This window comes from Lutra lutra, chromosome 9, assembly GCF_902655055.1.
Source record: "Lutra lutra chromosome 9, mLutLut1.2, whole genome shotgun sequence".
NCBI lineage: Eukaryota > Metazoa > Chordata > Mammalia > Carnivora > Mustelidae > Lutra > Lutra lutra.
The window spans coordinates 122,944,090-123,002,215 of record NC_062286.1 but is presented as its reverse complement, the minus strand read 5'-3'; the positions used below and the strand labels follow the sequence as shown (position 1 = coordinate 123,002,215).

Sequence of the window (58,126 nt, the reverse complement as noted above, 5' to 3'; positions counted from 1 at the left end):
GCTCCTGCTGCCTTTGTGGTCACACTCCCTCCTCCAGGTCTCAGCTCAGACGTCACCTCCTCAGGGAAGCCCTCCCCGATACCCTTGGTTTAGGTCAAGTTTCTTTATTCTCAGAGAATAACATCCTTTCCCTTAAGAGACCACGTCTCTTTGCAGCGACCCCCTGGCGATCTTGCACCTGTGTCCCCAACCAGGTTCAAAGCTCCAGGAAGACAGGGACCATGCAGGGCTGTTCCCATGACCACCCCGTCCCTGCGGTGTGTGGTTCTTGGGTCTTGCTGGCTACCAGTTGAATTGATGTGCACAGCATGTGCACATCTGTGGAGGTGGGACACTGCAGAAGCATTTTGCAGATGACAAGGCAGCCACAGGTGCCAGCCAGGGGGACAGGGGTGGCTGCTCAGTCCCCCGCAGCACTGGGAGCTCCATGAGGGGTAAGTGTTCCTCACTGACTCCAACCTATTCTAACTCTAAACATCAACTTCTTACTGCCTGTTGAAGCCCCAAATGGGAAATCCAGGTTCAGAAAAGAGCGCCCCCTAAACTATGCACGTGCCAGGAGGTCGGGGGTCTGTTCTAGAAAGTTCCAGAGAAACTGCCTGGCCTTCAGCTTCCCCATCTTTGCTGAGTGTCCTCGGCCCAGTCCCCAGCATCCCTGCAGCATCTCCTGACCCTAGTCTGGGTCAGAGAAGATTCTGGGGGAACTCAGAAACATGGACATCAGGGCTGAGGTGGCCAGTGGAAGATCTTCTTAGGTTGGCCCTTGCCTCATCTTTCCCCATTCTTGCTTCATGAGGACTGGTTTCCTAGCCGCTTCCTATGGAAACTGCACTCTCCTGTTCTCCGAGGGCCTTGTCCCTCCTGTTCTCATTGGCCTCCCTGGTTAACTCCTACACATACTTCAAGGCACAGCTCTAGCATCGCCTCCTCCTGGAAGCCTTCCCTGACCATGTTCCTCCCCAGGTTGGGTTTAGCACCTTTTCTGGACACCCACATCTCCTCTGGGCCTCTGGCTCCAGCCCAGAGCTGGCCATATTTGCACATTTTTAGTAACTGCCTCTTGACTTATCTGTGTCCAGGAGCATTGGGACGGGTGTGCTTCTAAGTGAATCCCAAACACCCAGCACAGGGCCTGGACTACAGTAGGTGGTCAAATTTGGTGAACAGGTGAGGATATCAAGCCATGTCCAGAGTGCAGGGGTATCTATAACTTATCATGGGTTTGTCTGACGTTTGGTTTCTTTTCTTTTTTTAAGATTTTACTTATTTATTTGACAGAGAGAGACACAGCAAGAGAGGGAACACAAGCAGGGGAAGGGTCAGAGGGAAAGGTAGAAGCAGGCTTCCCACCGAGTAGGGAGCCTGATGCGGAGCTCCATCCCAGGACCCCGGGATCATGACCTAAGCCAAAGGCAGATGCTTAATGACTGAGCCACCCAGGTGCCCCTTGGTTTCATTTTTTTGTTTATTTTCCTTTTTCAAGGAAACGGTCTCAGTCTTGAGGAGCCCTGCCTTAGCCCTCTCTTTAGCAGGAAAGTGTGGGCTCTGGCACCAAAGGAGCAATCGGCAGGGGCTGGGGGAGCAGCTGACACCCCCCTTCTGCGCACCCTGCACCCTCCCAGCCTGTCCCGCCTTCTCCTAAGCCCCTGCAGCATCACACTGTCCGGGTTCGGCCTACCACCTCACTAGCTCTGAGTAAATCACTTCCCTGCTCACTGCCTCAGTCTCCCTAGCTGTGACGTGAAGAGCTCAAAGTCCCTGCAGGCATTCTGAGCTTCCTCTCCCTGTGTCTTGCTCCTGGTGGTGGGGGTGGGGGAGAAAGGGCCAAAACATCTATTCAGGGACAGAAGGAGGTCTCTTCTCAGGGGAGAGAGTTGGAGCTTGGGGGCAGGCTGGGGGGCCTCACCCTGACAAGCCCAGACTCATCTCTGGGGAGGGCAGCTTTGCCACTGAGGCCCCCAGCAGGGCCAGGCAGGCTGAGCTAGCAGAGGGAGGAGGCTTGTTTTGCAGGGCCTAGCCTTCCCTAGGGGAAGCCCTTCCTTGGCCTGCAGGGCTTGGCCCAGCCCCTGGCCCAGCCTGGCTTCCGCTGGGGGTAGGAGATTCTAGAGGGTGAGCCTGGCCTGGTCCCCGACTACAGCCTTGACTCTGACCTGGCCCCACTTTGGCCTTCCCTGATTTTTCAGCCTGGGCATGTCTTCCCTGGAGACCACCCTCAGAGGTCTGGCTCTCCTGAATGAGCAGGAGACGAGCAGAGATGAGCAGAAGTTAGGGAAGAAGGGCTGCCTGTAGCAGCGACCCTAGGAATTAATCAGGGTGAGATCTTTGGGTAGTACAGTGTGGTGGTGAAGAGGCTGATGAGTGCTTTTTTTTTTAATCCCAGTTCTGTCTTTCAACTTTTCTGGGCCTCAGTTTACCCATCTGTAAAATGGTACCAGTAACGATATCTGTTTACTTCTTGGGGTTGCTAGGAGGATTGGCTAAGCGATTATTGGTGTGCAGCAGCACATGGCACGCAGCCAATGCTCTGTAGTAAGTTTGTGCTCAGCTCCGTGGACCTGTGGGACACCAGATGTCCAGACCCTTCTCTGAAAGTCTAGTCCTTGGAGGCCTGAGTAATACCAAGCAGATGGACAGTAGGACAGACACGGCAAGAGTGTCCAGGGAGTGAGGAAGGAGGAGTAGAACATAAAGTGGGTAGAAGGCATTTTTCTTTGGGAAGGTGGACTGCTTTATGTTCAGAGACCCTCCAGAGTGTGGGTACATGTGGTCGAGGTAGATAAGGGGGTAAGCGCAGTGCCTGGGACTAGGGTCAGGAGAGCCTGGGTCCCAGCTTCAGGGCACACCTGCCTTGCTGTGTGACACACACAAAAGGCACAGCCATTTGCAGCCCCTTGGTTTCCCGGGGGGCCGGAACCATCTGGTCTCAAGGGGTTTTTCTAGCACAACCGATGGCTGGATCTAGCACACCAAACTCTAGCCACTGGCAGGAAGACAGGGCTCTGAATCTCGCTCTGATTATCCTTTCCCTTTGGCTCAGGCAAGGACAAGATGCCCATTTTACAGAGGGGAAAACAGGCTCGTGGACTGAGACACTCACTAACAGTTTGTCACCCTTCAGTGGCAGGGATTGGTTCCGGAGCCCTTCCGTGTGTGCAATTACCCACTTAAATAAACTGTGGGCTCTCACATCACACAAAAACAATGGAGCGGAAGTTTATGCATTCTGGACGCCATGTTTGGGGTGACCTGAGTTGCAATACTGGCCGCCCCCGGTATAGAGCTCATGTTGGCGTTTTTGGGTCTGGCCAGAGCATCTCAGGGAGAAAGCAGCTATCATCTGGCCGGACTGAAAGTGAGGTACAAGGAGAAGCAGGTGGGAGATGAGGCAAGTGTACTACGGAGCCAGAGAGAGAACAAACAGTGGTGGGGTGGGGGGGGTGGATTCTCTGGAAACATATGCTGATCTTTGGCCAAGCTGCCATCAGAAAGTCAAGGGCATGTTGTTGAAGTCATGTGCTCCTTGGCAAAAGGCAACAGAGTTTATTTATTTAATGATGATCAACATTCCCACTTGGCTGTTTGAGGCAACTCGAACCTCACATGGCACAGACTGAGTTCCAGTTCTCGCCCACCAAACCAGCCATCTCTCCCAGACATTGGCAACACCCTCCTTCCTTGGAGTCATCTTCGATGTCTGTCTCTCACAATCACATGCAATCTGTGAGCAGGTCTTGCTGGCCCCGGCACCACCTTCCCTAATGCCACCACCGTCTTTTGCCTGGATGATCGCCGGAACCCCTCACTCAACCTCAGGCTTCAAACATCTGCTCAGTGCGGTCTAATCCCCACACAGCATCCAGTTAACATCTTATTAGAACCTGAATCGGTGGGCTTGTCTCCTCTGCTCAAACTCCTTCCATGGCTCCCATCTCACATAGAGTAAAAAGTAATGTCTTTGGAATGTTCTAGAAGACCTAAACAGTCTAGTTCTTTTTATTGGCTCCTTCCAATACTCCTGGGAGGTAAGCAAGGGAGGAGGGATGGCTTCTCTGTTATAGGGAGGGAAACAGAGGCCTGGAGGATGGAGATTGCGTGCTGGGGTTTGGAGCACAGATCACCCATTTCTGGGCTTTGTCCACCACTCTGTCACAGATGCCTGAGCAGCTGCTGGTGTCTCTAATCCGAAGGGCTGCTCACCCCACCCTGTCCGCAGAGCACTGGCTCCCTGCCCGTTCTCCAGAGGGGTTACTGCCAGATGTTGAAACAGGCTTGTAGACACTGGGTGCTTGGCTGGGACAGGTCCCTGGATTCCACCCCTTTTTAGGCCAGATCACAACACGGCATGATCCACTCTGGGCTGCTGAGTAGCCATCAGAGGAATTTAAATCCTCTAGGGCCCAAAGTGGGTCAGCCCCGGGGCAGTCTGCTGGACCCTGGCTTTTCCTCTTATTCGCCAAGTGACCTTGGGTAAGTCACTTCTCTGTTTTGAATTGTGCTCTTTCTACCCCATGGGGGTCTAACATTTAAACACTCTAACGACAAGTTGATGAAAGGTGGGCTGTATTCTATGAGGTTGAAAAAATAGCTACAAGCCAGAAGATGCCAAATATAGGCTCACAGCTGATCCAAGGAAACACCTAGGGTGAAATGGCATTAGGTTTGATCCCAACCCCATTCCATTCAACATGTCCATCAATCATGTTAAGATGGGAGGATGGCCCATTACAGTGTGGTTTGGGTAGGCAATGAGACAGTGGGTGTCTGAACCATGATGTCCAAGGACTTTGACCTGCAAGACCAATGGGCTGATTATAAGAACACAAAATATAGGGGCCCCCAGGTGGCTCAGTCGGTTAAGTGTCTGCTTTCAGCTCAGGTTATGATCTCAGGGTCCTGGAATCAGGCCCTATGTCGGGCTCCCTGCTCAGCTGGGGAGTCTGCTTCTCTCTCTCTCTCTCTGCCCCTCTCCCTGCTCATGCACTCGAATAAATAAATAAAATCTTAAAAAAAAAAAAAAAAACCACAGAATATAATAAGAGTGAATGTCTACCCCTGCACTTGGACCCAAACCCCAACAATGGAGTCTGGAATGAAGAGGTCAGGATGGAGGTGAAGCCAGTCTAAATCACTGGTTCTCAGGGGGCATTTGATTTCATGGGGTCATTTTTGGCTGTTTCTACAACTGGGGGGCTCTAATGACATTTAGGGGACAAGGACCATTCCACGTCACACCGAACAGTCTCCCACAGTTGAAAATTGCCTGACATCCTTCCTACCTTACAGATGTCTATCAGATGAAAACACAGCAAATGAAAATAGGTCAGGCTTTCGTGCAGCCTACTGGAAGGTTCGTACAAGAAGTGATGTGGAAAGCTCAGTAACTTAGAAGAAGGTTGTTACTGACAGGGAAGCATTCAGAGAGTAAGGACAGTAACGCGATCGTTGAATCTGTAGTCAATGCATGAGACCGTCACCAGCTACATATTTCGAGGAAAGGGGTTCCAGAACATGAATGCAGAAACTGCAAAAACAGTGAGGCCAACTGTGAGTATTTAAGAGGGATGTGTAACTCCTTCTTAATGGGCTTAGAGCCAAATATTAGTAAGTTAGAGAGGCAAGAAATCTCACTGAATTTTTTTAAGGATGGTTGTTTTGAATCCATGTGATGAAAGCTACATGTTGAGATCAAAAGCTGTTGTTTTTCAATCTTACTTGGATGCACCCCAAGGTTTCTCGACGATGTCGGATGGAAAGCTTCTTTTGTGATCCATGCATTCATCGTCTTTGCCTAATGAGGGATGTGATTGCAAAGTGTATTTTTTTTTAAAGATCTAAAGACAGAATGCACCCCTATTGAAGAATGGGTTTCTCTCTTCTTCCTTCCTTCCTTCCTTCCTTCCTTCCTTCCTTCCTTCCTTCCAGATTTTATTTGACAGTGAGAGAAAGAGAGCATGAGCAGGGAGGGTTGAGGGGGGAGGGGCAGAGGCAGAGGGAGAGGCCCCGATGTGGGGCTCCATCCCAGGACCCTGAGATCACCTGAGCCAAAGGCAGATGCTTAACCAACTGAGCCACCCAGGCACCCCAAGGAACAGGTCTGAGAAAGTTGTGTTCTCTGTGGGACCCCACCACTACCCTGTCCTGTGTCATAAAACAGGAATTACTTGTCACCGCGCACTGAGGCTTACCTTCTTTATTTCTCCATTTGACAGGCTGCAGTGTGTCTTGGCACATTCTCCTTACTTCAGTTAGGGGTCTTTCTCTCGCTCTCTCTTATACACAAATAAGTCGGGACTGTTGCTCCTTGGCCTAACAACAGTTTTTAGTTTAATTTCCACCTGCGCCTCCTGCCCTGTCATTTTCCCGCACTGCTTGTGTACGATGGTGTCTGGTCTGCCTACATCTCTGGAATCCAAAGTTATTCATTATGAGTAGACATGTGTTATTACGTCTGGTGGGGTGGTTGTGTCCAAGAACACATTGAAATACACATGATTTTACTCTAAAGTACTTCCCTTTTCTACATCCTTTATATTACAGACTGGGCATAGTGTTGACATATAAGTGTGTTGGGAGATTATCATCCATCAATTTCATTTTAGAAAATTAAAATGAAAGGAAGCATAAAATCGCTATAAAAAGGGGACTTGGGCGATTCCACTTTGAGGTTTCTACCCAACTAGAATGTGATTATACGTTCACCAAAAGACACGTGCAGGAATGTTGGTCGCAGCACCATTTGTAAGAATCCCAAACCGCGAACAATGGACGATCCATCAAAGCTGAATGGATACCTAAACAGAGGCGAGAACGACTCCACCGTGAGAAGAATGGACGATCTGCCACTACACGGCAATGCAGATGAATCTCAGGTGATCGGTGCAGATGTGTAAAAGAAGCAGACACCGAAGAGTATGTATTGAGTTATGTCATTTATATAACGTTCTCAAACCAGCACAATGAATCTATCTACTAGACAGGACAGCAGTTACATTTGGGGGGTCTGAGATTGGAGGAAAGCACAAGGGAACTTCTGGGTGATGGTCACATCCTCTTTCTTGATCCGCTGTGCTCATTTTGTGAAAATCCATCAAGCTGTATACTTCTGAGCACTGTCTCTGTGCGTGTGTGTGTGTATTCATAGAAAAAGATATCTATATGTACGCATGGTATCATGGGGTGTTTTTTTTTTTTTTTTTGGTTTGTTTTTGTTTTTATTTTTGCTTGTTTTTAAGTATTTGGCTGACACAACGGTGGACACTGGGAAGGCCAAAAATCTGCAGGGTAGACCAGCAGGCTGGATGCTCAAGAAAGAGCCAATATTGCAGTTTGAGTGTTAGGCAGTCTGTTGGTAGAATTCTCCTTTCCCCCGTTCTGAGGGATGGGGGTGGGGGTGGGAAAAGGTGGTCAGTCATTTTCTATTAAGGCCTTCTACTGATTAAATGAGGCCCACCTACATTATGAGAGCAATTTGCTTTACTCAAAGTCTACCGATTTAAATGTTAATCTCATCTTTAAAATATGCTCACAGAAACTCTTAGAATAATGTTTGGCCAAATATCTGAGTACTGTGGCACTGTAACATACCAGTGCTTTACCTCAATCAAGTTATTAAAGGAGGAGCCTTTGGACTGACAGGGCTGAGAACCACTTATTTAGTTGAAGCACATCAAGGAATTCATCTTATGATTACAGTCACCAAAGAGACACTTCTACATTAAATTGTGTGAGTAGAAGTATTATAACTTGATCAAGGGAGGTGATTCTTTCTTTCTCTCTCTCTCTCTCTCTCTCTTTTTTCTCTTTCTGCTATCAGTCATCACTTGGAGAGTTTTGGTAATTTCTGGAGGCTACGTGTTCACAGTCACCGAGGTCATCATTGGAATGATGTGGAAAAGGTAGTGGCCAAAGAGAATGATTGGCATGTCAAAAGGGCATGATTCATATAACAAAACAAAACCTTCAAAATATGGGTGATCTGAACCTGATAAAGGGCATCTATGAAAAATCCATAACTAACATCATACTCACCGACAAATAGCTAGATGTTTTTTCCCTAAGGTCAGGAACAAGACAAACAATGATGTCCACTCTTGCTATTTTTATTCAACATTGTGCTGGGGATTCAAGCCAGAACAATCAGTTAAGAAAATAAAATAGGGGCACCTGGCTGGCTCAGTGGGTTAAAGCCTCTGCCTTCGGCTCAGGTCATGATCTCAGGGTCCTGGGATCGAGCCCCGCATAGGGCTCTCTGCTCCACAGGGAGCCTGCCTCCACTTCTCTCTCTGCCTGCCTCTCTGCCTACTTGTGATCTCTGTCTGTCAAATAAATAAATAAAATCTTTAAAAAAAAATTAAAAAAAAAAGAAAAGAAAATAAAAGGCATCAGGTTGGAAAAAAATAAAACTATCTCTATTTATCCATGACATCATCTTATATACCGAAAATCCTAAGGAACCAAGTAGGAAGTTACTAGAACTAATGAGCAAGTTCGCAAGGTTGTAGAATACAAATTCACTATACAAAAATCAATTGAACTTTTATACGATAACAATGAATAATCTGAAATGAAATTAAGAATAAATTTCAATGTATAATAGAATCAAAAAGAATAAAATTTTTAGGAGTAAATTATAACAAAAGATGTGCAAGATGTATACTGAAAATTACAGAACACTGTTGAAAGAAATAAAAGATTTAAATAAGTGGAGAGACATTCCATGTTTATGGATCAAAAGACTTGATATTATTAAGATGTTAATTCTCTCCAAATTGATCTACAGATTCAAGGCAATCTCTATCAAATTCCAGTTGGCTTTTTTTTTTCAGATATTGACAAGATGATCTTAAAATTCATATGGAGTTGCAAGGGACTTCAAATAGTGAAAACAATCTTGAAAAAGAAGAATAAGTTGGAAGACTCACATTTCTCAATTTCAAAACTAAATACAAAACTAGTCATCAAGCCAGTGTGCCCTGGCATTAAGGATAAGATAGATCAAGAGATCAGAACTGATCACTAAACACAAACCCTTGTGTTTATGGTCAGATGATTTTCAACAAGGATCCCAAGACCATTCAATGAGGAAAAGAAGTCTTTCAGCAACAAGGACAGCTGAATGGATAGACATGCATCATATACAAAGATCAACTAAAAATGGATCATAGACCTAAATGTAAGAACTAAAACTATAAAACTCTTAAAGGAAAACATAGGAGTAAATCTTTGTAAACTTGACTTAGGCAAAACCTTCTTAGATATGACACCAAAAGCACAAATGGCAGACCAAAAAAAAAAAAAAAAAAAAAAAGATATATTAGATTTCATCACAATTAAAAACTTTTGTGCCATGAACAGCATCATCAAGAAAGTGAACAGACACCCAAGAATGGGAGAAAATATTTGCAAATCACATATCCCATAAAGGATTTGTATCCAGAGTATATAAAGAATGCTGACAATTCATACACTTTGTAAAAGTGGGACAACTCAATTTAAAAATGGGGTAATGAATAGACACTCATCAAAGAAGATATACAAGTGACTAACAAGTACACAAAAAGATGTTTAGCATCATTCTTTATTAGGGAAACATAAGTCAAAACCATAAGATACCACTTCACACCCACTAGAATGGCTGTAATTTTTAGAAAGAGACAGTATTAAGTGTTGGAGAGCATGTGGAGAAAATGGAAAACTGACCATGGCTTGTGGGCATGTAAGATGGCAGAACAACTTTGGGAAAACAGTCTGGCAATTTCTCAAAAGATTTAAGATAGAGTTACCATATAATCCAGCAAATCCACTTCTAGGTATATACCCAAGGGAAATGAAAACCTACATGCACACAAAAACATGTACACAAATATCTGCAGCTACATTATTCACAAGAGCTTAAAAGGAGGAACAGCCCAGATGTCCATCAACTGGTCAATGGATGAATAAAATGTGGGAAATCCCTGTAAGGGAATATTGTCCGGCATGGAACAGAAGTGAAATTCCTGTGCGTGCTACCATTAGAGGAGCCTCAAGAGCATGATGCCAGGTGAGAGCAATCTGTCACAAAAGACCACATACTGTAGGATTCCATTTATATGACATTTCCTGAACAGGTAAATCCATACAGACAGAAAGCAGTTGTAGTACAGACTATCTCTGTACAGACAGAGTAGTTGCGTCCATTGGGGGAACAGTATGGAGAGTGACGTGAATGGGTATGGAATTTCTTTTTGGTGTGAAGAAAATGTCCTGAAAGTAGACTGTGGTGAGGATCAAGAACTTTGAATACATTAAAATCTATTAAATTGTGGGCTTTAAATGGATGAATTTTATGACCCATTAATCATATCTCAATAAAATTATTTAAAGAAAAACGAAGGGTGAATCCTTGATTCCATGGTTAGAAATTTACCCCAAGGCAATAATTGTCAACAGGCTCAAAGAGGTAGTTCATATCACTCGGAATCCAGTTGCGGGAAGCAGAAATTACATTTTCCCTTTATTTATTATTATTATTTTTTTTACATTTTTACTACTTTAAACAGAAAGGCATTTAATTCAGGAAGTTAGGTTCTTGCAAAATTATGGAAAGATCTGGAGAGTGGGGTGGGCCTCCGGGAATGACTCAGAACATCCCCGTCTGCCTTTCCATCAGTGGGAGCTGTTGCCTCCACCACAAGCCCCAAGCTTGGGACTGCTGTCTTCAGGAACTCGTCACATTCACTTTAACGTAGGGAGCAGGTGGCGATGAGGTTCCCATCACCACCCCCTGGCCACCCACAAGCTGGTGACTGGACACTGAGACCATGGTTGCAGAAATCCTGATGACTTTACAACCAGCAGGAAGAACTAAAGCAAGAAGAAAAGACCTGCGTCTCACAGTTGTCCTCTGTATCTCACACGGGGGCATTTCATGGGCGTGACCTCACTGGTCTCCAAACCTGAGCTGCAAGGGAGTCTAAGAAATGCGGTCTTCACCCTTCTGGCCCCTGCAGTACAGGGAAAGAGGTTGAAATGGACGTGGAATGAGCCAACCAACCATAACCCACGGCTGCCGGGATGACCACCATTGACAGACTGAAAAATGGGGAAAAAGTTAAATGTGCCACAAAAAGGGTTTGAGAAATTAGGCTTCATCTATTGGGTCACATTCTTTTTTTTTTTTTTTTTTTTTTTTATTTTACTGAAAGAGAGCACAAGTAGGCAGAGGGAGAGGGAGAGGAGGCAGGCTCTCTGCTGAGCAAGGAGCCTGATATGGGACTCTATCCCAGGACCCTGGGATCATGACCCAAGCCGAAGGCAGCCTCTTAACAGACTGAGCCACCCAGGTGCCCCTATTGGGTCACATTCTAGACAACCAATAAATGCACTGTAGAAATACACTTGTGACTTGAAAACTGTTAGACACGTACTGAAACATAATGGGTGACAACATAGTCCTTATAGGCAGTTTTCACAAGAGCAGGAACCACTCCTATCCTGTGCACTTGTGTGTCCCGTGCGCTGTCAGACCTGCTTGGGACAGAGCGGGTGCTCAGTAAACATGTGTTAGGTGACTGAAAGAGATTCTATTGTTAGTCACTAAGTATATGTAAGTGGAAATGTATTTATATATGCCCAAACTTACAAATACACATAGATTTAAGTATGATTTAGGAACACTGAAAGAAATACAACAAAATGCTAACAATTGTTCTCTCTGGTAGTGATATTTTTTAAAAATATTTATTTATTTATTTATTATTTGGGTGAGGGGGAAAGGGAAGAGGGAAAGGGAAAGGAAAAAATCTCAAACAGGCTCTGTGTTGAGTGCAGAACCCGACGTGGGGCTCGATCTCATTACTGGGAGATCACAACCTGAGCTGAAATCAAGAGTCGGATACTTAACAGACTGAGTCACCCAGGTGCCCCTACGATATTTGATGTGGCTTTTACTTTGTTCTTTTGGCTCTTCTGTAGTTTATAAATTTTGAACAGTGGACATGCTTCTATATCCATTAGGAGAAAACCACAGATGTTTGGTTAAAGCCGCAGAAAGAAAACATGCCTTTCTCAATTCTCATTTCTCTGCCTCCCTCAGGGCTTAGCACAGAACGGGGCCCAGAGTGGGCCTCAATTCATGCTTGGTGACCAAGTGAGTGCCCCTTCGTTTGCTGCCTGAGGGATTTCTGGTTCTTTCTCAAGGAACCTGAGGGAAGATAATCCTAACATGTTGGTGCTTCTCCCAGCTAAAACTGGCCAAGTGCCAAAGTCATGGGACTCTTCCCGAGTACCATTCCTGAATGTTTGTGGAGCCTGTACCTGGGTGAGGTCATGCTCAAGGGTCTTTAGCAGCAAGATCAGTGACTCAGTCCTGGTCTTCCTGTGCACCTGTCAGGACCTGGGGCCATTGCTGCTTTGGTCTGTCAGCAAGGAGGCCTGATGTCACTGCTATTTGCTGGACTTAGCCAGACAAAGGCCCTGTGGGGACCAGAAAGGGGTGTCTGTCCTTCTTCAGGGCTAATCTTTGGTATTAACAGGAGTTCCTCAGTGGACAGGCTGTACCACCTTCATGTACACAACTGTTGAGATCTTAGGTCACATTAAGAGGAGCATAGGGACCACAATGAGAAAAGTGAGAGTCTCAATTAGCTCTGTGACACCCACAGCCACATCTGGGCAAGTGAGCAGATTATCTGCCTCTGTTTCTCCATCAGCTTCTGACACACCCTTTCTCCCAGTGGCCAGGAAACCTGGTAATGGCTGGGACCTTAGTGAGGGTTGGGGGAAACCCTAGGATGCTTGATAACACCACCATCACTTCATGTATCACACCCATTAATCAGACAAGAACACTGAAGCTCCAGAGGGGAAGGGATATGGTCAGGGTCCCACAATCAGAAAAGAAACCTGTAGGGAGAGGACTCCCTTATCAGTCATGACTTTCAGAGACTCCGGGGCAGGACTGAAGGGGAGAAACAGAGAAAGGGATGCCACAGAAGGATGGGAACTAGTCCTCTTGGGGAGAGTTTACCTCGCAGGACCTGCAAAGATATCCCAGCCTCAGACTCCACCCACCTAGAGAGACCAGGAGGGAGAAAATGCTTCTGACCCTGGCTAGCTATGGGCATCACTTCCGCCCTTGCCCCCTGAATTTGTTCAGCCTTAAAATCAGGCTCAGGGATCACAATAATTATCACTAAATTCAAGCTCTAAACTTCCATGGTTAAAAATTACACCACTATCTTCCCCAAAACTCAGCCCTAACTGCATCACCCTCCTGCTTAAAAGTTTTTCTCTTGGATTCTTATGATTTGACCTGAGCCTGGCATACAAGTTCCTCTGTGGTCTGGCCTCTTACTAAACTCTCCAGCCTTGACATTCCTTCCACATCCCCCCAGGGTACAAGCCATGCTGGTTGACTCCACCTTCCCATAGGTTCCACAGAGTCTCTCTCATCTCTGTGACTTTGTCCCTGAATGCCCAGATAGGTCCCTTTGCATGACATGTTTCTCTTTGCCCTATTTGCCTGACAAACCCTTGCTCACACTGCAAAACCCAGATTAACTGTCACCTCCTCCGTGAAGCCTCCCTGATCTGCCACACAGAAAGAATTAATTTCCCATTTGAGTCCCCTCAGCCCCAAGCCTTCCTCCACCTCAACCCAGTTCTGTCCCACAGTTTATGAGAATTGCTGTTTATATGGTGAGTGAATTAGAATCTATTTCCTCCACTGACCTGACAATTCCTTGACAACAGGAACTGTGTCTTATTCATGGCTCACCCATAGGAGGTGCTCAAAATGTTCAATAAATAGATTATCTAGTAAGTAAAGTCATCCCTAAAACAAACAAACAAACAAACAAAAACCCACAAAACAAAACAAAACAAAAAAAAACCCTATCTGCAGTCTCTAGCTCTTTATGGGTTTCTGGACAGTGTGAGCCTCAGCATCCCTAGTCATCAGATTGCAAGGCTGAACCTGCTGGTTTCTGAGGGCATGGCCTATCTCTTCTCACAAGCTGTGATAACTCAGAAACCTCAATGATGCCATCAGCTCACTTAAAAGCTAGTTAGCTAATGAGGAAATGGGGACACAGAAAAGTTAAGAAATCTCTAAGATAACACAACATCTAAAGTGTTGGCCAAATCTTTACCCTGTCATTATTGAGTTTCCTCTGAGCTTACTACAGCCTACTACTCAGACGCAAAACCATGCTCAGATAACCACATCAGGGAAGAGCATCTCAGGCTCCCAGTGGATCTGGGAGGGAAGGTTAATGAAGGCCAATGTCCTTCTGGCCACTGCCTTTCAGGATACCCCAATGGGTGGCCTATCTCAATGCCAGCAATCCAATTCCAGTGGCTTCCTTGGAGCTGCTGGTCTAGAAAGATGCACTTTTCCTAGAGTTACTGATGGCCATTGAGTGGGGGGTGGAGTAGAGGTGCCCTTTGCATTCAGCTGGCAGAATGTGTCATAACACAGGACCAGGACCTGCAAGAAAGGGACAGGTGGAATGCAAACCCAACCTGCAGACCCAGGGCCCATCCTGGCTCCCAAAGTCCCACCCACAACTGCAGGCAACCCCTTGTTCTCTCTGACCCTCACCCTTCTCATCTGGAAATTGGGGGGTGCAGCCATTCATCAGGCTGACAGAGGAGCACTGGAGAGAATGACAATGTAGAGTCCTTGGGCAGCCAGCTGGGGATGGAAACCAACAAAAAGCACTAAGTTGCACCCATGTCCTCCACGCAGAGCTAGCAGCATTGGGTCTTGGTGATGCCAACGTCCCCTTGCACATGCCCAACGGAGCACATGGAAGCTAGGTCCTCCAAGCCCTTGGGAATAGTAGGAGTCACAAAACTAGCCAACATTTGTACAGTTTTTCCTGGGCCCCATGCTATCTCAGGCCCTTACTCATTATTCCTGAGTCTGGGAAGTGGGTGTTCCCTTTATGCCCATTTTGGGGGTGAGAAAATAGGTGCAGAAGTGGGAAGACACTTGTGTCAGGTCCTGCAGCTGGAGTAAGCCTGGGTCCTGCCCCGAGCTCCCACGGAGGGTGGTGGCCTGCTGTGAAGGTGGGTCCTCATGCAGGATTTGCCCTGACCTGGGATGGGACATCAGTCACCTCCCTCTTTCCACTTCTCCATCTCCCAGCGAGCCAACAGCAACCAACAGCCATCAGGAAAGGACAGGGTTAATCTCATTTGAGCCTTCAAAAAAAGGACCCCAACCTGACAGGTCTTGTTTAGAAATCTGAACGTTCTGAAAACACTGACGAAGCGAGGGGGCTGCATCTGTGAGAAGATTCTCTGGGAAAGAGGCAACGCTAATCCAAAGTGACAGGGGTATTTTTATCTGAGGCCAGAAAAGCAGAGGGTGCAAATTGCTCCTCTGGGGGTCAACCAGACGGGCGCGGGGTCAGGAAGCCCTCTGTGGGGGCTGTCATGAGGTGAGTGCGGGGTTACGTTCCCCCACCAGCTCTATTTCTCTGGAATAGTTCATCCAAAGACCAGGGCTTGATGACTCTGCTCTTACAGTCTCAGCGTGTGGGAAGCACAGACTCTAGGGGCATCTGGAATTCACTATTTGGTCCAACCTTGTCATTTCTCAAATGGGCAAACTGAGGCTGGAGGAAAGGAGTGAAACCTTGATTCTATCAACCGCCCATCATCGAACATTTGTTAGAACCGGCATGAGGGAGCTGTTCTCCTCCCACTCCCATAACTAGGGGTTTAGAAAGACAGCTGTGGCTCCCTTCATGACTCTGATTTGGATTCAAGTCCCTCCTGTGTGGTCCAGGGCCGGGTATTTAGGCTCTCTTAGCCCGTCTCCTCGGTAAAATGAGGACAATAACCCCTAAACCCCATAGTGTTGTGGGGAGAATTATAGGAAAGAAATGTAGGTGCACCCGTTCAGTTCTTTGGTTGCACGAAGAGACACAGACTCATGGAAGCTTAATATCCAAAAACTCAGTTGGAAGGGCATGGGGACTGCGCACAGATATTTACCCAAGAGAAGAGACGAAGTCTCAGGAGAGGCTCTGATTGGCTGAGTTTGGGTCTCAGGCCAGCCCTGTACTCCAGTTGGGCAGGGCTACTGATTGACAGCCCCCTAAGCCAATAGAAAAGGACAGTTGCCCAGAAGCAAACCGGTGGACAAGGCGTACCAAAAGGGGTCCATGAATTTGCAGAGACCTGTGTGCATTGGAGTTTATTATTCTGGACGCTGAGGTCTGCCCTTTCAGGAATGAGGTCAAACTTCCCACCTCCTGTGCCATTGAGACATGGTGACTGCAGGCCTCCGTTAGGCTGGAGAGGTCTGGCTTCAGACTAACTGCGTCACGCTGAGTGTTGCCTCAGCCCTCCAAGCATTGGGCTGGGGTAGACAGTCAAGTGGCTCATTAAACAGGAGGGAGAAACAAGTGGTCAGTTCAGCCAAACAAGTGCTCAGCCATTGCTCTAGAGGGCCATTTATTTTCATGAAAGAAAGTGTGTTTGATTCTTATTGACTGAATTGGGTGTGTCAGACAGACACAGCCCATGACTCAGCCTCAGGGGGTGGGGGTGGGGCAGAGATGCTGGGGAATGTTGCGGAATCTGATGCCTCATCCTGGGATGGGAACTCAGCAGGCACTCACCCCAAGGCTTAACTCCCCTTGCCTGAAATTCTAGCAATATTGCTTATAATCTTGGACTTCAGAGAACCCATTCTGCTCCTCCCAAGCTGTGTGACTTCGGGCAAGTCTCTTCACCTCTCTGATTCTCTTTTCAACTAAGAAAAAGATTTTTGGAGCACTTTCTTGGAGTGTGTGTGTGTGTCAGGGGGCGGGGGGGGGGGGGGCTGTGGTGTTCCAGAAGCATGGTAAAACATCTGTAGAGCTATGGAATAAACGGAAAAGCAATATATAGTCCTCAAAATTCTGAATTTCAGATGTGGGAACTCTCATCATGAGTTTCGTCCTTATTCATGTCCTGTGTTTGTGGGCTTTATTTGTTAAGTTTGTGCAGATATTGTATTTTATGGGTTGGTTGTGGATTTTTATTTTTGGGGGGGCACACTTATTTTCTGTTTTATCTCTGTCTCTATTTTTTCTACTAACTTTGCCAGAATTTCTTTGTTTTAGAGTATTTCCATTTTTACAAAGCCTTGATTCTAAGTGTAAAATGGGTTATTCTTTTCTTCTGAAAAATCAGTCTTTAAGAACCACAGGGGGGGGCACCTGGGTGGCTCAGTGGGTTAAAGCCTCTGCCTTTGGCTCAGGTCATGATCTCAGGGTTCTGGGATGGAGCCCCACATGGGGCTCCCTGCTCAGCAGGGAGCCTGCTTCCCTTCCTCTCTCTCTGCCTGCCTCTCTGCCTACTTGTGATCTCTCTCCCTCTGTCAAATAAATAAATAAAATCTTAAAAAAAAAAAAAGTAGGACCTCCTTTAAAAAAAAAAATCACAGAGATACGTAAAAACATTTCCCCACTTAGCAATTTTCTCAACTTCCAGGGAATACTGAAACCACTTTTCATCACTGCTGCCCACCCTCCCAATCAGGGCCCCCAAACCCCTCCCGCCAGTGTCAACAATTTGGAGTGCATTTTTTTCAACCTTTCTGTATACTTACATTGACATACTTTACATATATTTCCTTATTCGTTCACATAGAAAGTGAACAGTCACGTGGAAGTCATCCCCCACATAATATCCTACCATTTCCTTTCTTTGCTCAACGTTATGACTTGGAGTTTATCAACCCTGGCTGTGTGCGGAGGACTACCTCTTCCTTTTTTCAACTGTTGCCATCCCCTCCTTGCTGGGCACTCAGGTTGTGGCCAGTTTTTGCCATAACAAATTAATACTGTAAAGACCCTCCCTGTCCATTTCCCTTGGACAACATTCAGAAGTGCTTCCGTTAAGTTCTTGATTGGAGAATGGGGTACTATTTGTCAAAGATCTCAAAGATTTTCCTTGATGTTTTGTTCGTTTTTAAAGAAACCCTTATTTCTTTTTAAAAAGATTTTATTTATTTATTTGACAGAGAAAGAGATCACAGGCAGAGAGGCAGGCAGAGAGAGAGAGGGAGGCAGGCAGAGAGAGAGAGGGAAGCAGGCTCCCCACTGAGCAGAGAGCCTGATGCAAGGCTCGATCCCAGGACCCTGAGATCATGACCTGAGCTGAAGGCAGAGGCTTAACCCACTGAGCCACCCAGGTGCCCCAGCAACACCTATTTTTAAACACCATGCCACTGAGATATAATTCATACCCAAGAAGATTCATCCATTTCAAGTACACAGTTCAGTGGGTTCTGGTAAACTCACAGACTTGTACAACCATCACCAAATCTGATTTGAAAACGTTTTCTTCACTGCCCCCCACCCCAAAGAAACCCCAGACTCATTAGCAATGACTCCTCGACTCCCACTCCCTTCAGCTCCTGACAACCATGAGTCTACTGTCTGTGTCTATGGATTTACGTTTTCTGGGTGTGTCATGTACATGAAATCATATGACGTGTGGTCTCCTGGGACTGTTTTCTTTCACTGAGTGTAATGGCTTTGAAATTCATCCATGTTGTAGCATGTGTCAGGACATCGGGCAGTTTTATCATCAAATAATCAACCGCCCCTTCCGACTGCTTGTGCGCTACCAGGCATGGTGTTAATCCTCACAGAAAGCCCAAGAAGGGTCACTACCGTGATCGTCCCTGCTTTACAGATGAGGAAGCCGGGGCTTAGAGAGGTGTTGTGATTTACACCCCCACTCCCCCTGCCATTGCATGGGAAAGTAACCGGCAGAGGTGGGGATGAACTCGGGTCTTTTGAGCTCCCAAGCCTGTGTCCTCTTAGCTGAATTACATTGCTCCTATGAGAAGCAAGAAGGGAGTGGAAAGTGCCTTGTGGGCTCAAGATGTAGCTCACAAAGGGACTTTTACTCACAGGATGCCCCTGGGTTGCTGTCATGAGCGCTGACCAGTGCCCTGTGTGGCTGGACAGAGTGAGCTGGATTATTTACCCAAGGCCAAAGGCCCCAGGCATGGCCACAGCTCCTGCGCTGGGGCTGGCTGTTTGTGCAACATTTGGGGTTCCTCTCTCTCTCTCTCTCTCTCTCGCTCTCTCTCGTCTGTCTCAGCACCTCGTCTAATGCTTTTCTTTTTCTCTCCGATCCCAATTTCTCAACTTCTAATCTTGGGGATGCTTACATCAGACCAGGATGTTATCTCTTTGTTAAGACCGGGTGCCAAGTAAGGGATAATGGGTTGTGAGCCTGCTCTGAAGCGGGTTTTCCCATGAGTAGAGCAAATCTTGCTGCCTGAAATGGTCAGCACTCCACTCTCCCGAAGTCCTACAACTCTCCGCTCCCTGAGGTTGTCTGGAAAGATCACAACTGAAACCACTTAGTGGGGACAACAATAATAGAACCGACTTTCCTCTCGGGAGGGGCTTTCACTTCCTCTTGGGATCTCCTCCTCGTAGCCCAGTTGGCTGGGGCTTTGGAGTCTCTTTTTGTAGGAGACAGAGACTTGAGGCTCAGATGCTTAAATCTGGGGCGGTGGGAGCTGGGTGAGCCCCTGCCATGCCGGTTCACGCTTGTCCCATCCCGCATGCCTCTTGTCCCACCCTGCTCCCTGGGACAATGCGGTACCCCACTGCAAGTCACATAAAAGCAGCTTTCTACCTTTTCAAAATGAGGAACAGAGGTGCGGGCCAGAATTTACTTGGTATAGTGTTTGGAGGCTCTATTCCAACCCTGGCTGTGTGGCGCCGGGGAAAGTTGGTGGCCCTCCCTGAGCCTAGCAGGAGGTCTTTCTATTCCTGGGATTGTAGCAGAGGTAAGGTGGGTGCAAACATCTCGTTTCTGGGGCGCCTGGGTGGCTCAATGGGTTAAGCCTCTGCTTTCGGCTCAGGTCATGATCTCAGAGTCCTGGGATCGAGGCCCACATCGGGCTCTCTGCTCATCAGGGAGCCTGCTTCCCCTTCTCTCTCTCTGCCTGCCTCTCTGCCTGCCTCTCTGCCTGCCTCTGCCTGCCTCTCTGCCTACGTGTGATCTCTCTCCCTCTGTCAAATAAATAAATAAAATCTTAAAAAAAAAAAAGTCTCATTTCTGAGGGATATAACAAGAGTGGAGAGAGGCCCCAGAACCATATTTTGGCTCCTGGTCCAGCCACAGGCAACGGGCACCCCGCTTCCTGCCAATCAAGCCTCTGGGGTTAGCCCAGGCTTGAACAAGTCTCTTCCCCCCACCCCCACTATTGCAGGTCACTTAATCACTCAACAAACATTTATTGAGCAGGTGGGTGGAGGGAGATGGATACATACACTAGTTCTGTGACAGTACCCTGCATGTCAGGGAAAGGAAGTCCCACTGTGGGTGAGCTCCAGGAGGAGGTGGCCTTTGGGAAGGGCGCAGAGCCTCGGTGAAACTTTGAGAGGTGAAGCGGGGATGGCATCCCAGGCAGAGGGCGCAGCTCAAGCAAAGGCCCAGAGGCAGATTACCTCAGAGTGTTTCTGCAGCCAGTGGTGTAGCGTGTGAGGCTGAGGGTGCAGATGTGGACGACATGATTGGAGGGTAGGTTGGGCCAGATGTGAAGGGCCTCGAATGGCAGGTGGAGAGCTCGCCTTGCCTCTGAGGTATTTCAGTGGGACAGGCCCATGCACACAGCTCCCAGAAGGCTCCCTTTGGCTCCACAGCTCCCCTCATCATCATAGCAGCCCCGTGAGGTCTGGGAGGTGATTCGTGCTTTCAAAGAAACAGAAACTGAAGCCCCACCAAAGGGAACTAAAGTGCCCACATTTCCAGAGCTAGGGGGCATTGTGAAGGCAGAGCAGCCTACAAGATGGCTGGGTCAGTTTTTCCATCTCTAAAATGGACACATTGGGAGGGCCCTTCCCAATCAGGCACTCTGCTCTCTGCTCCCCACCGCCCCGCCCCGGCCACCAAGATCCTAGCCCCAGACAGGACACCCGTTGAAAGGTCATGCCTGTGCCTTGACATTTTCTAAAAGTCCCCTGTCCTAACACCCCTACCTCACCCATTCCACCTCAGGGGAGTTTGGCCCTGCCCTCCCTGGGCTCCCTCTGCTAGACACTGCTCATCTGTCATTAGTCACCAGCTGGTAGAAAAATTGAGGCCTTCAAATGCCCTATTATGGTCCCACCCACTGCTGCCCTGCCCTCAGCCCTCCTCCTAGCTCAGCCATCCAGGGCCATCTCTGGCCTGGAGGTCCCTTGCCCTTGGGGAATGGCAGAGCCCAGCCATGTCCTGGGAGCCCAGCTGTGCTGTGTGACCTCAGGTGGTTTACCCAACCTCTCCAAACCTTATTCTTTTCTTCCTTTCCTTCCTTCTTTCCATTCTTCCTTCAGCTCTCTCTGACTCATCCATCTCTCTCTGGTGCCACAAACATTTATTGAACCTACACCAGACACCATGGCTCAGGAGCATGGACCACTGCCTTTGGAGGCCTCACTTGCCAAGAGCTGTAGGACTGAACATAACCCAGTCCCCTGAGACCCCCACCCCTGGGGGCCGGGATGGGACAGGACTGCGCTCTGAACCATGGGAGAGCCAGCACAGGCTTTTGAATCAAGCCCGGGTTCCAAGCCCCCGTTTCCTGACTGTGTGACCCTGGGCAAGTCACTTCACTGTTCTGAGCCCCAGTTTCCTTATTGAACAAAATGACAGAAGCCATATTGTGAGGTTTAAATACCACATCTGGCTGGTAAGGGGTTATTCAAAAGTTCTAAAACTTCACCTTTGTCTCTACCTCGAGCCTTGGAGATCCATATGGAGGCAAAGGACTGATCTCTCTAATGGTGGGGGTTAGGCATCAGTCAGTGACCCCAGGTATAAGACTCACCTGGGATGCAGGGAGTTCTTCTGAGCACCTCTACCCCAACTGTTCTACGTGGTCTGCAACCTGCTTTACTTATACATCAGACTGTCCCTGTTCGGGGGGAGGGGAGTCCTGATTCTCCATGGCATCATCATTAAGTAGTTTTAGGTAATGTTTTTTGAGCACTTACTACTGTGCCTGGTACTGAACAGACATCATCTCTAATCCCCAGAGGTGGCGGGTGCGGGGGGGGGGGTTCCTTATTATACCCATTTTGTAGAGGAGGAAACTGAGGCTCAGAGAAGTCTAGTAATTGCCCAGAGTCACACAACCAAGAGTGACCTCAAATGCTCCCCATCCAACCGTTGCACGGCACTTCTCCTGCATGGGATGAAAAAGGACGAGCCTCCACTCTTCAAGGACCTGGAGTGGATTATCACCCTCTCTGGGCCCCTGTTTTTCTTTTAATAAAATGGAATTTAGAGTCCTTACATGTCCAGTAAGGTAAAGTAAGGCAGAGTTTCCCAGCCCCTCTAAACGGATAGGAAAACCTGAAACCCACAGTAGAGTGGGGGTGGGGCATGTCTTAGGCCCAGCCTGGGCCTGGCCCCCCCCCACCCCTGCCATTTCCTGGAAGCCAGTCCATGACCCCAACGGACCCTCGATTGCTCAAGTGACTGCATCACTCAGGTGACCTCGGTTCTCTGGAAAGGGGAGAGGAAGGAAGCAGAGATAGCTGTTGTGGGCTGGGGACAGGCCTGGGGTCTGGAACAACCATGGTGGGTATTCTAGTAAGACTCATGTGGATTCCTGTGCCCTAGGGAGTTAGTTCCCAGAGGTTACAAGGGAGATAAGCAGCAAGGTAAAGAATGGTAGCAATTTCCAAATGGAAAGAATGGACAAAAGCAAAATCCACCCTTTCAACCAGGGCGGGGGCCAACCTTGTAGAACCATAACAGCCTGCAGATCTCTTTCGGCAGAACCTGGACTGTCCCTAGGCCTCCTGTCCTTCAGGGCCAGGTTTGGGGACACTGGCATCTTTGTTCCAAAACTCAGGGATCCAGGTTGTCAAGTGCTCATTACATCCTTGGTGGTCCACCTCACTCCAGGCCCTGTAAGGGAGGAACACTCGCCCCCATTTTGCAGAAGGGAAACTGAGGCCCAGAGAGCCAAAATACCCCTGTGGTCACATGGCGGGTCACGGTCAGAGTGGGAACTCAAAACTGAGTTTCTTGACTAATGTCCACTCACCCTACTTCTTCCTCTGAGCTCTTGCCAGCTGCAGGAAACGGTTTTTACAACATCTGTAAAATGGGGGGCAATTACAAGTTTCGCTCCCGTGTTACTTATATTTTACAGGTCAGCACTGTTATGAGTTTGTTCATCAAGACCCCAGGTAGGCCCATTGGGCCCAGGGACAAGCATCCATGGAAGCAACATGGGTTTATTCCTTGCATTGTGTTACACAGGAATGGGAACGAAGACCAGTGTGGTAGCCCAGATCCATCAACAGATACGGAACTCATTCCAGAAAAAGACTGGGGGAGACCTACAGGCCCCGTCTCTCCAGGGACCCTCTCTGCTCAGGCTTCATGTAAGATTGTGTCGGAGGCTCTGGGAACCAGAGAGACCAGGATGGGCACAGCTAGGGTGCTGGGTTCCCGGAGTCAGAGGCTGAATCCCTGGAAGTTCAGGCTTTGGTCTCTTCTGGAACACAGGGGATCTGCAAGGAAGCTCAGTGGAGGGAGAGGGGGAGAAGGGAGGGAGGGATGGGTGGGTGAGTGGATTGATGATGGATGGATGGATGGATGATGAGGGGGACAGAGGGTTGGATGGAAGGGGCAAATTATCAGAGCTGGGCTACAGGAAGAGGTGGGGGTGTATCTGTGGGCATACTGGCGTGTCTGCACATGAGCCTGTGTCTGCATGTGTCCGTGTGTCTATGGGCACTCCAACCTGCTTTTGTGTCCACACCTGACGACGTGTGTGTGTGTGTGTGTGTGTGTGCGTGTGTGGTTGGTCCATGTGCGTGCGGGAGCTGGCTACATCCGGACACCTGCTGGTCTGTGGGTGGCTTGGGCTGAGGACCTGTCCGTGTGTGTCTGGCTGTATCAATGTCCTGGCGGGTGTTGGTGATTTGGTTGTGTGTGTGTGTGTGTTGGTGATTTTAATCTGATTTTGTATCCATGTCACTGGTTCTCTGTGTCCAGGTTCATCTGCTATATCTGTTGGCGTGTCTTGTCACTGAGTGCCCATGTCCCAATGTCTCTGATTGTGTCTGTGTCCTGCTTCATCTGTATCTGAGTGTGAGTGTGTGTGTGTGTTGTGTGTGTGTGTGTGTGAGTGGAGTGTCGCTGTGTGTTCTCCATTCCAGGGCAGACCCTGACTGTGGATCCGTGTCTGTGGGTCCAGGTAAGCTGTGTCCTGGTGAAGCTCTGTGTCTGTACCTGCCTGTGTTATTTCTGCATCTCCACGTCTCTGTTACCCAAAATCTGATTAGGTGTCCAGGTGTGTCTGTGAGTCCGGTCTCCTTGTGTAGCCCGCGTCCGTTTGCTGTCCCAGCCTTGATGTCTGTCCGCTCCCGCAGGGGGCGCCCTTGCCCATCGGCTGTTCCCTCCCTCCCTCGGGCTCCTGCCCCTGGGGGCACTTAACTGAGCGGAGAGCGGTCCCAGACTGGGCAGAGGTGGCCCCACCAGGTCCCCGCCTTCCAGCACGGCCCCGCCCCCTGCCGCCCAAAGCGGGCTATAAATTCACAGCTCTCCTCAGCTGGGGCAGTGCTTGCCTTCAGTGGTCGCACTTGGAGGGTGCAGCCCCAGTCCGAGGAGGAGCCGTTGCCACCACCTGACTATGGCCGAGGGTGAGTATCAGGCTGCCACCACTCAGGCGCCCTGCCCCTGGCCATCCCTCCTGGTCTCAGGGGTCCTGCCTGGGAAACACCTGGCCAGGGGCTGCTCAGTCCCCAAGTCCCCCAGTTTGGGAGCGAGCAGGAAGGCTGGGCTGGGTGAGGAGTGCCTGGCTCCCAGTCCTGGCCCAGCTTGGGCCTTTTACTTTCCCCATCCCCAGGGCATGATCATTAACCCCTGCCTCCCTGGATCAGATGAGGCAATGGAACGTGTAAGATGTGTTGTAAACTGTAATGTACTGGGCTAGTGGGACCATTGTCACTTGTCCTCAGTCAGAATAGTGGGGATGGGTCCCATGAGGCTGTGCAGAAGGGTCTGGCCTTGCATCAGAACGCTTAGTTTTGGTTAGTCCCTGCCAGCTGGAGAGGCGTGCGCGTTCTCCCTAGCGGTGCTGGGAGACTGCTTGCGTACGGGGCCAGAGAAGAGGTTTCCAGCACCCTTCGAGGGGACTGGCTTTGCTAGCAGACGGGTTCTCTAAGATCCCTCCAGCCCTCAGATTCTGCAACTCGGTCTTGGGCCACTTGCTGACCCTTAGTTTCCCCTCCCAGTAAAATGGACAGCCCTGCAGGTCGTGGTACCTCCATGAGGGCCAAGAGTAGTAGAGAAGGGATCTGACCAATTTCTTACTGCTCCTCCCACTACACACGGCACACACACACGTACACTGGTGGCAGCACTTCTGTCTCAGGGAAAGGATTTCTGCATGGGGGATGTCAGTGCCCAAATGCGCTGTACCCCTGTCCCGGTTAACTCTTGGGTCAAGTCCACTTGAAATGGCCTCGGCACGCTGCAGCCCCTGGATGAGGGAATGTGAAGAGGGAGGCGGGGCGCGTGGAAAAGGGAAGAGAGGGAAAAACCTGTGGACCTGCCTGACTCGCTAGTGGTGACCTCAGGCCACCTTAGTCCCTATCTGGGATCTCGGCTCCCCAATACAGGGGCTCGAAAGGCTGGCTGTCATGGGTGACCTAGGGGGCTGCTTGTCTACAATGCATTTTCCCATCCTTGTCCCCAAGAGAGGCTCGTGGGGCTAGGGGACCCTGGAGGTGCTGACTGTATGTAGTCACCTGCCCTAGTACCTCAGTGGCTACTTCCTACAGGGGTCCCACTGGCCTGGAAGACTGCAGCTCCTTTCTCAGCACAGAAATCCTAGGATCCTAGAACTCAGTGTTTTCTGCGCCTTTGGAGCTGGTCATGATTTCTGGCAATCCTTCTTCAGACCATAGCCCAAGAAGGCACCCCACCGCCCCAACCCAGAAACTGACCATCTCACGATGTTTGTGAGGATGGGGGTGGGGGGGTGGTCTCTTAACCACTTAAGCTTTCTGGAATAGAAGTTTCCAAAAACAATGTTTCCTTACCTCAGCAGGCCAGCAGGAAGCTCTTTCTGGTGGCTCGGAGGTCTCTCCCGCTGTGACTGCAGAGGGGGTTCAGCTTCCTCAGGCCTCCTCCCATGCTCAGAACAACACAGGAGTGGGGAGGCAGAGGAAGGAAAGAGTGGGGGGATGGTGAGACAACCCTGAGCTGTGAGTGAGGTGGTTTCCAGCACAGGCTTCAGACTCCACAACCCTGGATTTAAATCCCTACACTGGTGCTTGCCGTTGGACCTGGGACCACAGAATATTTCCCTGTGCACCGGGGAGCTGGTGATAGTATCCTTGTGGGTGGAGAGGCTGTGAGCTTTAAGTAGAGATAAGCCATGTCAGGGCTCCTCCCTCAGCAGTCACCAGGCATCGGTGGGATCTTCCACAGCAAAGTCAGGGACCTGAGTCAATGTGTCCGTGGAAGTACCCATTTGCTGGATGACTTTGGGCAAATCCCTGCCCCTGGCCTCACTCAGTTGGGACCACATACTCTCCAAAGACCCCACAATGCTGAGAGTCTACCTTGCTCACTCTCCCCATGCTACGGTCTTCCTAATCGTGACCTTGAGCTTGCCAAGATTTATGAGGTTTGCACTTCCCTCAGACCTCCACCCACCCACCACCCTGCCTCCGCCCTGGTCTTCAGCTCCCTCCAAAACTATAAATAGAGCTTTCACATAACAGACTTCTGCCCTGGTCCAGGCCTTGGGGAAGGGGTGCCCAGCATTCTCTCCTAGTCCTCACAGGAGACTTCTGAGACTTCAGAAGAGGTCCAGAGGAGGGAGAGAGACTGCCCAGGATAACACAACCAGGCACCAAATGGAGGCCCAGAAGACTCCAGACCCCCTGCATTAAAAAAAAAAAAAAAAAGTTTTATTATGGAGAATACGAACATACATCAAAGTAGAGAGAAGTTTAGAAGAGTTTTTAAAAAATAGGATCCACATAGGCCGAAATGTCTCTTAAGTTTCTCTTAACTTATAGTTCTCCCCTCAATGATTTTTTTTTTCCCCTTACAATTTATTTGTTAAGGATCCTCCGCCTATTGTTTCCCAGAGTGTGTGTTTCGGTCAATGCATCTGTTCTCTGTTGAACATGTTCCTCAGTCCTCCATATTTCTTATAATGAAAATTGAAACAAAAAGGCCAAGCCTGTGTAAGAAACTACGCCAAATACTTCTCCCCACCTCATTTTAACAAAAGGACCTTTCATAAGGACAGAACAGCTTGCGTTGACAGAAAGCAGGTGATGGGCAAGGCACCAGGCTGAGGGGTTTGCCAATGGTCTGGGGACAGATGAGGAAGGTGCACCTGGAAAGGGGACTTGCCTGAAGTCACACTGCTGGGAAGGTGGCAGAGATTCTCCCCCACATGCACAGTGGGCATGACCTTGTGATTGAGAGGTTGGGAAATATGGCCCAGTTTAGCCCCAGGGTGGCGGGCGGGTGGGGTGGGGGATTGGGAGGGTTAGTAGAGCAGGTAGGCAATATTTAGAGAGGGGCTGACTCCCAGATGACCCTGGGGGTCCCCACATCCAGGGAGCCCCGGGTCACAGCCAGCTGAGGGAGGCCACCACGGCTTACACCCCCTCCCACGTCTCCATAGATCTGGTTCTGAAGAATTGTGACCTGGAGCTGGAGGTCAATGGCCGTGACCACCACACAGCCGACCTGTTGCCGGGAGAAGCTGGTGGTACGGCGGGTGCCCAGCCCTTCTACTGACCCTGCACTTCGAGGGCCGAAGTTATGAGGCCAGCCTGGACAGCCTCACCTTCAGTGCAGTGACCGGTGAGTCCCTCCACCATCCCCCTTGCCCTGACCTGTTTGTGATTTCATGGCCCCCTGACAAAGGGGCATGGGGCTCCATTCCTCTTTGCCCCCTGAGGAGTTCCTAGCAGCCACTAGCTCCATTTTACAGATGAGGTAATTGAGGCCCAGAGCGTGGAGGGGGTAATGCCCCAGGCCACCCAGCCTCATAAACAAGTGGGCTGGACACCAGGGTTCCGAAAACCCATTATCACCAAGGAGTGGGGCTCAGCTTCTGACCACAATGGTCTATCAAGGTCCGGCCCGCTCTTCCCCACATCAAAACAGCTTTCAACTCTTATCAACAGCTACTTCCCCAAATCCACTAACCCACCAGGCCTCTGGCTCTGGCCCACGTTGGGTACATCTGGGTGGTAGAGAGAACCTAGCAGGCTCCGTCCTCTCTGAGAGGGACCAATTTTGTGTTCCCATAATTCCTTCTCCAGGCCTCGGTAGGCTGCCTCAGGCTTGGGGGCTGACAGACCTGGATTCTGGTACAGACTAAACTGCCCACCCGCTGTGTGACCTTGGACAAGTTGCTTAGCCTCTCTGTGCTTAAGTTTTATCCTGTGCAAAGTACTCACGGTGGAGGGTTTGTTAGGGCAGAAGGGCCGGACATGGGAGATTGCCCTGTAGATGTTAGCTGCTGTCGCTGCACTTGCTCCGGGGCTGGGGTGGGGTGCGGTGGATTCCAGCGATGGGTGAAGGGACAGTGAGGCCCCAGCCACCCTATCCCTGATGCCCAGTGCCCAGTCTTCTTGGTTTGCCATGCCTGAGAAAGGAGCCTTGAATGCCGAATCTCTGGATTGGGCTTGGATGGGAACCACTCCCTTGAGGTCAGCTAGGGGCCCGCCTGGCTGGGACTAGGCTGGAGGGTGAGAAAGGCCAGTTCTTTCTGAGACCTGCAAGGGCAGAGAGCAACAAACAGGCTCAGGCCTATATTACCTGGCAGCCCTTTGATAAGGCTTATCGCTGAGCCTGCAGACTGGCCACGGATATCACCCCATGCCTTTCCTCCCTCTCCCTCCCCTTCTGGCAGGGATACACCCACTCTCCAGGGCTGGCCCCCCTCACAGACAGCCAGCAGCTTCAGGGCCCATTTTAACTGACCCGAGGAGCCTCCATGAGCCTCTGATCTTTTCAGCCTCGTTTCCCTCTCTATAAAGTGGAACGCGTGTGGTGCCTAACAGGATACCCTGAGAAGAGTCAGGCTTGGGATGATGAGAATCACAGCACCTATAGAGCACCTGCTGTATGCATGCTCGTCCTAAATCCTCCCATCTTGGAAGCATAAGGAGACCCTATTTTATGGATGAAAATACTGAGGCTCAGAAAGGTTGAGTTACCTGCCCAGGTTGCATAGTGAGTTAGGGACAAAACAGGATTCAAACCCTGCCCCCAGCGTTGAAATTTTCCTTGCTGCAAGCTGACAGCAGGCACATTGACCTACTTACCATGAGGGCCAGCCAGCCGGGCCTCAGTTTGTTCCTCTGTGAAATGGAATGGTCGAGGAGTTGCCAGTGGGAGCTACCTGTGACTTCCACCTTCTTTCACTTCTTTTACTCTCAAGGCATTCCCTTTCTTCTTCTCCCTGCATCTAGGCAGCCTGCGGCTCAGTAGTTAGGCCCTAAATTAAGGGTTGGGTGACCAGCTGCTCTTCCACCCTAGCAACGCATCTCTGTTCTCCAGTCTCCACAGGCTTATCTCAAACGCAAGCCAGTCCGCCCTGATCACCTCCAGAGCCCCAGCGGGCAGTCTGGGAAGACATTCCCTCTCTGGAGGCAACACAGCTTCCATGTCTGAGTTACCAAGAACTCTCATGGAGTGGGGAAGCCTGAGGGACAATACCAGGAAGCTGGGCCTTTCACCTCAAAGCCTGGCTTGGATTAGCACCCAGCCCTCGGGCCTGGTCTGGCCACCCTGCTCTGGTGCCAGAACATTCTAGCTTGTAATCAGCCTGTGCTACCTCTTTAGGGAAACTGAGGCCCAGAGAGGGGAGAGCACTGGCGAAGGTAGCTCAGTGAGCAGAGTGTGTGGCCTGACCCTGTATAGACCGAGATGCTGTGTATTTTGCCCAGAAGGTTGGAGACCTGGCAGGCTCTGTTATGGGGAACAGACCACAGGAGACAAACATCGAGACTGAGGTCAGCATAAAGAATCTTCATGAGGCTGAGAGAGGGCTTTCCTCCAGAAGGTTTCCCTCATCCACTCCCCCAACCCCACACCAACCATGGTCTAGGAGAGTCCCCAGGACTCCTGAATCTCCAGGTCATTTAGGCCCAGAGGGGTCCCTGAAACATCTCTGGGTGCACAAACAGCACCACGTGGAGCGGCAGCCAGTGCATTTTCCGAGCTGGCTTATGTGAGCCGTGGTGGGGGCAGCCTGTCCTCATGCCCCCTGCCCAGGGCCCCTTAGAAGAAAGGTGTGTGTGTGTGCGTGTGCGCGGCTGCTCCAGGATGGAGAGAAGGGGGAAATGTGTTTCCTGACCTGTCCTTGAGGTGGTATGTCAATAATGACAGTGGCCGTGGGACCCAGCCCAGGCTGTCACCATGGTGACCAGATCATTGATTCTCCAAACAGGGACATTCTGAGAAAGAAGGAACACCATTAAGAATTAAGCTGGGGGCCACGTCTGTAAACAGGGACTGTCCCAGGCAGACTAGGCCATGTGGTTCCCCTGACTTGGTCCCGTTCAGACTCAGTTTCCCTCTCTGTAAAGTGATTCAGCTGAACAAGGTAATCTCTACATTTCACTCCAGTCCCCTAAATCTGTGGTTTGGTTTGCAGATTCTGACTTTTAATGGTCCTTTTTGGTGATGCGGAGGAACGCTCGCATATCCTGTGTAATTACTGTTTAGTCACTATTTGGAATGCTTCCTACGAAGTCTCTGACAGTCCTCTGAACTGCATTAGGACATGGGAGTGATGGTAACAAAAATAGTCGTTTACTGAGCACTTACTTTGTGCCAGACACTGTGCAATGTACCTCCACCTTTTTAAACTTTACAGTGACCTTATAAGGAGGTATTTGTAACTGCCTGTAATTGACCCTATTTTACAGATGAGCAAATTGAGGCACAGAGAAGCTAAGTAGCTTGTCCAAGGTCACAGAGCCAGTTTGAGACCTAGAATCAGACCTTCCCAGGCATGTGGTCTAAGCCTGTTTTCTTCTTTGATGAAGAAAATTGCAGATCAGAGAGGCCTGTTGACTTAGTCCGGGTCACACAGTGCTCAGAGCCTGAGCAGGAGAACCAGACCCTGGCTGCCTCCCGGGGACCCAGAGAGGCCCAACTGCTCAGGAGCATTTAAAGGCTTACAGCCAACTCCTGGCACCCAGACAGGGCCCCGGAGGCCTGTGTCATGCCTGTTAGCTCATGGTTATATTTGGACCTGGGCGTGGGTGGGGCTGGAGGGTTGGGAGGAGGGGCAGAGTGTGGAGAGGGAACCCCTCAGGGAATAGGCCCCCATATTGTCCGCAGCAGGTGGGCCGGGCCACACGGAGAGAGATGGAAGAATAAAAATAAACTTTTCTGGGCAGCTGCCCAACTAGGCAGAGAAGGTTCTGTTTCTCCTCTTGGCCACCCAAGTCCAGAAAGGATGACCAGCCCCTCCTCGCCCTCCCCTGACTCAGACCTGCCTGCAGAGGCAGGGCCTTCCCCCCACAAGAAAAAGCAGCCAAGCTTGAGGCCGGCTCCCTCTCTCACGGAGCCTTCAAGACCCCTACAAGGAAGCACGGGAATGAGAGGTGCCGTGGAGGACAGCCCAGAGCCTAGAGACCTAGGCTCAGACACTAACTTTGCCCCAGACCCCTGGTGCTATCCTTGGGAGACACTCCTTTCTCTGAGCCTCAGTTTTCCTACCTGTACAAGGGGTCTCAGGGGAAGCGGGAAGTGCCAAGGCTGTGGGGTGGGAAGGGGATGGTGATGACCCCTCCTTGGAGCTGCCTATGGAGACACAGAGGCCAAAAGTTGGAGGGAGCTGGCGGGAGACAAACACCTAAAGGCTGGACGGGCCAACATCCCACAGCAAGGGGCCTCTCAGATGGGCTTCCGCGGGGACATCGGAGGACCGAGGTCCTATACTGCCCAGAGTCTGAGCTGCTTCTTCTGAAAGGGAAAGCTGCTTCCTAGCAGGGAAAGCATTCAGATGGGAAAGGGAATGGTCCCAAAGGATTCCTGTTTGTGCTACGGGTGGACACGTGGAGCCCAGAGAGGGGGAGGGTCTTTTGCACAGTCATGGCTGCCCAAGTAGCCTGACTGAGACCATGTCCCGGGGGGAGCTATCCCCTCTCCCAGGAGAAATCCGGCGTGTGCCGTGGCTTTTTCCAAATTCTCTCGCAAAAGCACCCCACCAGGCTGGGGTCCGATCCTCACTTTGTGAGGAGAAACCAAGTCCCAGGGAGATGACCTCTTGCCAAGGTTTCCTCAACAGTTCAGCAGCGGTCAGCAGCGGAACCAGGCCTCCAACTACGGCCCACGGGACACCCCCCGGCCTGTGCCCGGCCCCTCTGCCAGGCCGGCTCCTTCCCTGCCCACATCCGGCTCACGGCCACGGCCTTTTCCCATCAGGCCCAGCCCCCGCAAGGAGGCCGGGACCAAGGCCCGCTTCCCGCTGTCCAGTGCCGCGGAAGAGGGCGCCTGGACGGCCGTGGTGATGGACAAGCAGGACGGCGTCCTCTCGCTGCAGCTCAGCACCCCGGCGAACGCCCCTGTCGGCCTGTACCGCCTCACCCTAGAGGCCTCCACCGGCTACCAGGGCTCCAGCTTCGTGCTGGGCCACTTCACTCTGCTCTTCAACACCTGGTGCCCAGGTGAGCCGTGCTCTCGGTGCAGGGGGGGACGCGGGGAGCTGGGCAGGGCTGGACCACCCATGGGCGCCATGCACAGTGGCGAGGGGGGATGGGGCCGAAGATGGCGGGAAGGCCTCTGGGCGGCGCCCGTGCTCCCGCCTCACAGGAACCTTGCGGTGTCCTATTGCCCCCCACCTCATGTCACACAGGAAGAGACAGGCCCTTGAAAGCAAAATGCCTTGCCCGAGGCCACACAGCTGCCAAGCGACCTCACCCCGCATCTGAGGCGCATGTGTTCCCCGAGTCCTGGGCGTGCAGGTGTCTGGGGTTCACAGTCCCAGTCAAGAATGGGGTGCCCAGGGGATGCCCGGGGCTGTGGCTCCACACCCGGTTCTGGTTCCTGGGGCTCTGTTTGAAATTTCACCAGACCGACTTGGGGAGGGGAAACTGAGGGAGACAGAGGTGGAGGTGGAGGGTGGCCAGAAGCGGTGGGCAGGAGCAGTTTGGTGACCTACGTGCCTCCTCGATGCTTCATCTCAACAATCCCAACTGGGAGACTGTCCGTGTCCCCGCAGGGCTCAGAGAGGTCTAGTGGCTTCTGGAAGCTCCTCAGTAAGTGGACAATGCTGGACAAAACTAGCAGGCTGGCTCGAGGAGGAAGGGGGTGGCAGCCCCGGCCTCAGTTTCCCTCTCGGACTAACAGTGCAGTCAGAACTGTCTCCTTCTTGCTCCTGCATAGTGAGGCAGAAAGACAAGCCTTGTGGGTGGGCCCCAGCCTAGGAATGGGGTGTCCTTCCTCAGAGCTGGCACCCAGCCACAAGTTCTGGCCTCTCCAGCTCCAGACAACCAACTCCTTACTGGGACGCTGCTTTATATTTTTCTTCCCCATTTTGGGGCATTTATAACATAGTTGAGAGGATTTTTTATTTTCTCTTTATATATTTTGGCTTGTATTTTTATTTATTGCAGTAAGACATGAGGATGTCCTCTTCCTATAAGCTTTAAGCACTGTAGGGAAACAGCTCTCACTTTGACTCTCCTTGGGGAGCGGGATTATTAGCTGTCTTTGGGGACTCATCTCTTTAGATTCCGGTGTATATGTCTGGAGACACTGCTACCTTAATGGGTTTCTGCGTCCCTCTTAAACACAAAAGGATCCCACAATACACATCAACCTACGACTTATTTAACGTTTACACTCCACCACACATCCTGACGATCTCTCCACATCGGTGTGCATACACATCTTTTTCTTTTTTTTTTTTTTAAAGATTTTATTTATTTATTTATTTGAGAGAGAGGGAGAGGACACAAGCGGGGGGGTGGTGCGTGGCAGAGTGGGAGCCAGAGGGAGAAGCAGGCTCCCCGATGAGCAGGCGTGATGCGGGGCTCGATCTCAGGAACCTGGGATCATGACCCCAGCCCAAAGTAGATGCTTAACCAAGCCAACCAGGCGCCCCTGCTTTTTCTTTTTAAGAGCTCAGAGTGCCCTGTATCTAGCCAATGTGGATTGTTCATTGATCTGGCCCTCTACCCCGGGGAAATGAGGTCGTCCCCAGGGCATCCTTACAGGAAGGGTATCTACGAAGCACCCTTGTTCACAGGACCTGGGGCCACATGGAATGGTTTCTCGGGACAGAAGCGGCCTTGCCGGACCCCATTGTAGATTTGTTTGGATTTTGTCACTCTACAGAGCTTACGGCTAGTAGGCCACCTGGCCCAGGGAGGAGGAAGAGGCCAGTGTCCCCTGCTGCTCACTAACATGGCAGGGTTTCAGAGCTCAGGGAACAGGGAATGAGGTTCTGGAGATGTCCCCTTCCTCTGGCCTTTCCTCCAGCCCTGCTCTATCCCTGCCCTGTGGGTTGGGGTGGCTGTCAGTCAAACAGCACAGTGACTAAAGTGACCCACATCCCAGGGTGGGAACCTGGAGGGGGGCGGAGGAGCTGGAGATGCAGAGGCAGGAAGTTGGGTTCGGTGAGGGTGGGGCTGCTGGGTGGGAACACTGCTGTCCCTCTGGGACCTGCCCCTGAAACCAGAGCCTTCCACCCCTAGCTCAGTGAGGACAGCAGGATAGGAGGCAGCAAGCATGAAGTATGTGCCGGACCTCTTGTCCCCAAGACCGCCACCTTGACCAGCAGAGCTGGGGGGAGGGCACAGTCTCTGCCACCTGGGTCAGGGTGGGGACAACACTCTCACCCCAATGACAAAACACTGTGGGTTTTTCTTTCTCTTTTATTCTTTCTCCTGCACCATCAGCTGACTATAGTTCATTTGCTGGAAGGCTGATTTTTATCTGTGAGGGGGGTAGCCACAGTGCAGGGTCTAGAAGGCGAAAGAGGCTCGGCCAGTTCCACATTTACTTCGCTCTGTGCCATAAGTGGGGGCCCGCAGATGGGCCTGACAGAGTCTGGAGGCCCAAGGGCCCTGAGCAGCTGTGTTCCAGGCCAGTGCCACTGTATTTTTAGGGACCCATAAAAATATTTTAATTTCTTTTAAAATCAGAAGAAAAAAAAGAAAGTTTAGGTCAGAGAATATGTTTTAATATGTAATATTAATATATTTGTCATCAAACCAGTGCAGTCATAAAATTTATTATTATTGTTATTATTATTACTGTTATTATTATTTTTTTTTACAGAAGAAGGGGCCCACTGAAGTAAAAATACCTAGGGCCCACCAAAATCACAAAGTGGCTCTGAATTTCCTCTTCCCAGCCTCCGTTTCTTCACCTATGAAGTGGGGGATGGTAAAGGCCAGCTTGATCTTTGACACTCTGCCATCTGACCCTGCTGGTCCCAATCCTCTTTTCTGTGGTTGCCAGCCATGGGGAGCTAAGTGCCATCCCAGCAGTTGTCCCTGTCCTGTCTCTGGTCCTCTGCTTAGCAAGTCATTCCACCAGACTCCGAGTATCTAAATCTTAGTCATTTCTCAAGGTAGCAATCACAAGCCACCGCCTCTAGAGTGTCCTCCCTGACTACCTCCCCCACCTCCCCCACCTCCCCCACCACTGGGCAGGACCCCACTTCCCCTGAGTCCCAGTGACCCTAGTAGGCTTTCTCTCTACCTTGAGTCGAGCTCCTTCTCACACTGGCTCAGGGCTTAGCTTGCAGAGCCCCTTTGCAGGTCTGCATCCCATGTCACACTCAGGGAAGACAGAGATGGGGACAAAGAAGGAGACGTGATCTCCCCAAGGTCATACAACAAGTGAGGATCAACTAGGAGATTCCTGACTCCTGTGCTCCTCTATCTCTTGGGTGGCCATCAGTTTTCCTACCTGTAAAATGGTCTTTCAAGGTCCCTTTCTCATCGCACTCTTGCGGAAATTAAATGTAATGCTGGTAACACTAGCCAAAAACACCTCATCTCATGGGTATGGGATTATTAATGAATGATTAGCTTTTCTGATTCAAAGATAGAAGGACCTCCGAGACTCTGACCTAGCCCTGGGTCTTGGCCCCCTGGCTGCTGTGTCTTTGGGGACCCTGCAACCTGCCAGACCCAGAGCTGAGGTCCCCTCCTTCCCTCCCCCAGCGGATGCTGTATACCTGGACTCAGAGGAGGAGCGGGAGGAGTATGTGCTCACCCAGCAAGGCTTCATCTACCAGGGCTCGGTCAAGTGCATCAAAAGCATACCTTGGAACTTTGGGCAGGTAGGGCCACATCCTGCCCTTCCCAACTGCTGCAGGCCCCCTGGGTATGGGGCCTTGGGTCTGAGGAGGTCAAAGCTGCAGATATGTGTGCTGGTCTATGAGCTGGCCTCCCCATGCGTCAGGGATTCAAGGACCCTGAGTGGCTGGAGGATCAAGGGAGGGATCCAGGCCAAGCCTGACTTCCTACAGCAAAGGGTTACCCTACCCACTGTGGGAACAGCAACCCCAGATTCAAAGTGGAACAAGAATCAGGAGAGCCTTTGGGAATTGTGGGGCTGGTAGGTGCTCCAGGAGGGAGAAAGGGAATATTCCAGGCCATATACCAAAATGATAGAAATGCTATTATGTGTGCTGAGAGGAGGTTTTATACTATTACCTAGATCAGTGGCTTTCAAACTTGAATGTATCTATAATCACCAGAAATGTGTGTTAAAATGCAGATCAGGGAGTCCCGCCCCTAGTTTCTGGCTCAGTAGGTCTGGGTGTGGGCTGAGAATTTGCATTTTGACAAGTTCCCAGGCAATGCTGATGCTGCTGATCAGTGGTCGTAGTTTGCGAACCACTACCTGTATCAGTTAGCTACTGCTGAATAACAAACAAGCCCAAAATGTACAGGCTTGAAACAACACCTGTTTATTATTACTTGCAAATCTATGGGTCAGCTGGGGCGTGGCTGCCTACACTGGGCTTGGCTGACCTCTGCCGGATGGCACATCTCTGTTCCATGTGGTTCCTTGTCCCCCAGCAAGTCAGCCCAGGCTGGTCGTTCGAAGTAGGGCTCTTATTTCCTCTGCCATCCAGCCTCCCATGACAATTCTTGAGACAGTGCTGAGAAAACTCATAAATCAAGAGTCGTCACACTTCTTCCTGGCCCTGGTGTGTTGGGGGGTATTGGCCTTTTGGGTCAAGGTTCACCATGAGACTTTTTCCCAAAAGCCCCTGGGGTAGGATTTCCATATGCAGGCCCCCAGAGTCCTGCCCTGGGAGCACAGGGAAGTCTTCCCTGTGTGGTATGGGGCTTCTGCCTCAGTTTCCCCATCTGAGTACTGGGATACCAATTGCAAGAATATCTGCCCAAGACCTATCGCCCGCTCTGGGATGTACATGAAATGGTGGTATGGGGGGGAGGGGTACAAAAAAATACATCATAAAGTCAATTGGCTCTTATTTCCCAGCGATCTGTACAGAACAAAGCCAAGTCCTTCCTTTCATTCCCCAAGTTCCTGTTCTGTGTCCGGGCTTGTGCTGAGCCATTGAACGCAGCCCTTGCAAATCTTCAGGAAGCCATCACAATCCAGAGTGATAAGACTGAGAGGAAGGAAGTGAATAACTGTGGAGGGGAATCAGGGCGATTCCTGTCGTAGGCAAGATCTGAGCTGGGCAATGGAGGAGGTGGAAACATGGTATACAAGGCAGAAGGAACTGTCTGAGCGAAAGCTCAGAGGTGGGAGTTTATGTTGTGCTTAAGAAGAATTCTGTAGCTCAGGAAGCGCTTTATGTCTGAAGGAGTCCTGAGAGACGAAGTGGCAGAAGTCACCAATGTCCGGGTTGTGAATGTCAGGCATATGGCAATAGAGAGCCACAAAATGGCTCAAAGCCATTGAAGCCTGGTTTGGGACAAGACGGCAGAGGGGAGTAACAGGTCACTGCTACTGGTCAGAGTGGTCAGAGATGTAGTCCAGTGTAATAGGACAAGGAGGGAGGGCCCTACTTTTGATAATGGTAACATTTGAGTTGCAAGGATAAGAAGGTGTGAGCCACACAGAGAGTGGCAGGAAGAGCATTCCAAGCAAAGGAAACAGTAAGTGCAAAGGGCCTGGGGCAATGAGTGGTGATAATGAGGTCAGAGATGGGGTGGAACACAGATTGTGAAGGGCCTTCCTTGCAGGTCACAGGGAAAAGTCTAGATTTTATTCTAGGTGCAGTGGAAACAGGAGATAATTTACCTCCGTTCCAATCAGAATAGTGTATTGGGGTGGAAGGGGTTGGGGGGTAGAGAGGATTCTCATCAGCTATGCAGGGTGAGTCAGGCCTTAGGGGAAATGAGATATTTGGCACAGCAGAGATGGGAAAGGGGCAGTGGCAGGGCCTGAGGTGACTCTGAGGAGAGGGAAGCCCCAGGGACACTGTGGTTTATACTCCACGTTCCCAGGACTCCCCCACCCCCCAGCTAGGCCCTGAATGCAGGCACATCCCTTCCTCTTTCTCACAAACTCAGTCATTGTTGTCCCCCCTCCCCCACCCCATCCTGGGCCAGGAAGATCTGGCATCACAGAGATGGGGCAGACCCAGCCCAGACTTCCCTAATGTGTGAGATGAAACAGAGAGGACCTATAGCTGCAGGACTGCAAGGCAGGCTTCCTGGAGGAGGTGGCTTCTCATTTCCTGCATCTTTCTCTTGTTTTTCCCAACACAGTTTGAAGATGGGATCCTGGACATTTGCCTGACGCTCCTGGACATGAACCCCAAGTTCCTGAAGGATGCCTGCCGTGACTGTTCCCCGGAGCAGTCCTGTCTACATGGGCCGGGTGGTGAGTGCCATGGTGAGTGAGGGGCTGCGCCCCACCACAGGGTTGGGGCCATCATGAGTCCTAGTAGGGCCTCCCACCTTCCCATGATGATGGAGTTCACACTCCACTCTGGGCTTGGTTGGGGGGACCCAGGAGATGGGGAAGTCTCAGCTGAGAGAGCTTGTATTTGGAAGACAAGATTTACACAAATAGGGGTAATGTCATGTGGTCCCTAAAAGCAATTCATCTATTAATTCACTCATTCAGCAAATATTTATTAGGTGTCACTGTGTCCTAGGCACTGGAGAAACAGGTAGGTGTAAGGCATGTATGGTCTCTAACTTCATAGAGCTTATATTCTCGTGGGTGGGTGGGTGGGAGGAAACAGACATTGACAGAAACACTGAGGGAATGTGTCATAATCAGAAATGATGATGCAGGCACCGAAGGAAGCCAGAGGTGTGAGAGTGTCTAATTGCAGAGTCCAGCTTCAGGGAGAGGCTGGAGGTGGGGGGCAGGAACCTCCGTGATTGATGATCCCTAAGCTGATATAGTAAGTGGGAGAAGAGTATTCCAGGGAGAGGGCACAGTATGTACAAAGGCCCTGAGGTGGGAACGACTTTGGCAGGTTCGAGGAGCAGAAAGGAGGCTGGTGGGCTGGGGTGGAGTGAGCGGGGAGGAGTGGGGTGTAGGAGGTGGGCAAAGGTGAGACCATGCAGGCCTCATGGGCCACAGTCAGGAGGTTCGATTTTATTCTCAAGGCAATGGGAGGGTGAGGGAAACGACACAATCCAGGCAGGGGCCGGAGGGGGTCTTCGTAAAACTCAGATCACATCTTGTCACCCTCCTGCCACCCCATGGCCAAATTCACACCACCGAATCACCTTCATGACCTTGACCTCTCGCCACCTCCTCCCTTCTTCTCTCTCCCACACGTCGGGCTCCAGCCCCAACCATCTCCCACATACTAGTCCGTCACACCTTGGTATCTTTGCATGGGCTGTTCCCTCTCCTAAATTCCTTTCCCTGCCTTTCACCACGTACTGAACTCACAGCACCTGCTCCCCAGGCTCGGTCCCTCTGATGCCCTGCTGGTTGTAGGTCAACTGCAATGATGACCAGGGTGTGCTGCTGGGACGCTGGGACAACGATTACAAGGATGGTGTCAGCCCCATGTTCTGGATTGGCAGTGTGGACATCCTGCGGCGCTGGAAGACCTCGGGCTGCCAGCGTGTCAAGTACGGCCAGTGTTGGGTCTTCGCTGCTGTGGCCTGCACAGGTGAGTGGCATGCTGGGCAGGGGTGTGGGGGGTGGTGGTGGCTGGATTCTGCTCACAGCCTCCCTGAGCCCTGGGGGAGTGCAGAGAGAGCACTCAAGTGGGAATCAGGAGACCCCAGTTCTAGTCCTGCCTCTGCCTCTGACACCACCAACGTACTGCGAGGCCTGGAGTCGGCAGCTGCCCCTCTCTGGCCCTTTTTCCAACAACTATCCTGTAGGTGGTTATTAGGATCAAGGGATGTCATGTGGGAGGCTGCCTGGGCTCAGGGTTGAGAAGATGGGCTTTGGGGCCAGACACACCTGAATTTAAATCCCAGGTAACATTCACCTGCTCTGTGACCTTGAACAGATGACTTCCTTCTGACCTCAGTTTCCTCGTCTGTAAAATGGGGGCAAGAGGACCTTTATCCTGGGGTGGGTTGGTAGAAAACTGCTCAGCACAGAATTGAGCCCAGTGCAGCTCTCAGTAAATATTAGCTCTTACTAATTTAATAGAAACAGTCATATCAATGTCAAGAAAGGGAAAGCACTTCTGAAATACAGATTAGGCAAGAGAAAGCAATTTAAAACCAAATGGAAAATAAATCTTTAAAAAAATCTTAAAAATTCGAGCCCAGAAAATGGCGAAAATTATTCTGGCTGGGGATGGCACGTATGAGAATGGGTCAGTATCCTGTACCAGTTAAAAACACAGACTCCAGAGTCAAGGCCCGATTCCCAGTCCCAGCTCTGCTCCTTACTACTGTGTCCCAGGTAATCACTGAGCCTCTCTGAGGCTCAGCTCTGTTACGTGGAACCCGACCTAATAACAGAGCCTTTACCCTGGGGCGGTTGTGAGGATAAGGTATGAAGGGCTGGAAATGATTTCAGATGCATAACAGCGAATACTTACCTCCTGCTGCTAGATTATTCTTATTAAGATGACTACCACTGCTATTATCATTTATTTTATTATTTTCTTTAAAGATTTTATTTATTTTTTTGACAGACAAAGATCACAAGTAGGCAGAGAGGCAGGCAGAGAGAGAGGGGGAAACAGATTCCCTGCTAAGCAGAGATCCCAATGCAGGGCTTGATCCCAGGACCCTGAGATCATGACCCGATCCGAAGGCAGAGGCTTTAGCCCACTGAGCCACCCAGGAGCCCCTGCTATTATCATTTATTAGACTTGGGAAATCTAAGAGTCTGGTCCTGAATCGCAGCTTCTCTGACTCCGGGGACCAGGACCCAGGCCTAGGGGAGGGGCCTCGGGTGTCCCGGAGCTGTCTTCCACCCCAGCAGTCTGGGTAGGGGCGGTGCTGCCTGGCTCCCCACAGGGCTGTCTCTGCTCCCCTTTCCCCATGGCCGAACCACCCATGCCTGCCTGCTTCTGGGACCTGAGCATTCCCTTTTCTTGGGCAAACTCCCTGCCCCAGACCTCTTCCTCTGAGGGGCCTTAAATGCCTCCTGAGAATCCCACGTGTTTTCTGGAGACCCACCACCATCTGTGGCCTGGGTCCCTGAGCTCACCTGCAGGCACCTCCCTCCCCCGGGGCTGTGACCTCCAGAGGTCTTTCTCGAGACCCCTCTTTCCCCAAGGCCAGGGCTGAGTCTGGCTCCCTGCAGCCTTCTCCCAGGCTAGTGCTTGACGGAGTCAGGGAGAAGTGGCCCCAAGGAGCAACCCCCCAGGGGCTTCTGCAGGGAGTGTCCTGCTGGACTGGCCCAGGGACTCTGGTGTCCCGCTGCCTGTTTTGAATCCCAGCGCTTTCGCCAGCCCCTGGGTGGACTTGGGCAAGAGAACTGGGGTCTCCAAGCCTTTCTCCTCACCTATGAAGTGGACACAGCAGTGATGAAATAATTCCCAGGGAGATGTCACTTCACCCAGTGTCTGGTTCAGCTTAGACTTGAGTTTGTGGATTCCAGAGGAAGTTGGGATTCCTCAGCCGGATCCTGGAGCATTTCAAATGTCTGAGAGTCATTTGACTGGATGGGCAGTGACTGGATGGGCATTTGCAGTGACACTGGCAGTGACGGGCACCCGTGGCACCCTGCCCTTCTGCCCTGGGCACGGGGCAGACGAGACTGCCCACGCCCACTGCCTCTCTGAATCACCTCCACATCCTGGAAGTCGCTATTATTAGCTCCTCTTAGAAGAGGAAATTGAATCTCAGAGACCGGAAGTGGTTGCCTGAGGTCACACAGCTGGGGAGCAGCGAGGGCCAAGCTTGAACTCAGGCGTTCCTGGCTCTGGAGCAGCCTTCGGGCCTGAGCCTGGGATGAGGAGGCCTCTTGGGACACCAGCTCTAGGACAGTGGGTGATGCCTTGCTCCTCGAGTGGCGGGGACAGGCCTCCTCACGACTGGTCTGTGTCCTGAGGCCTTCCTGGGGCAGGGCCTGGGATTGGTTTGCTGGTGCCGGAGTCTACTGCTGGCAACCAGTCAGGAGGAGGGGGAAGATCAACACTACCCTTTCTCCCCACTTCCCAGATGCCCTGATCGGGGCCAGAATCTAAGGCCTGACTGAGACCTCTAACCCTGCTTGACAGAGGGCCCAGGGCAATAGGGCAAAGGTCACACACACACATATACACACACACTCACTCCACCCACTATCTCCAAGACTCAATCTCAATAAAAACTAAAAGACCGAAGTCCCACAGGTTACATTCAGTAGGGCTTTTCTCACTTTTTAAGAAAAGATACTTATTTCCTCTATCCCACCCCAAGAATATGTTACTTCACAAAACACAGAAAAAGCTCATTAAAAAACGAGGGAGTGAAAAGGCACCAAAAACACCGCCTGTCAGGAGCACCCCCGCCATTCAGGCACGAATTGTGCCCTGGGTTTCCCTCCGAGGTCTGTCGGTGCCACCTGCTGTCCTGCCTCCTTGCCTCCCACGCCCCCATCACTGTGACCTCTGTAAACTGTGCTTGCATGAGCATCAGGCCCTCCCCTTCCACGACGGTGCCCCAGCACAACTGCCAGCCCTGCGTGTGTACCATGACCTTGTGTGTAGAGGAGGAAACAAGGCCCAGAGAGGTGGAGGGCCTGGCCCCAGGTCACAGAGCCCAAAGCAGCCAGCATTGCAGGGAAGGCCCCTTGACCCTTGTTCCCTCTGCTCCCTGCTCCACTGTGTGCTCCTTGCCCTGAATCTCTACCATTCCTTCTCTTCTTCCCTTTTCCCCTTCTTCCTCCTCCTCTCTCTTCTTCATCCGCCCCTTCATCCATTTGACAAAATTGTCTGTGCCAGGCCTGTGCTGGGCTCTGGGCACATGAAATAAGACAGATCACTCACTGCCTTCAGGGGACAATGAAAGTATCCCTCCTGTGCCCATCCACTGCGAATGATAATGAATCCCCAGTCCTTGCTATGAATGCAAACGATGGAGCCATCTAAACCTGGTGGGTGGCCTTCCAGGCTGAAGGAATAGCATAGGCCAATGTCCTGTGGCTGGCAGGAGTGTAGAGTGCTGGAGGAACAGCGAGTGTGGCTGGGGAAAAGTGCCCAGGAGGTGGTCAGGGGCCAAGCTTTGAGAGGTCTGTCCTTGACCTTCAGGGCCATGGGGAGACATTGAAGGTTTAGCAGAGGATTGTTGCATTTTGGGGGGTTTCCTTCTGTTAGCAGTGAGGTGAGGGAGGCAGAGTGGACCTGGGGTGACCAGTGAGGTGGGCACTATCATCCAGGTAAGGGGTAGGTGCCTGCCCTCACCACCTGGATAATGGGTACAGTGCTGCCCGGGGTACAGATGGGAGCATGGATGCTCAGAGCAGGGCAGATGGCTCTAGATCCTCAGCTCATCCCTGAATCCCGCTCTCCATCCTGTCCTCTCCCCCACCCCCAGTGCTGCGGTGCCTTGGCATCCCCACCCGAGTGGTGACCAACTTTAACTCGGCCCATGACCAGAACAGCAACCTGCTCATCGAGTATGTCCTACAACGAGTTTGGGAGAGATGCAGAGGGACAAAAGCGAGATGATCTGGTGAGCTGGGGCCCAGAGTCAGGGGTAAACCCCAATGGGGGGTCCCCTGGAAAGGAAACTTAGGAAGACTTCTCAGAGGAGGTCACATTTGAATTGGGATTAAAAGTTGAACAGTATTCAGACAAGGGGGGATGGGGCCAGGGAGGGCTCTCCAGGGAGGGGCCCCAACATGAGCAAAGGAGGGAAAGTCAAACCAAAGTCAATAATGCATGAAAATGTGTCAGGGTGTTGGTTTTTCAGGAGTCTGGAATGCCAGGTGAGAGGGTCTGGGCTTGACTCCAAAACCAACAGGTTGTCACCAAAGGCTTCAAACTGGGAGAGGGACTCTGATGACACCAGAGCAGGAGATCAGAAGGGGAGAGATTGCAGGCAGGGGGCTGGGGTGTGGCCCAGGCAGGCCTGAAACGGGGCAAAGCCCATGAGCTGGAAAAGAAGGGACAGCCGAGAAGCGAGAGGTCCCATCCGGTGGACTCAAGAAGCCACTGAAAGAGGAGGGCTGTGGGAGAGGTGCTGACAATGACTCCCCAGGCAGGAGTGAGCACCTGGCTAGGGCCCAAGGGAGGAAGAGCAAGCAGGTGTGTTGGGGATGCTCTGGGGTGACATAGGACAGGTGAGTGTGTACTGCCCACGGGAGAAGTGTGAGTCCTCACTTCGTTTCTCCAACAGGAACTACCACTGCTGGGCGGAGTCATGGATGAGCAGACCGGACCTGCAGCCGGGCTACGGGGGGTGGCAGGCCCTCGACCCCACGCCCCAGGAGAAGAGTGAAGGTGGGTAGGCGTGGCCCCCTTCCCTAGGGCGGCAAACTGAGGCTTGGTGAGAACTTCTCCCCCCACCGCCAAGTCCCTCAGCCTGGAGTGGCAGAGCCAGGTACTAACCCCAGTTTGGCTGACTCCAGAGACCACTGACTGGTTTGCGCAAGTGTGGGGTTCCTCACTCAGAGCATTCGATCAGCTTCTTTTATCATTGGAAAAGTAATTCACATGCATTGTGGAAAACAGCAAAATATGGAGAAGCACAAAGAAAAAGATCAAATAACATCTTTGTCCTCTCCCCTCAAAAGAAATATCATTCATATTCATACACAGCTTCCAGTAATTTCCCATTATATATTTGTTGGTAGGTGTGTGTGTGAAAAACGGAGAGGCAGAGACAGAGAGAGGGAGAAAGAGACAGAGACAGAAAAAGACAGAGAGGGAGAAAGAGAGAGAACACCAGGCAAACTGGGTGAAACCAAATGGATTCCTTCTCAGAATAATATTTGTATTTATATTTTTTATTTTATTTTATTTTATTAGTGTTTATTTAATTTCAATCAGCCAACATTGCTTTTGCTGTAGGATTCAGTGATTCACTAGCTACGTGTAACACCTAGTGCTCATGACATCACGTGCCCTCCTTAATGCCCATCACCCAGTTACCCTGTCTTCCCAACAGAATAATATTTTTAAAATGCATAGAATATATTACCTAGGGGAACAAAGAAAACCAATTACACCAAAACATGGTTATCAAAATTTTTTAAAAAATAAACTTATGATATGGTAATATCTGCTTTACAGAACAAGGTCTAGTAGTAAAGATAGTAAGTTCCATGATGTACTGTTACAGGTGCATATAAGCGGTATTTCCAGTTGTCTACGACAACTAAAATGTGATGCCTCAGTGTCTGCGCTCCTTACGGGTGAGAAGTCATAAGTGCACCTAAGACGATGGTTTGTCTGCTTTCACAATCGAAAGAAGTGTTAGCAAAATTCAGTGCAGACAAAGATGTCATTTTTTGCCATCCAAGTTCACAGACCCCCGAACTCTCCTGGCAGTGCTTTGGGGGTCTTTGGCCCCTCGGTTAAAATCTCCGGCTGCATGTGACCTTTTGTCTTGGTCCTGTCATGTCTCCATGTGTCATTGACATTTCTTTATCTCATAGTTTCCCCTGACTTTAATTTTAAATGAATGTTACCATGCCTGTTGCATCAAATGGATACAATGTAGTGAGCTACTCAGCCTCTAGCCCTCCACAGTTAACTCTGTGGCCAGTTTGAAGCAGCTGTGAACCCCAGCGAGAGAAACATCCAGCTCTCATGGTCATTGAGTCAACATGCACCCCCTGAGGACATTGATGGGGGTGGCTGTGGCTCTCTGTGTGGGCAGGAAGCCGGAAGGACGGACCAACTGTCTTCTACAGCATGGCTCTCTCCCTTCCTCGGGATGCCTGGGGATACGTTTCTGCTAATATTTCAGACACTTAAAAAAAAAAAACAAACCCCATTTCATTTACATAGTATTTAGTATGCGAATCCTCATTAGGTGGGTCGTAAATATCCCCACCACACAAAACGGGCTTAGAGAAGTTAAGTCACTTCCCCAAGGAATAAGAAGTCCCCCAGTTAATGAGGCCAGCTGAGATTTGAACCCCAGAAGCTGGGCAGGCTCCAGGGCCTGGATTTTTAATTCTTACTCTCTGCTACCTTCCCACCAGTGGAGTCCCTGAGTCAAATGGCTGGACAGTCTCGAGATGCCCTGCAACAATGTGGCTGAAATGTGGAAAGTGGGAGAGGGTGTCACCCTCCCCTCAGCCCAAGCCCATCTTGCCTCTTACCCCCAACCAGGGACCTACTGCTGTGGCCCGGTTCCGGTTCGTGCCATCAAGGAGGGTGACCTGAGCACCAAGTACGATGCACCTTTTGTCTTTGCTGAGGTCAATGCCGACGTGGTGAACTGGATCCAGCAGAAGGATGGGTCCATGCGCGAGTCCACCAACACCGCCCTGACCGTGGGGATGAAGATCAGCACAAAGAGGGTGGGCCGTGATGAGCGGGAGGACATCACCCACACCTACAAGTACCCGGAGGGTAGGTGCACAGCTCCCCAGAGCCTTCGCCAATGCCTTGCAGGGAAGCAGCCTGTTTTACCAGCCAGTGGGCTTGTGTGTGTGTGTGTGTGTGTGTGTGTGTGTGTGTGCGCGCGCACGGATGTGTTTTCTTTGGCAGCCTGCATACAATAAGGACTTGTAGGTTACTCTCCATTTTACACCTTTTCTTAGAAAAAAACACACTGGGACACAGTAGTAGAAGAGTATTCATTTAAGAATTCTGTATTTCACAAAGGATTCCCATGGGTTTTTTTTTAAGCCTTGCTTTTTTGGCTGTTTGGACTTAACACAACTGGAGGATACTCGTTACGGAGGAGCTGCCTGCCTCCGAACAGAAAAATGAATGATGTCTGTGTCGTTTCATGACAGTATTTGTCATCATGGTACCTGCAACCGAAGACATGCAATCCCACACTCCCCCCCCCCTCCTTTTTTAAATTGCAACATGTTTGGACTAGAGAGACTTGGAAGTCCAGAGGGGCGGGTCCTGGAAGAGAGATTCTAGGAACTCCGTAGTGTTTATTTGTGCGGTGTTTCACACACAGCTGGGGAGGTGAGTGGGCAGATGGAGAGGGAAGGAGAGAAAAGATCGTAAGAGCGACTTAATGAGAGAGCTGTAATCTGATCCAAAGATGAAGCCACTCTCTGCAGCTTATATTCTATCAGGAGAGGGAAGAAGGGACACAGCTTATTTTTTTTAATTGTTTTGGAGCACAGCCAGCAGCCAATTCAATACAGTAGCTGTTTTCTAAGCATCCTTGGTGAGCCTGAGGGTGGGGGGGGGGCGCGGCTCACAGAGGTGCGTAAGGAACCATCACTCCTGCCCTCCTCTGACTCCTGCTGACTTACCTGTGCCAGCTGGGGTTTGGGGAACAAGCAGCCATACTCTGACAGAAGGAAGAGGTGCTTCCGCTGGTCTCTGAAAGGTCTAGAGCTGATGGTTTGATGGGAGACCTAGATATGCACCCAGCAGCACCGGGGAAGAAACAGGAGGCAGAGGAGAGAGGTAGATGGGACACAGAGGAGGGGAGCGCTACAGGTAGGGAGGGGGAGGAAAAGATTTCAGGTAGATGAAATCAGGGCACACACTGGGAGGTGAGAAAGTTTTCGTCCTACTGGTGTTTACTATCTACCAACCACTGTTAGAGGCTTCGGGTATGACAAGAGATGAGTAAAATACAGTCTTAGTCTTTGAGCGGCTTAAAAGGGTAAGTATATAAACAGAAAACAACTTGGTTAAAAAAAAAGCATGATAGGCAACAGGCACTGGTGAAACTCAAGGAGACATGGCAATTCATTCATCCTGGGGCAGGAGTGTTCAGAGAAGGCTTCCTGGAGGAGGGGGCGTCATTTGGGACTGGGTTTTGAGGCATGTATAGAGTTTACTTGTGGAAAGTAAATAAAATCTCCTATCATCCTCCTGACACGGGAGTGTAGACAGGGGCTCCTCTAGACCTGATCTGAGTCCCCAGGACTCTGAAGAGCCAGCTTACCCTGCCCCAGCCTCGTTGTCCTTGGTCCCTATTTCAGCCATACCGGAGCTCTCTTCCCCATTCCCACAGGGTCCCCAGAGGAGAGAGAAGCCTTCAAAAAGGCCAACTGCCTGAATAAGCTGACTAAGAAAGAGGAGATGGGGTGGCCATGCGATCCGCGTGGCCCAGAGCATGAACATGGGCAGTGACTTTGATGTCTTCGCCTACATCACCAACAACACAGCTGAGACCCACACCTGCCACCTCATGCTCCATGCCCGCACCGTCAGCTACAACGGGATCCTGGGGCCTGAGTGTGGCAGCAAAGACCTGCTCAACCTTTCCCTGGAGCCCTCATCTGGTAAGGCCCTGTGGTCCCGGAGCAGTTGCTGACCACCAACCAGCGGCGCAGTCGTTAGTGTCCTGAGCACTTGACATGTACGATTGTCATCTCACGGATGTTTCTGTGACACTTCTGTGGGTCACGCCCTTCCCACAGCCTTTATAAACAAGCCACCCATTTAATTCTTGTAACAAAAGTGGGAGGCGGATTCTTTTATTGCCCCATTTTTCAGATGAGAAGACGGAGCGCAGAGAGTTTAAGCAACTTTCCCAAGACCACACGGTTAGGAAGGGACAGGACTGAGACTTGAACTTACGCTCTTAGCAGCCCGTACTGCTTTGTTCCATGTCATCTTCATGTGACCTCAGACCGCTTCCTGCGGTGTGCTACTGCTTGCTCCCAGCTCATTCCTTCCCTCTGCCTCCACCCACAGCCCCTGCGAGAAACTCGGCCTCAGAGAGAAGGGGGTTCTAGGCCAGTGCTACTCATAGAACTTCAGCATGCAGGAGTCCTTCTGCGTCTGCGCTGTCTGGTCGCTGGCGGCCAGCTCCCTATGGCCGTTGAGCACTTGAAATGAAGTGAGCACAACTGTGGAATTCAAGTTTTAATTCCACTTAAAGTTAACCAGCCACATGTGGCCAGAAGCTGCCCTATTGGGCAGAGTAGCTCTGCGGGCAACAGGAGAGGAGAATGGCGGGGCCCCCAGAGAGGAAGTGTTTCCTCCCACCCCCGACCTTCTCCTCTGACCTGGCTCTGGCGCCTGGCCTGGCCTCCCTGTGAGGCAGATCTCCTGCCCTGTTCTGGGGCAAAATGGTGTCAGTAGACGGCCCAATCTGCAGCCCCAGGGAAGAGCATCTATCACTCAAGCCTTGTGGTCAGAAACCTGCACACACGCATTCCTTGGTCTCTTTCCCTGCCTGGCTTGGTCACTGCACCCAATTATCTTCCTGAAAATAAGCCTGAGGCCCTGAGGGGGGTTGTGGCCCCTCAGGTAACTCAGTGAGGCAGCACAGAGCCTGGTGTCTTGCCCTCTACCCCCCACCCCCAGCCACCTGATCCTGGCTGGTGCAGTGTGGCAGCCTTCAGGCCTGAGGAGGCAAAGGGGGTCTTGGTAATGGAGCCTTCTGGTCGTCCTCTGAGGGGCAGTGTGGACACTCTTTGGCCCTGGAGCCTCAGAGAGGTACGTCCCACTCGCTGGGTCACCTGGGCCAATGGCTGCCTCCCTGAACCTCAGTGTCGCCTGTGAGGTCCGTGGCAGTCAGACCTGACAGCCTAGGACTCTCCGGCAGGGGGGAGTAGGGAGGGGCTGTGTCCAGTGTAGGTGCCCCCTATCCAGGAGCCAGCATGCTCACGTACCGAGCTGGTGGAAAGGCCCAGGGCGGGGAGGGCTCTTGTTTGTGGAGTCTGTGTGCCTTCCGCTGGCCCCCCTACTCTTGCCTGTCAAACCCATGTTTCCTCCCCTTTATTGCCTCTGCCCTTGGCCCCTGTGTCTGGTGGGAGGGCCATGGCCTTGGAGTTCCTCAGAAGGCCTGTCTGGGTTTCGGGCCTGGAATCTGTGGTATAGACGGCCTCCTTCCTGGTTTCTCTATCTTGGGTCCCCCATGGGTACTCCTGGGGCTGCATGCTCACCCTTTGCCCCTCAGGGGCAAAGCCAGTGGCACCAGGACAGGGCCCCAACACTCAGGGCTGCGAGAACACACGTTCTGAGTCCATCCAGACATGGCTTTGCCGCTGCCCCCCGCCCCACTTCTGAATGTACAAACTTGGGCGGCATGACCTTGCACTCAGATCCTCGAATCACACCCATCATTCAGTGGGGCAACAGCACACCCTCCTGATGGGCCTCTGGGAGGACTGGAGGAGACTGTGCACTCGGGAAATATCTGGAAAGTATAAAATGGGGCCTGATCATAGGAAGGCAGAGAATCCCCGAGAATCTGTCCGGAACACCTGCTGTGCCAGATGGTGGTCTCGGTGCTGGGCCCAGGGGCTCCTGAGCCCCTGCCAACCTCGATGGCATGCAGAGGACCCAGCTGTCACCTCCGCATCCAGGCCCCGGGTGTCAGGGGCAGGGGTCCATTCCTACGGGTATGTGCCACGGCCAGGATACCCAAGTTCTAGTTCCTACGATGCTGTCGATGGGTTGTGGGCTCCTGGGGATTTGTCCTCTCCTTTCCAGGCCTCAGGTTCCTCCCTTGCAGGAAGGTGGGTTCATGATTGAAGAGCCCGCCAGCCCCTGTGTGTGACTGTGTACCAGCAGGTTCTTCTCATGTTCAGAACCGCTTCAAAGGGAGGAACTGTCTTTCCTGGAATGTGTGGCATGAGGTGAACTCCAGCCCTGGCCAGCGATGCCAGAAGAACTTCCTGTTGAGTCACCCTTTGCCAGGCCGCTACCATCTGGGCCCTTGGAGCGTTGTTCTGCTGAGGCTCAGCCAAGCCTGTCGGTGTTTCCCATCATCCCGGGGACGTGTTCACCGCAGAGCGGTCCCTCCTGCCTCGGAGACCCATGAAGGGCACAGCCTGCAGAGAGAGGGCAGAGGAGGGCAGAGGTCCTGTGTGCTGCCTTCGGGCTGCAAGGTGGGGCTGGTCTAGGATGCTGGCCAGCGCCTCCAATGCCAAGCTCAGCCTCAGATAGATGATCCCACCCCCCTGCCCCGCCCCACCCTGCCCCGAGACCCCAGACTTTGGCTGGCTTGCTTGTTATTCTCTGATGATAAGATCTGGGGAATTTCCAGAATGTGCTAATGGACAGGAAACCAGGCCGAGGACAGGGAGCCATCCCCACCCTTGCCTCCTTGCGCTGCTTCTCTCCCTTCCCCTTCCTGCCCCACCCGTCCTCTCTCTCCTCCCCTCACCCCTCCAGGTGGGTCACTGGGACTGTAGCCACTATGGCCTCTGTGGCCACACCCATGGCACCTTCTAGAACAGGACTAGTCACCTAAGGAACGACTGAGACTGACCACACAGGTTCTATTCTCTCAACCAAGGCTGTGGTCCCTGGCCGTTGGACCACGGTTCTCAGAGGTCCTGCCCCACCCTCACTTCAGCCTTCTGGAAAAGTCAACAGTTGGGGCCACATCCTCTTAAGCTCCTAGAGGGCAGTGTTGTCCCTTTCCCGTGTAGCTGGCCAGTTTCCACTCGGTTCCACCAGGCCCTGACCTGGGGATTTCACTCCTTTCTGTCTTCATTGGCAGAAGGTTGGGTTTCTTCCTAATGTCATCTGCTCAGAGGTTGTGGTGGAGCCATCCTGGAGATGAGCCGCTGGGACGCGAGGCAGGCTGGGGCTTGCTTAGACCTTGATCAGCAGCAAGAAGCTGGCTGTCCGCCAGGCCCTCACCTGTTTTTCAGATGGGCCCCGCAAGGAGCATCTCGGGGGCAGTTACAGGCCCAGCACCCTTACCCCTCGTGGATCTCAGCCCGAGCCCTCGGCAGACGAGAATATCAAGCTGGAACTGAGTCGAGAGTGACTTGGCTTTGTATTTCTTTTTGCCAGTTACCTTCTATTTATAGTAAATGAGACTGGTTTGGTGCAAATATCGAAAAGCGTGCCCAGGCAGAAAAGGTTAAAAAGTATAAAGCGAGTGGTGCTGAGAGCAAAACATGAGCAAATAATGAGGGTTACCCTCAGATACGTGACAAGTCCGGTGAGTGGCTGGAGTCTGATGGGAGACGGAGGGGACAGATAGTGGGAAAAGAGGCTTCATCCCATCATGGTCCGGGGATGGCTGAGCCCCGCTGAGCCCCAAGACTGGCCGTCCAGCACTCCCGTTTGACAGGGGAGGTCCGAGGAACCTTCCAGATGGGGTTTGCCCAAGTGACTCTGCGACGGTGTGGACAAGCACTCCATGGCCCAGCCTGCTAATTCTCAGGCCTGTGCTCTTTGCACTGTTCTTTCCTGCCTCCTGCAAGCTGACCCCTGGTGCCCTCGTGCCACAGTGTTGTCAGAAAAATGGGGCTAGAAACCACACTTTGCTTCTCTGCATTGGGAGGGGCTGGCCCTTCTCATCTCTTCATCACTATGTGGCTTTTGCTCTGAAGTGACCCCTGGTCTTAGCTCCTCCCAGCAGGTGCAAGATTCCCAGGGTACAAAAGAGAAACAGAGAGGGGAGGTGACCTTCCCAGGCTCACACAGCCAGTCAATCAGTGGCCAAGCCACACCAGGTCTCCTGATCTGAGCACTTACTGGCAGAAGTATTTCTTCATCTGTAAAATGGGCATAATCCCACCAGCTTCATGTGGGGAAACTGAGGCCCTGAGAGGTGGAGTGACTTGCTCAGCATCACCAGCTGGCAAAGGGCAGAGAGGCAGGATCAGAATCCAGGCCTGTTGGAGCTCCAGCACTTCCCTGACCAGGCTCCTCCCTGGGAACCCCCAAGCCAGGATAAATGGGGGCTGGGGTGAGGCCTGGGATCTGCCCGTTCATTCACTATGTGACCTCAAGCACAGTCTTTCCCCTCTCGGTGCTTTGGGGAAATGCCGTGGGAGAAGTGGGGGCCATGACTCAGCGATCACAGTGTTCTTCCCTCTCGCCTCTTGCAGAGAAAAGCATTCCCCTCCGAATCCTCTATGACAAGTACTGTGAGTGTCTGACCGAGTCAAACCTTATCAAGGTGCGGGGCCTCCTCATAGAGCCGGCTGCCAACAGCTACCTGCTGGCCGAGAGGGACATCTACCTGGAGAATCCAGAAATCAAGATCCGAGTAAGGGCTGGGCTGGGCGAGGGATGGTGGCAGGGGCGGGGTCCCAGAACAGCCCCCCGCTGCCCCGCCCATGTACATACCAGCAGCCCGGCCCCCTCCAGATCTTTGATGCCCCAGGCTTCCTCAAATCCTAACTTCATCGAAGGAAAGCATCGTGAAGCTAGAAGGATTGGGGACTCCTACCTCTAGGAATGAATCCTAGAATTCCAGAGTGATGGGGAGGTGGAATTTAGGGATCTCAGAATCATGGACCCTTGATTGCCTGGATTCCATCCAGACCCTGGGGCCCTGGTGGGGCAGGAAGAGGCGAAGGAATTAAGGGCACAGACTCTGCAGTCTGACTCCCTGAGTTTGTGTGTGGGTAGCCCTGGGCAGGTCACTCTGCCCCTCTGGGTATCACTTTATTGTGTGCAAGGTGGAGTTACATACCTAGCACCTAGGCATGTTGTAAGAATGAAATGTACATCCAAGGAAGTGCCTTATAAGGGCTCACAGTAGCTGACTATTCTTATCACCATCATCATCGGCATCCTAGCGAGCCACAGCCCCAGAATCCCAAATGCAGCGTTAGAAATAAATGGCAAAGAGCAGAGGGGGTGGGAGTGGGCACCTCCGTGTTAGCTCAGTTAATCCTCATGAGAGCCCCGCAGCAAGGCATTTCTCTCCTAAGAAGAAACCAAGGCTCAGAGGGGGTCATTACTTTCCCAAGGTCACACAGTGAGGAAGGGGTAGAGATCAGCCTGGCCGGAAAGCCTGTGATCTTTCCATCCAGACCCTAGAACAAGGGAGGCACTTTCTGCATCCCCCCAGTCACATGAAACCTCACTGCAGGTCCCTGAACATGTTTCCTAGATGAGGAAACAGGTGCAGAGGTGGGGAGCAATCATGCCCAGCGGGGCCAAATTGCAGCAAATACAGAGATGCCTCCCACACCCCGTCCTGCCTTCGCGGGGCTCCTGCCTGCCCCCGAGGGGCTCTAGGCTCCTCTCCCTCAGGGCCGCCCTGACATTTGTCCCTCTTGTCGTCTTGTCTTCCAGATCCTGGGAGAGCCCAAGCAGAACCGCAAGCTGGTGGCGGAGGCGTCCCTGCGGAACCCTCTCACCAAGCCGCTGTTAGGCTGCACCTTCACCATGGAGGGGGCCGGCCTGATGGATGAGCAGAAGATCGTGGACGTGTAAGTGCCGGTCCCTCCAGCAGGGGGCGGGGTGGGGGGAGCTGGGAGCACAGAGGCGGGCTGGTGGAGGGAGGGGTTGCCCGCAGGCACTAAACCCTGGCTGGCAGCTCCCTCCCATCGCCTCCCACCCACGCACCCACACGCCTGCCTTAATTTAAGGCTGTGACCCTTCGCCCGCCCCCACCCCCGCATCCTCCGTGAGCACCCGCACCGCGCAGCTAGCGCGCCGAGCACCTGTCTTCCCAAACCTGAGCAGTTGACACATTTCAGTCCCTAAGCACCTGCCTCTGGACACACGAATCCTCGTGTAAACACAAGTACCCGTATCTGGAGTGTGTGCGAGGGGGCACCTGTGGCTGTGTCCTCAGAGAGACACATCTACTACACACAAAGTACAAAGCATAGATACTTTTAAAACTTTTTTATGAACTTACATCCGGTGAATAACAGAAATGGTGTATGTGGGGCTCAGTGCATTTTCACACATGTAGTCCCCTGAGTGTACCCACTCTTATCCCCAAGCACAGTGTCCACTCGCACTGCGCATGCACGCACACACACACACACACACACACACTCTGCACGAGGGAGGGCACAATTGCCGCAGGCCCTTGGAGAGTGGTGAGTGCGGCCCACTTTGTTCTTGTCACATGACGTTGTGCATGCACAGCAGCTCTGTGCCAGGGTCCCTGGTCATCCTGGTCTGACCCCACGCAGGGACCAGGCTGGGCCCCTCCCTCACCCTCTTGCTCTTTCTCTCCACAGCCCGGACGCCGTGGCAGAGGGGGAGGTCAAGGTGAGGGTGGATCTGATGCCACGCCACGTGGGCCGCCATAAGCTGGTGGTGAACTTTGAGAGCGACAAGCTGAAGTCTGTGAAAGGCTTCAGGAATGTCATCATTGGTCCTGCCTAAAGGCACGTGCCCAGCCCCGCCTCAGCCAGCTCAGAGACCCTAACCTGATCCCAATTTTTGTCCCAAGTTAATGCGCAATTTGCCCCCTCTTGGCCCCAGACCTCAGAGCCTGTGGGGGCTCTTTGGGATGGAATGTACTCCTCGCCTATCTTGTGCCCCTTGAACTTGGATTCCCATCTCCCTTTACTGTGAAGAATGTTCTGTGCTTCCCCATTGGAGCACTGCCCTTGGCTGATTGGGTCTGGGGTCGGGGAGGAGGGACCCAGGCCTCCCTTTATACCTAGATGCTATTGGAAACCACTGACCACCACCATATTGTTTGATTACTCCAGAGCCCCTTGAAGGCCAGCAGAAGAGAGGACGGTATGCCCCTTGACCAGATCCCAGACAATACACAGGCCCCAGGAGCCCTTGGGAAAATGAGAGCCAGGGCAGGTGGAGTCCCGGGAAGGGCCAGACCCAAGGTCCCCTCATATCCCAGCAGCCCTGGCCCAGTCATCCCCACTGCCACCATTGTGAGGCACCGGCCATGTGCGGGGCTCTTTCCCTGCCTTTGCTAGTGCTCACACAACTACAACCCATTTAAGTCACCATGGGAAAGGGCAGGGTAGGAGCTGCTTTCTGAATGAAGACTCTGGGGCTTGGAGGAGGGAGGGGAGGCTCTCTCTGCCACCAGCAGGATATTTGCAAGGCTGGGTAGTAGGAAAGCTCTAGAACATAACCCAGGACTTCTGACTCTGAGTCCAGCTCCTCATTCATGGCCCCAGCCCCGACCTGAGAATATTAAAGAGGCCATTTGGGACCTGAGCAGAAAGGAAGCAGTTGGGGTGAGGTGGGGAGGAGATTGGAGGGGTCAGAGCCCTGGGTTTGAGCCCCAAGTCCAGTCGGTCACTGTCTTCCCCTCTCTGGGCCTCAGATTCCTCATTGGGCGATGGGGTGTTGACCCAGCCACAAGTAAGGCCCTCTCAGCTCTGCTCTTCCAATGCTTATAGGACCCAGCCTTGCAAATAACAGCAAGTCCTCATCCCTGGCTCCCACAGCCTGAGGCCACAGGTCCAGATGCTTCTGAGTGCGAGACTCTGACCATGACCACCTTCCCACCCCCAATCCCAACTGTGTCTCCTGTCCATGCCCAGTCACCTTCCTTCAGACCACAGTTCTGGGGAAGAGAGCTCCACAGGCCCCTGTCCTACCCATGAACTTGCCCACTGCAATGCCTAGACTTCACGAGAGCCTTAGCTACCTGTGTTGGTCACTAACAAGGTTAGCACCTCAGCCGCCCCCTCTCTGCAGGACTAGGGCCCAGAAACACAGCCCCAGCCCTGACTAAGCTCCGAGAACCTAAGGGCTGTCATCTCTGACTCTATCCCCCTCTCTGTCCACATGACTGGGCTGGAAGAGGGATGAGGGAGAATGCTATATCTGGGGTGGGGTCACAGCCTCCAGGGCCCCCAAAATTTCAGAGGGGCACTTGGGAAAGCCATGCAGACACACATAGAACTTTCTGATTTGCACTGGGAAGGATCCCCAAATAAGCCGACTTGTGTATGTTCTTACGAAGGTTGCAGTAGTTCTCTATGATTCTGTAAACATTTTGGATTCCAAGCAGACAGTAGATGCATTTTTGAGCCACAGAGTGAGCACCGAAATAAAAGCGTTTGCTTTGCACATTCAAAGTCTGGTCTAGTCCTTTTTCTGCTTTGGAGGAGGGTGTGTGGGTGAACATGCACACATTGGAACCAGCCACCTCCTCCTGCCTGAGAGTCCACAGCCTCAGTTTCCCCCTCCCCAGGTCCAAACTTAACTGGCATCCAAGCTTTTACCCAGTCCAGCTCCATCTCTAGCCCCTTCCTCCAACGAGTCATGTTTAGATCACAGTCAAATTCCTGAATCCCTCAAATGCCTGTGTACCTGTCAACCTCTTAGCTTTTGCCTCGGTATTGCCCTGAGCCTGGAGTGCTCTTCCTCTTCCTTATCCATATGGCAAACTCCAACTCATCCTATGCTTAACACCAAAGTCACTTCTTCTGTGAAGCCTTTCTAGATTTCTTCTCAGCTCCCCCCAGACCGCTGGAACATGGACCAACTCAAACACTGATCACTGTGAATTTTATTTCCATATTGCTGTATCTGTCCCCCTTCTCATCCTGTCTCAAATCCCCAAGAACATCCCATCTGAATTCTGTCTCTTAAGTAGACTACAATAAATGCTGAAATGATACACTGATGTTTCGGCTCAGCTCCCCTAAGCCCAGGACTGTCCAAGAGAGCTAGCATTCGAGCCACACATGCAAAGCCATAGGAACTTAAGTTTTTCTAGTGGCTGTGTTAAAAAGAGTAAAAAGAAATGGGTAAATTATGTTCTGATGGCATATTTTATTTAACCCAGTATGTGTGAAACATTATGTCAATATGTAATCGAGATAAGAAATGAGATCTTTACATTTTTTTCATACTACATGTGTGAAACATGGCCTTTGTTTTATACCGACAGCCTGTCTAGATTTGGACTAGCTGTGTTTCAGGTTCTCACAGCCATAGGAGCCCTCTAGACTGGGATTGTAAAAGTAAGGGAACTTGTTCACTCACCTCATTCCCCCC

General features: G+C 51.4%; 1 protein-coding gene across 1 annotated transcript; it reads left to right on the top strand.

The window, feature by feature from the left end:
- Positions 1-27,913: 27,913 nt before the first annotated feature.
- On the top strand, positions 27,914-57,201 carry TGM2 (transglutaminase 2). Its single transcript, XM_047746980.1, is given in 15 exon segments — positions 27,914-27,981; positions 32,434-32,675; positions 36,186-36,304; positions 38,721-38,803; positions 38,805-38,847; positions 39,916-40,093; positions 43,914-44,005; positions 44,008-44,051; positions 44,718-44,821; positions 46,661-46,903; positions 48,486-48,558; positions 48,560-48,756; positions 53,278-53,438; positions 54,476-54,612; positions 55,378-57,201. Coding segments are annotated over 15 exon segments (1,932 nt in total). The 3' UTR covers positions 55,526-57,201.
- Positions 57,202-58,126: the final 925 nt, after the last annotated feature.